Source organism: Talpa occidentalis, unplaced genomic scaffold (assembly GCF_014898055.3).
Source record: "Talpa occidentalis isolate TD23 unplaced genomic scaffold, MPIMG_talOcc4v2.1 talOcc4.5, whole genome shotgun sequence".
Classification (NCBI taxonomy): domain Eukaryota; kingdom Metazoa; phylum Chordata; class Mammalia; order Eulipotyphla; family Talpidae; genus Talpa; species Talpa occidentalis.
In genome coordinates, this window is record NW_023604861.1 from 193,938 (window position 1) to 260,088 (window position 66,151).

Sequence of the window (66,151 nt, forward strand, 5' to 3'; positions counted from 1 at the left end):
ACCATGCCGTGGCCCTGTCCGTGGCCCTGGTGGACTACCACTCCACCAAGAAGCTCAAGAAGCAGGTACCACTGCTGCCGCGGGGCGGGGCCCCACCTCCTGGGGGCTCTGGCTGCCCCCACCCTTCCAGCCTAGAAGTCCTGTCCCCGTCCTCATTTCTCCAAGGCTGACGGGCCAGGCAGCCCCCCAGCACGCCCCCCACTACGCAGCGTGGCCCTCCTCACATAGCCCTCCCCCAGCGCTGCTCCCACCCCCCAGCAGGATGCCCACCTCTGCGCCCTCAGCGCCCCCAGTCCTGCTCTCGGAGAGCAGCTCAGTCAGGGCAGGTGTGACCCAAGCGGGAGGCCGCTGCAGCCGGCGCCCTCGTCCGCCCAGCCCGGGGCTGGCGCCAGCAGGGGCCCTGCCCGGAGACTCAGCCTGCGCTCGGGTCCACAGTCCAGGCGCGCGCACCCTCCCAGGGTACAGAAGCCGCTGTGCCTGTGCGTCCCAGCCTTTCAGCCCAGGCTGGGTGGTCTGCAACCCGGGCTGTGCCCGGACTCCGGGCGGCCGCATCACTCTGCTGTGCTCAGCACAGATGTCCCGGCCGCGGCCTCTGCTGGCCTTGGGTCTGTGTGCTTGGCCGGCCCCTGGGGGCTGCGTGTGACCCCACCCCCTGGGAGCATGATGGGGCACCGCCACCCACCCTTGCCAGCAAATGTGTAAGCAGCAGCAAAGACTCAAGGCCCCGAGCCCGGTCATAACATGCACATGCACCCCGATGCCAGGAGGCCAGTGTGGGGACCCCTGCAGACCTCTAGTCAGCATATGCACCCATGGCCAGTAGCCAGGGGCTGCTCCCACCCCCCCCCAGCCTACAGCCTCCCCTGAAGCCCAGAGCCAAGAACTTGTACCCCCACAGCCCCCCTGGACCCCAGAACCCAGAACTTATACCCCCACTGCTCAGCGCCTCCCCGCACCCCACCCTGCAGCTCAGTGCCTGTCCCCCGCAGCTGGTGGTGCTGGCCGTGGAGAGCATCGCCCTGGCGGTGATGGAGATCAAGGTGTGTGACGGTCAGGAACACGTGGTACGGGTCTCGGTGAGGGACAGCGAGGCCACCCTGGAGGTGGACGGCACCAGGGGCCAGAGCGAGGTGAGCCCCGCGGGGCTGCAGGAGCGTCTGGCTGTGCTTGGGAGGCACCTGCAGGGACCGGTGCTCACCTTCGTCGGGGGACTACCAGGTAAGGACCCGCTGGTGCACGGGGGTGGGGTGCTCCCAGTGGCCCCAGCTCGTGAGCCTCCCTACACCAAGTGGGTCTTTGACTCGAGGAAGAGGGCACTAGCGTGGTGGACAGGCCACCTCGGTCCTTCACCAGATCAGCTTATGGGGTGAGGCTGAGCGAGGCCTCCCTGGGGCGGGCCAGCGCCCCCAATGCCTGAGGGCCCAGCCCAGTGCAGAGGCGCCTGCCCGGGGCAGATGGGCGGGATGGACTGTGAGTAGGACGCGGCTGCCAAGAAGACCCAGTTTCCACAAACAGCCCGCACGGGCGGGGGCCAGGCCGCCCCTCTTGCCGAGAAAACACGGTCCGCAGGGCCATGGGCTCAGGGCTCTTCCTGGGGTAAAGGCAGGGTCTCCGCGGGGCCTGACGGCCGGTGTTCAGGGCTGCCCCGGGGCCTGTGGCCAGGCCAGGCGGCGGCTGGGGCCCCAGTGCCTGTGAGCGGGCGGCTGAGCGCTGCTGTCCCTGTCCCAGATGTGCCGGTCACTGCTGCGCCCGTCACGGCCTTCTACCGCGGCTGCATGACGCTGGAGGTCAACCGGAAGGCGCTGGACCTGGACGAGGCCGCCTATAAGCACAGCGACATCCTGTCCCACTCCTGCCCCCCGGTTGAGCCGGCCGCCCCCTGACCGGCGCCTGCCAGACGGAGGCCCGACCCTCTGCTGTGAATGTGTAAATAGTGGGAGACGGACCTCCCGGCCGGAACCACACCCCACCCTCGGCACCACGGGAGCGGCGGCTGGCTCCCGCCAGAGCGTGCCCACGAAGATAACGCTGTTATTTTTATTACCAGATGCTTCTTTCTGACCTGAAACTATGGGGAAATAAAATCTTCACAGACGTCTTTCTAACCCTGCGTGGGCAGTCTCGCTGCCTCCCCGCCCAGGGACCTAAGGTCGAGGCCTGGGTCACAGCCCGGAGCTTGTGCAGCAGCGTGGCCAGTGGCTGGTGCCATTGGCCTCTGCCCGCAGCTGACCTGCTGTGGGCCGAGGCCAGGCGGGGCCTGAGCGGGCAGCAGGCGGGGGCGGCAGCCTGTGCCCAGCGTGGAAGGAACAGCGCCTGCGCGGAGCCAGTGGGCCGGCCAGGAGGGCTGGGGTTGGGGGCTGGGGTGCAGGGGAGAGCCAGGATGGCTCTGAGGTGGGGTGGACGCCCAGGCATTCAGACACAGGTTTCGGAGATGTCCCCGGGGCTGTGTGGTCTGGTGGCACCTGTCCATGTAGACACAGGCCAGAGCGGGGGTCAGCAGTGACCCTGCCCGGAGCCCTTGGCTGAACTCAGCCTCTAGGTGAGCAGACTGAGGCCTGTGGTGCCAGGGCCTACAAGGGCCTTCAGGGCTGGCCTGAGGTGGCGCCCGCACTGACCGGCAGGCCGGGTCCTGGGTGCACCCCCTGTCCTTGGGTCCTGCTCCCTGGTGGGCCCTCGACCTGCAACACGTACGTGTGGGTGTGGGCGTGCGTGCATGCATGTGCACGTGGCCGCCTGTGGGTGCGGTGCCCCCGTCCTCCCCAGCTCTGCCCGCACTGATCAGAGGTTCTGCAGACTGGGGGCCCAGGAGACTCGTGAGAGGCCCCGCTGGTGTCTGAGAACCAGGGTAACAGCCTCAGGGGGTGGGAACCCTGGGCCTGCGGGGGACGCTCACCAGGGGTGCTCCGGCCTGTGTCCCCACCAGCTGGCCCCCGGTAGGCGGGCAGCCTGGACTGGGCTGGGCAGGCGGGCTGGAGGTAGCCCCAGCTGTCCATCTAGGCTGGGAGGGCCCAGTTCCCAAGAGCTCTGGGGCTGGCCAGGAGGGCTCGGATGTGGATGTTCCCTGCCCAGTAGGCAGAGGGATCCGGCTGACCCACCTCCAGCCCGTGGAGCAGGCCCCGGCGGCTCCGCCCTGCTCTCAGGGCCCTATGTCGTCAGCACAGGGCCGAAGCCCCGACCGCGGGGGTGTCTGGCCGACTCAGCTTGCCTGGGCGCGTGTGTGGAGACAGCCCTGGAATGTTCCCGGGCAAGGCGCCCCTGGCCAGCAGGAAGCCTGCTCCGGACTGGTCCAGCTCCCTCGAGACAGCTGGGGCCAAGCTGAGTGCTGGGTCCCGGGACACACATCCAGGGCCGGCATCCAGGCTGGCTGACCGCCCGGCTGGTCGCCCCAGCTGCGTGGTCGTCGGGGGTGCCAAGCACACATCTACCCGTGTGGTTCCCACTGGGCACCAGGGATCCCTACAGCTTCCCAGAAAACACCTGGCCAAGGCCAGAACCTGCCCAGTGCAGCCAGGCTGCTGTCCACCTGGATCTGGTGCAGGAGAGCCGGCTGCAGAGGGGCTGCTCCCAGGCCTTGTCTCTGTGCGGGTCCGGGCCTGAGAGTGACTAGGGGGGACACCGGGGCAGCCGGGTGAGTTCATTTCAGTTTGCTGCTTTTTTTCAAGAGCAACCACAGATTTATTCGCTTTTCTGTTTTGATTTTGGGGCGCTACTGACCAGAGGCGGCTATTCCGGCACTTCATGAGTTGCCAGGAGCGCCCCCACACATGGAGGGCGTCTACGGAGGCGCTGCTGCAGGAGGCGCGTCCCCCCACCCCAGACCGGCGTGCTCTGCGGCTCCGCTGCCCCGCGGGCGTGAGCAGGTCCCCACGGCGGCTCTCCCGCAGCCCCCGCCCTCGCCCTGGGCAGCCTGCGACCCCCGGGGCAGCGCGGTCACTCTGCCCCTAATAGGACATCGCCGCGCCGGAAGTTCTCCCTGGTGGACACGCAGAGCGCGCCGCGGCGCTGAGCAAGAGCTTCTGAGGAGCTGCCGTGGCCCCGAGGGCACGTTGGGCCCCGGCACAGCCTGGGCCGTCCATCCCACAGCGGCGCCCAGGCGGCCCTCCCGCCCGCGCGGGCCTCGGGAGGGCAGGGCAGGAGAAGCCCGGCGGCCTCCGACTCTGGGGGCCGCCCACCCACCCGCCTGGGGAGACGGGCCTCGCAGCAGCTCGGGCACCCCAGCCAGCGAGGCCCTGACCCGGCTTCCGGAACATCGCGGCGCCGACCCCCGGGCGGCTTGACCTTTCTTGCAAAGCAAAGCACAGTCACCGGGTGCCCAGCCACGGTGCCCCAGCGGACGCCCACCCCCAAGCAGCCCCGCAGGCCGTGGCCAGGCGTGAGTGGGCAGCTGAGTCCATCAGACATGGAGTATTTTTCGGGGCTAAAACCATGGAAAGACACAGAAGAACTTAGAGGCACGTGGCTGGGGGCCTCCGTGCCACCAGGCCACCCGCGGGGCGCTTCTCTGCACTGTGGAGGGCCAGGCCGAGGGGTCACACGCCAGGGTGGACGGCAGCCCAGAGCACCTCAGGGCGCACAGCGGCACTGGGCCTCTGGGACCACTGACGCGGCCACTGCACTTCTGGCGCCCACAGGCTGCGCGGCGCTGTCTGCTCTGGGGGCATCCACGTGGCGGGGGGGCGCGTGCAGACGGGGGCGGGGGGCTGTGCATGCAGGGGCGCTGGGGGTGGGGCCTTCCCCCAACTTGGTTGGAGACCTGCAACACACTCTCTTGGAAAAGCCAACACACAAGACCCGGAGCTGCCCCTCGGAGGCGCAGAGAGGAGCCCTGGAAGAGGGTGGGGGTGCACCCTCCCCAACGGGGGACAGGGCACCTGCCCTGCAAAGGCTGCAGCACCCCGCGGTCCAGGGGAACAGTCCAGACACACAGGCCGGCTGCCTGGGCCCGCTGGCAGCACCCCGACTCGGTAGCAGGTCTGGGGGGCTCAGGGACAAGCATGTTGGGGGTCAGTGCTGGGCCCACGGCGGAGACCGGGCGGGTGTCGGCTCCGGGGGAAGTCCACATGTCCCTGCTGGCCACCCAGGGTGCCCCAGAGGCACCTTGCGTGTCCCCAAGAGCACAGGGCTGCTGCTGCCCGAGGGGGGCGCCGCCCCACAGCAGGCCCGCGAGTCGGGGCGCGCCTGGGCCTGCAGCCGCTGGGTGAACCCCCACCTTCTGATGAGCGATTTCATCATGAAAACAGGAAAGGGGTCACACAACCCTGCCACCCCAGACCTGTGCCCCCATACCTTCCTGGTGCCGGCGGGGGCCCTCCCAGGGGGCCCAAAAGGTCACCATCCCAAGCCTGGTGGTGGGATCGCCTCAAAGCCAGCAGTGTGGGGGGGTGGGGGGCGCATAGGAAACCACACCTTCTCGACCCCCGCCCCCTGCTGGCTCCTCCCCACCCCCTTGCTCCCCCGTCCCACCCCCACGGCTGTCCCCCACCCCCCAGGACGGTCACTCGGATTCAGCCCGGCGCGAATCATCTCCGAGGCCCGTCCTCCCGCCTCACGCGCGATCCCTGGTCTGTAGGGGCTCTCGGAAGCCGCTCAGGGGGCCACCTGGGAGGCGCCTGCTCAGAGGCTAGAGCCCCCCAGCCCCAGGGAGCGGCCCCCCCGCCACTACTCGCAGGCACAGACTCCCCACTCGCCACCCTGGAAGCAACACTTGTATTTGAGCCGAGTGTCTTTTCTTTCCACGAAAATGCTGGGGGGGTGGGCAGTGTGGAGGCCTGGGGACCCTCCAGGGGGCACGCTTGCAGCTGCAGGGACATGAGCGCCCAGCCAATGGCCGCGACCAGCCAGCGGAACAGCGGGCGTGACCGGCCAGCTGGGGGACCCCAGAATAGCCTGTCTGGGGCGGGAGGACCTGTGGCTAGGCTGGGCTGGTCAGCAGCCTGGGCACCAGGCACATCCACCCCGGGCTGCCCATCCTCGCTGCCGAGCGAGCCACGGCCAAGCCAGCCGGACGCCTCTTGCGGGTGGCCCAGCGGCGGGTCCTCAGAGGCAGGCTGGCCACGCTGCCCTCGGTCAGGGTGTGTAGGGGGGGGCTTCTCCCAGGGGAGGGGGCGGGCTGGCGCAGAGCACGGGGTCCCGTGGGGGGTGGGGCCACTGCTGGAGCCAAACGCGTCCTCACGCGGCACCGGGGCGCTGGGCAGCAAGGCAGGGAGGGGGCCAGCGGGCTGCAATCAGATAGAAGACTGGCTCAGTGGGGGTCCTGGGGCGGGAATGGGACACAGAGGCAGGCCCTCCCCTGCCTGTCACCACGCGAGGCGCCCTTTGTGCCCCAGGGGGCTAAGGGAGGCCTGGCCTGCTGCACGGTGGGGGCTGCTGCTTGGCCATGGCTGCTGGCTGGTGAGGGGTGGCCCTGACCACAGGGGCCTGCTGGCCACACCCTGCAGGCGCCCAGGCCCCCAGTTGGCTTAGAGAGAAGTGGGTCACCTCAGGGGCTCCCCCATCAGCCTAGAGCCAGGGAATGGGTTCTGCCACCTGGGCTGCAGCTGCGGGTCCTGTCTTCCCTCAGGGGGCCTGTCCTGGGGGTGTCTGTCCTGCCTCAGGTGCCCTGTCCTCCTTGGGCCTCCAGCACCAGCCTGCCCAGCCGCCTGTCCGTGGCCCACACGCACTGTTCACTGTAAGCCGCCCCAGTGTGAGTGACCAGCCACCGCCATGCAGACTGGCCACCGGAGTGACCCCTAGACGAGGCTGGAGACTTGAGTGGAGCCCTGCCCGAGTCTCTGCCAGGTGTCCCGCGGCCCAGACTCCAGGCTGGCAGCAGAGGCGAGGACGGTAGGCAGCGCCTGGGAGCGGCCGCTACTGTGGCCCAGAGAGGAGGCCCCAGGCGGGAGGTGCAGGGACTGTGGCGTCCCGGGGTGGCTGCCCGAGGCCAGGGAGGCTGTGTCCCTGGGCATGCCCGCTCCAGAGTGGTACCCGGAGGTCATCTCTGCCCTTGGGGGTGGCCAGTCAGAGCCAGACCCTCCCAGGTGGAGAGGGTGCCCCCAGCTGCACTGCTAGGGACACAGGACCCGCAGGGCCACCACGGACGCCCCTTGGGCCTGAGCTGGTGGGAGGGCTCCCAGGCCACGCAGGCCCACGTCCAGGCCCGCTGCGCCCTGTCCGCTCCGGCCAGCACCAGGGCCACGGCCACCCAGCCCCACCCGCCGCAGGCCTCTCGACCAGCCCCTGGAGGCCCCGGGCCATGGGGGCGCCTTCTTCCATCTGGCTGTACTGGGCGTGTTGGGTGGCTGCCACCCAGGCCTGCTCGCCTCCACTGGCTGGTGTCTGTTCACCTTGGGGTCACACTCTGTAGGCCCCTCTGTCTAGACAGGCCACCCTGCTTCTAGCCAGGCAGTTTGTACACAACTTTGAAATAGATGAGGGCCCTGCAGGCCACCCCCTTGCTGCCCGCCGCCCCAGACTTCCACAGGCCTGCTGGCAGGTGGCCTGCTGCCGGGACTGCAGGGGGCGCTATGGGGCCAGGGACGCCCAGGGAGAAGCCGTCGGACCAGGGAGGATACTGGGCCGCGTGGGGGCACCGCAGCATCCCCATCCCACCCGGTATCACCCAACCAGCCGGTGTAGAGAGGACGCAGGAGCCGGGAGCAGGGTGGAGGCCAGGCCCAGGCCACGCCAGGGGGCGCCCGGGAGCCACTGCCCAGCCCAGCAGCTCCTGGCTCCACCGCAGACCAGCCTCTGGGGCTGGATACCACCTGGCTTCTGGGGCTGCAGCGCCTCAAGAAGGGCCCCTGAGGCCGACATCACAGAGGGCGTGCCTCCCCCACGCCCCCCAGCCCCCGCCCCTGCCTCCCATGTCCACCCAGCCCCCGCACCCCACATGGGGAGGGGCACCGTGTGCCCGGCCCCAGGTGCTGTTGGGGGACACGGGGCCTACCTGGAGGGGCAGTGGATAGGACGAGCAGCTGGGCAGGGCAGTGGGCAGCGGGCAGAGGCCTGCATAGGCCAGAAGCTGCGGGGCGGGGTTGTAGAGGGTCTGCGGTGGGCAGGGCGGGCTGCAGGCCAGCGGGGCTGGGGGGGCCTGCATGGAGAACGGAGGCATGGCTGACCGGGGCTGGCCCTGGCCTTGTGCCGCCATGGCTCCCAACCCTCCAGAAGCGCAGCAGGGGCTTGAGACAGCAGCAGGGCCAGAGCCCCAGAGCATGTGGGGCGGGCCCCCCGAAAGTGGGCGTGGGTCCCCTGGCGCCTCCCCACAGCACCGCCCCAAGGTTGGCCAGGCAGGCGCGAGCACGGGCACTCACCGCGTCCCTGAGTGCCCCCAGCACAGCGGCTGTGGCGACGCCCAGCAGCAGCCCCAGCACATTGAGCGCAGCCGAGGCCCAGAGCAGCCGCAGCAGGTGCAGCACCTCCTGGCAGCCACTCACGCCCACGAACTCGTAATAGGCGGGGCTGCGCCCGGCGCTGTGGGGACATGGTCAGCGGTGGCCCACCTGGTCCCACAGGACAGCCCGGCTCCAACCCCACGCTCCTGGGGCTCAGGCGGGGGAGGACGGCCAGCTGGCCCGAGGCCACAGAGGGGACCCAGCGGCCGTCCCTGGGAGCTGGGGTGTCCCCTGGCGCAGGGGCCCCGGCGTCTGGTAGGAGGGTCCTGCCCACTCCCCACACTGCCCAGCAGAGGGCGTGGGCCCACCCAGATGGCCAGGGCCAGCAGAGGCAGGGGGGAGGGCAGACGCCTTCGGCCAGCAGGACATCGCCCTGGGGCAGGGCCCTGGGCTGCCTGGACCAGCCTGAGCCTGGGGAGCGGCGGTGGCGTCCAAACCCCCAGGTGGAGGCTGAGCCTCTCTGGGGGCGGCGGTCAGGCCCCGGCGCCTGTGGGCCCGCAGGTGTGCAGCCCCTCACCTGTGGCAGGCATAGAGGTCACAGCAGTAGCAGGTGTTGCTCTTCACCTTCAGCTGGCATTTGCCATGTGGGGAGTGACATGTGACCTGTGAGCAAACGGTCGTCCCGGGGGGCTCAGGCACCCTCCTTGTCCCCACCCAGTGCGGTTCCCCCCACCCTGGGCCGACCCCCCTCTTCAATCCCACAGCCGGGGCCGGCGCTCTGCTTGGAACGGAGGCTGGAGGCGGGATGCCACCCCAGGGCCCAGGCGGCCGCCAGATGTTGGGCGGAAGGGCCTGCTGGCCCCCAGGGTCTAGGTGGGGACGCTGGGTTGAGGACCCTCCCGCCACATGGCAGCTGGCCCCGGCTGAGCAGGCTGCGCCCAGCACTCCCCGTGGCTGCCCTTCGGGGCTGGAGCATTTGGGGGCCCTTAGGCCTGGAGGCACAAGTGTAGGCGCCCGCCCCGCGTGCCCCAAGGCCATGGCACGGACAGCAGGGCCAGCCTGGGCAGGCGCCTGGGCGGGCGGCACAGTGTCCTGGGCTTCGCTGCAGCTAGTAAGTCAATAAAAAGGCTAATCAGAAAGGTCGCGCTGGCCGGGCCAGGACGCCAGAGCCGCTTCGGAGAGGGCGCCTGGCTCCAGCGTAAACACCGCCAGAGCGCTCGCCGCGGGCTGGGAGCCCTGTGCACGCAGAGGACAAGGCGGCGTCCAGGCTCTGCCCAAGGGCACGCAAAGGGCATGCAGACTGGGGCGGTGAGGGCCGCACCTGCTTACCTCTGCCTGGTGGGCGTCATGTGGAAACCCCACCCCACTGGTGTAAAACTGGCACCTCCCCGCGACGAGGGGCCTGGGCTCCTGTGACAGAGGGACCTGGTGGAAGTGGACAGCCCCCATCTGGAGGGGCCAGTGCGCTGGGTCTGGGAGCAGGCCACCCCCAGGGCCACAGTCAGCTCAGGCCTTGCCAACCCATGGGCGGTGGCCCTGGGCCAGGGCCTGACAGCTGTCCAGCTCAGGAACGATGCCCCTCACAGCGGCCTCGCAGAGGCCTTCCCAGGAGGACACAGGGCCCGGGTGTCCTCCCAGCTGACCCCGAGCAGGCAGACGCCTCCTGGCACCACAGTGGCTGTCGCAGCACAGGGGGTGGTCAGGATGCAGGCCATGGCTGGCGGGGCACGCGGATGGCGGGTGCAAACTCTGCAGCCTCCGTCCCACCCCACACTCCCTCTTCCTGAGACCTGATCGCTAACACCCGGTGACCGCAGTGTGGGGGCCAGCATGGACCTATGCAGCTGCACGCATGAGCTGTGCCTGTGTGTGGAAAGTGTGTGCACGCGTCTCCCCGTGCAGGGCATGGTGTGAGTGCACGCGTGTGTGCAGGTGCAGAAGCCGGGGGGCCGCAGGGTGGGCCGTGAGCTGCAGGCGGGGCCGGCCGGGTTCAGCCCAGTTCACGGCCAACAGCCGGTGGGGAGTGACTCACGATGTGGCGAGCCGCGAACACGCCGTCCACCACGGCGCAGCAGAAAGCCGCCAGCACGCCGAAGCTGATGAACACGACGGCCGCCACCAGCTGGGGAGACAGAGGCTGGCGTTAGGGCAGCCAGTGCCGAGCGCCCCCGGCTGTCCCCCGCGAGAGTCCACCCTCCCTGCAGCCCACACAGCCCCCACGCAGGGCCCTCCACAGCCCCCACAGGTCCCGCCACGCCCCCCACACCCCAGGCCCTGCTCAGGGCTAACCTCCCACATGAGCAGCAGCCCCCCGCTGGCTAGGACGGCTGTCTCAGCAGGGCCAGGGGTGGATGCCAAGCACCGCCTCCTGTCGCAGACTGCCTGAGACCCAGGCTCATCCCCCACGTTTCTGGAGGGCTCTGGGAGTGGACAGGAGCCCAGCCTGTGGCCATGTGCCTGGACTCCCAGAGCCCTCGCCGTCCCCACAGGGCTCTGTCAGCCGCACCCCTTGCATCCCAGACAGCACCCGTGTCGCGAGCCTCGGGGCCAGGGTGTCACTGGTGGGGGGCCAGGTGTCACTGGTGGGGGGCCCACTATGAGCTTCCCTCTGAGTGGGCCAGGGTCAGCCGTGCTGCCCACAGCTCGCGCGCAGGAGGAGCAGCACAAGCAGCATCGCTGGGAGAAAAGCAGACACCTCCAGCTCTCTGGGCCTCAGGGCTGCCGGGAGAGCCTGGAACTGCGGCTCACGGAGAGGTGGAGCGGGCAGTGCCCCTGCAGCTGGACGTGGCTTTCTTGTCTGCCTTGTCTGTGCAGGCATGGCTATGTGTGTGCATGTGTGGCTGTGTGTCTCTGTGTGCAGGTTTGTCTCTGTGTATGTTTTGGCATGTCTATATGCACGTGTATCTTGCATGTGTCTGCATGTCTCTGTATGTGCATGTCCGTGTGCGTGTGCATGTATGGCTCTGTGAATATTTGTCTGTGTATACATGTGTGTCGGTATGTGCATGGTGGCTGTGTGCACACATCTCTGTGTGCGCATGCATGTGCACATGTGTCTCTGTGTTCCCTGTATATCTTTGTGCACCTGTGTGGACATGTGTGCCTGTGTCTGTATGTACCCTGTGTGTCTGTCTGTCTGTGGTTGTGTGCATGTGTGCGCACATGTGTGTGCACGTATGTTTGTATGTGCATGCACATGTGTCTGTGTGTCCTGCGTGTGTGCATGTGTCTGTGTGTGTGTCTTTATGTACCCTGCGTGTCTGTGTGTCCATGTGCACGCACATGTGTCTGTGTGCATGTGTAGTGTACATGTGTGCCTGTGTGCACGTGGATGTCTCTGTACTCATGTGTATGTGCACATGTTTCCATGCATGCACACACGTGTCTGTGTGTGCACGTGTATGTGTACTTGTGTGCCTGTGTGCACTGCATGTCTGTGTGTGCACATGTCTGCATGTGTCTGTACAGCTGTGTGTGTCCGCCTGTCTGTCCACGTGCGCCTCACAGGGGGGCTGGCACTTGAATGCACTCTGGTCCTCAGTGCCAGTCCACCTGGGGGCCGCGCCAGTGGCGGGGGCTGAGGCCACAGGGCTCAGGTGTGCAGAGGGGAAGCAGTGGCGGCTTGCCATGGACCAGGGGAAGCTGAGTTGCTCCACGGCTGCGGCCACAGGGGCAGGCAGGGGACATGGGCACCCGACACCGGGCGACAGGCGGGACGGGCGCTGAGAGGGCCAGGCACACTAGGGCGCCTGTGCCCCGCCCGAGGCCACGCTGGAGGGAGAGGCAGTGAAAAGGAATCACAAAAGGGAAGCGTCCTGCAGTCGAAGCATCTAAAATGCCCCCTCTGGACTTGTCCTCAGCCCTGTCTCCAGCAGCAGCCCAGCTATTCTGGCTTCAGGCCCCCCCAGGTCCCCCCACCCTGAGGCAGGGCGTGGACACGGGATCCCAGGAGACACAGCCTTGTCTCCATTTGCCATAAACAACGGAGACAGAGCCAGGGAAACGCCCCCACACTATGACTCAGCAGAGGGAAAACCGAGGGACAGATCCCCCTCCCGGTGCTTGCAAACCCCAAGGCCGCAGAGAGGTGACGCATCTCAGGGAGGACACGGTGTGTGTGTGGCCTGCCCAGGTGGCCCAGGGTGCTGCTTCTCAGAGGAGCATGGGCCCTAAAGCCCATGCAGAGCCCCGAGGCTGCAGGAAGCGGCCACCTGGGCACTGAGGCTGACCAGCAGAGTGTCTGCCGGGCCCGCTGTTGCCCAAGAACGGCCCCCTGTGGGGTGGAGCTGGGTGGACCCCAGGACTTTGGGCCAGCTCAGGCTCCACCCCCTGAGACCCAGGTGTGGGAGGCAGAGACGAGTGAGGGCGGACTGCCCCACTGTGGGATCCCCCAGCCCCCCGGGTCACAGCCAGAACAAGGGAGGATGCCCACATCCCCACTGCACCTCCTGGATGCGCGGAGGTGGCAGGCGGCCCGTACCCAGGCCCTCTCCTGCTTGGCGGGGAGCCTGAGGCCCACACATTCGCCCCCCTCGGTGGCCGTCTGAGCTGGGGCCCCTGGAGGCCCTGCCCTGCGCCCAGCGGGGCAGCAGCAGGCGGAGCGCGCGGGCGGGCGGGGGGCATCGGTGTTGGGTCCTGTGCCCACCCAGCGGGCAACAGCCGGAGCGGGGCCACCAGCAAGCACGGCGGCCTCCTGGAGCTCAGGGTGAGCCCCAACTTCAGCAGGTGCTCGCCAGCCCCTTCCCCGGGCGCCTGCTCAGCCCGGGCCCTGGCTCCGGGCGTCCTCCCCGGGCGTGGGCGGGGCCTGGGCGGCCCGCGGCCTCCGGAGCCGGAGGGCACAGGGCGCTGGCCCCTCCCTGCGCACCGCCCACCGTGAGCACCCGGAGGGCCCTGCCCCGCGGCCCCGGGCCCGGCCAGCGGCGGTGCCAGGCGGCCGCTGCGGGCACCCGGCCGGGCAGGAGCCGCCGGCCGCAGCCCCAGCACGTGGCTCCCGCCGGCCGCGCGGCCGCCGACGGACTTGTCCTGGGGTGGACCCGGCCCGAGCGCTGGCACAACCCCCGGCGCCCAGGGGACCCGGCGGGGAGGAGGGAGGGAGGGAGGGAGGGAGGGAGGGAGGGAGGGAGGGCCGTCTCCGGCCCCACCCGCCTCGCCCCACCCCGCGCCCGGCCTGGGGGGCGGCAGGGCCAGCGTGTGGGCGGGGCCAGGGTGGGCGGGGCCTGTGCTGGTAGGTCGGGGGTGTGGGCGGGGCCGGGTGTGGGCGGGGCCTGTGCTGGTAGGTCGGGGGTGTGGGCGGGGCCGGGTGTGGGCGGGGCCGGTGCTGGTAGGTCGGGGGTATGGGCGGGGCCAGGGGTGGGCGGGGCCGGTGCTGGTAGGTCGGGGGTATGGGCGGGGCCAGGTGCTGGGCGGGGCCGGTGCTGGTAGGTCTGGGTGTGGGCGGGGCCAGGGGTGGGCGGGGCCTGTGCTGGTAGGTCTGGGGGAATGGGCGGGGCCAGGTGTGGGCAGGGCCAGGTGCTGGGCGGGACGGGGTGCGGGCGTGGCCGGAAGGTGGGCAGGGGCGGGGTACTAGGTGGGGCCAGGGTGTGGGCATGGGCGGGGCGTAGGCGGGGCGGGGCCGGTGCTGGGCGTGGCCGGTGCGTGGGCGGGGCATGGCGGGTGTGGGCGGGGCCGGTGCTGGCAGGACTCGGCAAAGCTGCAGCACCCCGAGGGGCACCGCTCCCACACCCCACAGTGAGCAAACAACGTCCTCTTACCAATTGCCTTCTGTTCTCCACCAGGTTGATGCCAACAATTCCTAAGAAAGAGCCGAAGCCCAGCTGAGAGCAGAGGAGAGATGGAGAAGACGCCTGTGAACCCCCCGCACCCCAAGCCCGGGGCCAGGCCGCGCCCCACCCCGCAGGAGGCCCCCACGCAGCGGGGGGCGTCTCAAGCTGGGCCTGAGGCCCGTGGTCAGTGGAGAGGTCCGGAAGCCAAGACCAAGGCCACTGCGCTGGGGGCAGTCACCCCAACAGCAGAGGGACGGGCGGAAGGCGGGAGGGGCTGGGGAGGAGGCGGGCTGGGCCTGGCCCCAGAGGCAGTGACGCGGGGTGGGCCGGCTTGGGGCTGACCCTGCATCAGAATGAAGGGTTGGGGCCGGGCATGGGGTTCGGGCTGGTCGGGCCCTCCCTGGCCTGGGGCCAGCAGACCCTGTGACGGGCGGCTCTGGAGCCGCAGAGGCCCTGGCGTCAGACTCACGCCTGAGGCCCAGCCCTGCCCCGGCCAGCCACCCTGGACACGACCGGAGCCCTCCTGGAGGTGGGTGCTGGTCTCCACAGGGCCCCCCAACATCGCAGGCTGCACCGTGGCAGTGCCTGCCCCAGGGGGGGCGTGACTGGAGCTGCCGCCCAGTTTGTGCATTTGAAAACGAATCTCCTTCCACCACAAGCGCTGGTGCCTTCCTGCAGCCTCCCCACAGCGGGGCTCCCAGAACCCACTGCTGTCCCCAGTGACCAGACCAGGCTGGGGGGCGGCCGCACATGCCAGCATCTCCGGCCCGTCCACCCTCCCCACTGGGCTGCTGGAGCGGGCAGGGGCCACTTCCCCGGCTCCTCTGCCAGGCGCTGACCCAACTACCACCTCGGTCACTGGAGAACGCGGCCCTGGCCGTGCAGCTGGCCGTCCGCAGGGGAGGACCCCGGCCTGGGGGCTGCTGCCTGTCACTGCCAGTGGCGGACATTCCCTCACTGGGCCCCAGCTTTAAAGAGTGGGACCGGCAGCCCCCCGCCACGTGACGTCGGCTCCCAGCAGACCCGACACTCACGATGATGCCGGGGTAGTAGCCCCCCACGGCCACGTTCTCCGTCCTGGTGGTGGCGACGAGGCCGACGATCAGGATGAGGACAGACAGCGCCAGCAGCGCCCCCACGAGCCAGAGGGAGGTCTTCTTTCTCTTCACAAACCCTTCTGGGAGGAGAGAGCAGGACTGGTTAGTGTGGGGTGGGGACAGCCGCTTCTGGCGCTCTTCCCCGAGCATAGCAGCAGAGACCTCAGAACCCCACCGCCAGGGCCTGACTTCTCCCTCCTTCACCCCGTTTCCAGGGCAGGAACTCAGGGTCACCTTGCCATGATCTCCTAATAGCGCCCGACCCTCCTCTGTCCCCCTGCCCAGCCCCCCACCGTCCATCTCCTGCTGTCAGAAGCAGGAGCCCCCCCGGACCTGCGGCCCAGACACGCACTGCCGCCTCTCCGGGGTCCCGGCCTCGGGCCCTCAGAGCCGCTGCCCCAGGCCACTCAGTCGTGGGGCCGCCTGCACCCCAGCCAGGCACCAGCTCGGGCCGCCGTGGCTGCCCCGGAGGCCAGGGTGGCCCCAGGGTGTCGGGGGGGAGGGGCAGTCAGGGCCCCATAATTCTGGCAGCGCCCACTTGCCCCTGTACCTGCCCAGCACCCAGGTCCCTGCTGCCCAGCTCCAGGCCTCATGGACACAGGCCCCTTCCCAGCCGCCTCCTGGGGCCAGCCACAGCGCTTGGCGCCGCCCGACACAGCCAAGAGGCTCACCTGCGGGCCAGCCAAGGGGTGTCCCTCCAAGGCCGCGGCCCCCACCGGCCAGAGGGGGCCAGGCCCATGCGCGCAGCAGGCCGACCTGGGCCCTCCACCCCACCGCCCGGAAGCCGCCTGTGCGCAGGCGTCGGCCTCGCTTCAGCCCCGCTCCAGCGCAGAGCCAAACGGCGAGTGTGCGCACGCGGGAGGCAGGAAGAAAGCGTGCGGGCGTGGGGAGGCCCCTCCCCAGCGGTCCCCGAGCTGCGATGGGGGTGCCCCACTGCAGTTGGCACTTCCCACAGGCCTCAGCAAGCCATGTGGGCCAAGGCCGGGCCTGCAGGACCCTCTTCCCGGGACCTGCCCCTTTTGCATTTTCTGTCCTCCCTGCGCGCCTGGGTGTGAGCGTGAGGGCAGAGCCCAGCAGCCTTCGGCCACCCCGGGCTGCGATTCCAGGCTGCATCACAAGCAGAATCGACTCTGGGCCATGCCCGCTCTTCGGGTGCCCGGTGCAGTCTAGCCCTCTCTGTCAGACTTGCAAAAGCAGTGTCCCGGGGGGCACAGGGGTTAGTCTCAGCACTGCCAAGCGATTACTGGCCACTGCAGCCTGAGTGCCATCCCCGGCCAGGGAGCTGCCCCACGACACAGCAGACCTCTCCTGTCTCCTGCTGCTCCCTCAGCAGCGTGTGTCAGTGGATCCTCCTGTTCTGCTCCCCGCTCTGTCTCTGGGGAGTCCTCCTACCCCCACACCTCTGGCCTGCACCCCAGCTATTGTGTGCATGAATAAATGGGATAAGGTCCGTCTGCTGGACGTCCGGAGTGCCCGTTTCGCCTGCTCCCGTGCCTGTGTCGCTGGCAGGGACAGGGCTCTCTGGGGCTGGCCCACAGCGCCACCCACACAGGGCCCCCCACTCCCACATGGCATCCAAACCCCGAGACAGGCTCCGAGCCCAGCCAGACTCCGCCATCCTGCCTGCAGCCACACGCCTCTGACTCAGTCTTCAAAGCGCACACCGCGTGTGCATGTGTGTGCAGCATGTGCCTGCCTGTGCGCACACCTGTGAGTGTATGGTGCACATTAGGTGTGCTGCACGGCACACACATGTTGGTGTGTGCACTCACGTGTGTGCTTATGTGGGGGACTGTGTGAATGTGTGTGCATGCATAACTGCGCGTGGCTGTGTGTGGGTATGTGCGCTTGTGCGCGTGCACAGTGTGTGCTGTGTATGTATCTGTGTGTGAACCCATGTGTCTGCACACATGTGTGCCTCTGTGTATGTCTCTGTGTGTGTGCACCTGTGTGTGTGCCTGTGTGTTCATGCCCATGTGTGTGCCCGGGTACACGTGTGTGCGCATGTCAACAGGGATTGTTGCATGGCTGGCTCTGGGCACGGCACAGGGGACGCCTGAGTAGTAGTGACCGGGTCTCCACAGCCACAGGCTCCCAGAGCTACCTCGGCCAGCACAGCTCGCGGCTCCCCACCCAAGCTGCAGCCCCAAGGACAGGCCACCCCTTCGGAAATGAATCTCAGACCTGCAGACCATGACGGAGCAGAGCCGGGCGTCTGGACGGAGACCGCGTGTCACCGCTCACCGACCTGGGCAGTGGCGCGGGAAGGACACTTGGCTCCCGGGCCGGGTCAGCCGCACCCTTCAGCTAGGGAGGCGGGTTGTGCTGCTGCGGTCAGGCCTCTGTGCCCACTGCCAACCCCACCAGGCCCCGAGGGCCCCACACCACAGCACCAGGGTCGGCTCCAGCCCCGCCTCTGTCCCGAGCCAGCGCAAGCCCTGCCGGCCGGGAGCGCCCAGGCCGAGGACGCCTGCACGCGGGCGCTGTGTGAGGTGCACGGCTTTGTTCTGGGCCCAGACGCAGGGTCCGGAGCGCAGGAACCCTAACAAGAGCAGCCCCCAAGGCCGACCCGTGCGGCCACCGGAGACCCCCTCCGCGCTGCCCAGCCCAGCAGGGCACAGGGCAACCTCCCTGCTTGGTCCTGTGCTGCTGTGCCCCTAAAATGCCCCCCGAAATAAAGTCTGTCTTTCAAACACAATGAGACAAGTATCTTCATAGATCAATCCTTCTGCCGCCTCTAATTACTCTTTTAGCATAAATTCACGACGTGGGGGCACCGGGCTGGGCCCTCCAAAGCGCTGGGCCTTGGCCCCCTGGGGGAGGACCTGCTGACCTTGCGGGATCCACTGTGATGGGGAATGAGAGAGGGCGGCGCTGGCCGGAGAGGGGCGGGGAGACAGGAACGGGGTGCAGGGCTGTAAGGAGGCACAGTGTGGGGAGGAGCCCGTGGAGGACCCCTGCACTCTGGGCCTCACCCCGGCTGGCGCCCATCCCCGACCCCCGTCCCCAGGCGGGCGCCTGCCCCTGCTCACCTGCAGTGTCCAGCAGGGCCAGCGGCCCGGGCACTGGGGGTGCGGGCGGCTGCATCTCCAGGGACCCCTTGCCACGGCCCCGGCTGCTCCCCGGTCTGACAACCGTCAGGGCGCCCACAGTGACCAAGGTCCGGCCTGGCCGCCCCTGCCCTACCGCCCGCCTCCGGCTCAGGTCCCAGAACTCGAGCTCCAGGCGGGAGCCGCGGGGAGTGCGGACAGACCCGGCCGCCAGCTGGGGTGCGGGCCACGGGGGCGGGGCGGGCCGAGGCTGGCTCCACCTTCCCTCTCGGCTGCAGTGAGCTGTTCAGGGGTCTGCCCTCCCGCCTGCGCCCTGCAGTGGACAGCGGGGTGGGCAGAGGGACGGGGTGAGCGGACACACCAATGGGCGAGTGCCTCGATCACTCGTCAGCCATCCCTCAGCCCCGTTCTCCTAAGCACCGCGCTGAATTCTCCGGAGTGAGACCATGGAGGGCGGCTGCGGGGACGCGGCTTTGGGACGGCCCAGCCGCAGCCAGGCATGAGGCGGGGAGGCCGTGACCCTCTAAACGGTGTTTTGAGCGGGCTTCGCGCTCGGCTGCACGGGCTCAGAAGCTGCTCCCCCCAGGCCCCCAGGCCAGAAGGGCCCCGGGCGGGGCGGCCAGCAGGGGACGGTGTCTGGGAGGTGGTGGGCGGTGTGGGGCAGTGTCTCTTGAATCCTGACCCCCATTGAAGCACACGGTCAGGTGCGGGAGAAACTAGTTGGGGCAGGGCCGCAGGGTCTGCTCCGTGGGGACCCCCGAGCCCGTGGGAACACCGCCTTAGGACAAGAGTTGAAGGCATAGGAGGGGCGCTGGCAAGGGGTCGGGTGCCCTGCAGGCTGCATGGGCACAGCCGGCCCCCCGGGCACTGCCCTCCAGGAAAACGCCCTTGTCCCTGAGTCCTGGCCTAGCTCCCTGCGGGCCCGGATGTGTCGAGGGGGCCCCTTGCAAGGCCCCAGCCTCACAGCGCCTGTTCCCGCAGCAAGAAGGGTTCACGGCGCCCCACAGCTGTCAGCAGCTCTGAGGACCAGGACGACCGGGCTGGCGGGCAGGGGCTGGGCTCAGGTGTCCCGAGCACGCAGGACGGGCCCCAGCGGCTCCCTGCTCTGGGCGTAGACCGTGCACTCGGCTCCCTCGGGAACCCGATCCCCGACACCGAGCAGGGGCTGAATAATGCAGCAGGGGCCTGGGTGCGGGGGAGTCTCTGCGTGGGGAGTCGCTGCAAGGGGGGGGTCACTGCGCAGGGCACGGGGGTCACTGCGCAGGGCAGGAGCTGCTCCCGACGGGGCAGAGGGCAGCTGGCCGAGAACAGTCCCATCAGCTGTGGCACAGCGAGAGCCCTCAAGTTGCCCGGGGAGGGGCCTGCACCCGAGAGGCCCCCAGAGCAGAGACCCCAAGGCCATGGAGAAGCCGTGATGAAGAGCTGCCGAGGTCAGCCAGCCCCGCTTCGGGGCCCTGCACAGCGGGGCGCGGCCCAGGCTGAGGGCCCTGCTCCTCCCGTGCCTCTGGCGGCCGCCCGGTGAAGTCCATCCCGGTGCTGACCAGGCGGCCCCAGCGAAATGTTTGTGAAACAAAAGTGAAGCCTCCCCAGGGTCTCCGATGGTATGGGGGCCTGGGCTCCCCAAGGCGTGATTTGCGGGGCAGAGAGCCCCCTCCCCCAGGCCCGGGGGTGGCTGCCGTACGAGTGTGTCCAGCCCACGGGTCAGGCCCCAATGCGCCCTGCGGCAGGCTGGGGGGGAGCCCGGGACGCTCACCCAACTTGCAGGCCGCCGGGAGCCCCTATCTGGAGGCGGGGGTTCCCCGCGACTCCGGCGCAGACAGTGACAGGCCCTCCGTGCACACAGGGCCCCAGGGGCAGAGCCGGGGACAGGCCGGGGTGGAGCCAGGCGACAGGCCCTGCTGGGCACCTCTCATCCCAGGGCCAGGGCTCTGGCCCAGGGGCCCTGCCGCTCCCCCCGCCGGGGCAGAGCCGGCTCCTCCCGTGCTGTGTTTTGGTGAAATGGCGCAGGTGGCGCTTCCAGGCTGGGCTCCTGGCGCCGGCCCCCCTCTCCCAGTGCTGTTGCCTGTCCACGTAGGCTGGGCAGCCCCCGCCCCTCTGGGCTCCACTCCCGCCGAGGCGCCGGTGCCCAGGCCGCCCCTTCTCCCCACAGCCACCGGGGAGCCCAGCTAGGACAGCAGGCACACCCACCCCAGGTGCGGGCACCTCCCCGGCTGCGAGCCCTACATGCCAGCGGGCATCTGCCCGTCCGGACACAGTCTCGATCACCTCCTGCCAGGGGACAGGCGGCGGCGGGCAGCGAACTCCCGGAAGAACTCCGAGTCGCTCTGGCCGAAGGCCACGCCCTGGACCCTGGGAAAGGATCCTACATCCTGGATGTAGACGCCTCTGCAGCTGGGGATGAAGGGCGGCACCACGTCCCTGCCACACGCAAAAACACACGGAGCAGCTCCTCGAGGGGCGCAGACACCGCCTACCACCTGCAGGCCATGCCATCCCGGGGGTCCTGGGCTGACGGGCGGCACACCAGGGGCTCCTGAGCCCCCAGCCTGAGGTCCCTGGCAGCCCCACCCCAGGATCCCGGGTACTCTCACCCCAAGGTCTCAAGTACCCCCATCCCAAGGTCCTGGGTACCCCCACCCCAAGGCTCTGGGGCACCCACAAAGTACTTGGGTGCTTATGTGCAGGATGGTGACACAGGAGACTTGTAGAGTCCGGCCTAGACACACAGCTCACACCCGTGCTCTCCCGGGCTCTGCCCAAACCCGCCTGAAGGTCACTGTGAAGGTCAGTTGCTGTCACCCCTTGCCCACCCCTTTGCAGACCACAACCCCGCTCCCAGGCCAGCCTTCCCAGCACCCCCATGTGCAGGCTGGACGCTTGGTGCCGGACACTCCGACTGAGCCGCACACCTGCTGGCCGGCTGCCCGGGGCTGCTCAGCCCAGTCTGCTCCCTGGATACCGAGTCGGGCAGCCCGGCCCTGCCCACACTGCCCCTGCTGACCGCACTGACTCATGGGAGCTGAGCAGGGGCTGGGGTGGCCCCAGGCCCCACACTCCCCGTCCCCCTGAAGGCTGTCCGGCCTCTGCCCGAGACCTGCCTCTGCGACCCTGGGGTGAGCCACGCTGACGTGGCAGAGGCAGGCCCCCTCCACAGGCCGATGTCTGGGAGCCGGCCACCCCCTGCCCTCCCGCGGGCAGCCGCAACACCGCAGGACCAGCCCCTGGCCGCCGCTAGCCGATGCCCCTGAAGAGGGCTGGTCACGGAGCCGTCGCAGCTCCCGCCGCAGCACCCCAGGCGCTCCTCGGGGCCCTTCTCCAGCAGTTCCTGGCAGAAGTCCCTGCGGGCCCTCCTGAGCGGGGCGGGGTACTGTTAGGCCCCGGCAGGGCCCTCTGCTGGGCTCCTCGCTCTCTGCCTGCAGGGGGCGCCCTGAGCTCCACCCCGCGTGGCCATCGCGCCCCCGCCCGGAGTTGAGTGACCGGCCCCTCCCGGGGCTGCAAGGGGCGAGGGCACGCATCCCCTCCGCGGCCCAGGGCGGACCTGGCGCTCAGGTGGGGGCAGCTCCGCAGAGGGAGGGTCGGCCCAGGGGCTGGAGGGACATGGTCATGGGGACCGGCCGGGAGGCCCGCCTGGCGTGGTCACCCACAGGCACCTCCTACCTTCTCCCCACATCGGGAAGGGCCCTCTGGCCACGATCGTCGCGTACAGTGTCACCCCAGAGCGAAGCCGTCCACAGAGAGCCGTGCTCCTCCCGCCGGGGGCTCGGGCCATGGACCCTGGCGGAGAGCGGTCTGAAGCGGGGTGCACAGCGGCCGCCCAGGCGGAGGGCGCTTGGGAGCGGGGTGCGGGTGAGGGAGCCACCGCTGGGGGTGGGCGCGCGGGGTGGGGACCCACATGCTGGCCACTCCCTCCTGCCCTGCGGCCACTCGTGCCTGGCTGGACTCCCAGGGCCAGGCTGGCAGCAGAGGATGGGGACGGGGCTGTGACTTTGCTGGCCCCAGCTTTCCCACACCCTGACTTTATTTTTTATTTTAATTTTTTGGGGTGTGTAGAAGAGCTGGGGTGCAGGCCAGAGGTGCGGGGGTGAGAGGACGCCCCAGAGACAGAGTGGGGAGCAGAACAGGCAGACTGACGAAATCCACTGCTGAGGGGAGCAGCGGGGAGACAGGAGAGGTCTGTGCGCCCTGGGGGTAGCTCCCTGCCCAAGGATGGACGCAGGCTGCAGCGGTCACAGCCTGAGACTAACCTGTAGGCCACCGGGGAGGCCCATTCCAGCCGAGCCCTTGCCAGCAGCCCTCGGTGGAGGGGGCGTGGCTGCAGCAAAGTCGGGGTGGGGGGGGGCACGGCTGGGCGGGCCCCGTGCCTGCACCAGTGGGGTTCATCCTGGGCCCAAACCTCTAGGGCTGACTTCCAGGGTGAGGTCTCTGGGAGGTCCCCCAATGATCCTAATACCCTGAGACACTCGAACCCAGGAGTGGGACCTCAGGGAAGGGAGCCGAGGACCCAGGGAACTCAAGACAGTGCCCTCCCTAAAGAAGCAAGGGGGAGGACGGACCCCAGAGGACAGGCCCAGGGGCCCAAAGCAGCAGGACGGGGGTTCTGGGGCACAGAACAGACCGGACGGTCCCAGACCCAGGCAGCGGGCTTTGTCCCCAGAGCCAGTTGAAGGTTTGCTGAGAGTCCTACACTACAGAAGTGCTGGGAAAGGAGGCAGCCAACCCGGGTGAGGCCAGTGGGGCGCCCCAAAAGCAGCAGCGAGAGCCATGCCCTCAACGAGGGCATGTGGGGCCGCGCTCGCCTGGCTGCCTGCGGCAACGAGGCAGGGTACGCGGCTGCGGAGGCGTTTAAGTGTACGCACACGCACTGACACGCCCACGTGCACACGGCACTGCTCTCGGCTGGACACGCGCACCGCCCACACGCGTGCAGGAGCCACAACAGGGCAGCCCCGGCACAGCCCCACCCGCACCCGCCACCGCGGGAGGCCAGCTGCCTCGCCTCGGCCCCGGGGCTGCAGGACGGGGCGCTCGGACGAGCCCTCTGGCTCCAGCACACGCCACCGGCCAAGAGCCAGAGAAGGGGCTGCTTCCCCTGGAGGTCACCTGCCGGCCCAGCCGAGACTCTGGCGGGGACCTCAGTCCTGATGCCCCACCCTGGCCAGGCCGCCTGCCCCAGGCCAGCGACCCGGGCTCTGCCACCCCCACGGCCGGCGCGGCAACCCTGCCTCTCCGGGCTCACCTGGGTCCCAGGCCGCTGACCACCTGCACGGCGTGGAGGACACGCGTGGCTCCTGCCGGCCAGGGCGCTCCTCGTTCATGCTGCAGATGTGGTGCCAGGGCGGCTGCAGGGCAACAGGGCGGGACGGAGGTGAGCCGCAGGGCAAGCGTGGGGTGCGGCGTGGCGTGGCGTGGCGGGCGTGCAGGAGGAGCGCCCGCCAAGCAGGAGGCCAGCCCGGCCAGGCCGCAGCGTCCAGAACGTGGACGGGGAGTGGAACAGCGCCGTGGGCAGTGCGGTCAGCCCTGCGGCACGGCCAGGCATGAGGCGGTCGCAGAGGGCCTGGTGGGCGTGGAGGAGCGGGCAGCGGGCGGGGCGGACGCCCAGGTGCGGGCTGAGCAGGCCCGGCGGCCGTGCTGCGGCCAGTGCAGGGGGCACATGGGAAGCGTGAGGCCGCACAGGCAGCGCACGTCAGGAGGTGTGGCCTGGTGTGCCGCTGCCCACCCACGGAAGACCCGCAGGACCCCGCAGGACCCCCAGGCGCCCGCCAGGACCAACACCCTCCCGACAGCGCCAGACAACTGGGGCTCAACCACTCACTACAGGGGTGTCCTGCCGGCTGGTCCCCTCTAGAGCCCGGCCCGGCCGTGCCCAGCCCCGCCCCACCCCCGGGCCCGCGGACCTACGCCAGGTCGCCCCCGTTCGTGGTGGTCATCACCGGGCAGAGGCCGGTTATGGACTGCGCAGGCTGGGGACCCCCCAGGCTGGGGACCCCACGAAACTGCTGTGCTCTCTGGCGGCAACTTCCTCTCCACATGGCGGCCCGGGAGGGGGCGGCAGCTCGGCTGGGGTGACGCGCCACGTGCCAGCGCCCCAGCACGCGGGGAGCCGCCTGAGAGGCACGCACACGCATGTGCACACGTACACACACTTGTCCACATGCAAGCACAACCAAACACGCCCTTGCACAGAGCAGCAGCAGGGAGCTTCTCCGCAGCCCCCGTCGCCCCGCCCACCCCTCCAGCCTGCCCTCTGCCACGGGGCACGCCAAAGGCACGCAGGGGGTGCGGCCAGACACTCGCACAGGGCAGCTGGGCCCGCCCTGCCCACCTGGTGGCCTCTCCTCGTGCTCAGCCTCTCCTTGCTGAGCCTCCTGCAGGCGTGCCCGGCTGGCCCCTTCGCCTGGCACCCCCAGACCTCCCCGAGGCCACCCCTGCCCAGCACCCGCAGGTCCAGGACCCAGCCCTGCCCCGCGGGCTGTGCCTCCAACCACTTCCCCTGCAGGAAGCGCAGGGAGCTCAGGCTGCCGAGGAGCTCCTGGAAGGCGCCCGCCTCAGGGGCCAGCGTGGCCGTGGCAGGGCGCACAGCAGCTGCTCCCTGTCGCCCCAAGGCCCCTGCCGGGCCCGCACCACCTTGTCCTCATCCAGGAAGCGTCAGAAGAGGTGGCCTAGTGGTCCAGATGGGCAGCAAGGATGGCCCGGGCCTTCTGCAGCCGGAGCTTGGCGGCAGCCACGCCGCGGTCCTCGATGTACCCCAGAGCCCCAGGCCCGTGTGGGCCTCTCCTCGCTGCTTGGGAATTGCCGGAAGAGCCACCTGCAGTGGGCTGCTGGGCACACACGCTCTCCCAGGCCACGTCTAGGCTGCCCCACCGGGCCTCGCAGTGGCTCGGCTGGTGCTTCCTGCCCTGGGCGCAGCCGCCAAGGCTGCCCCAGGCCGCGATGAGGCCGAGTTGGCCACCACCAGGGACCTGCAGTCCCTGCCGGCACCGGACCCATCAGGCAGGAGGGGTCCCGGCAACGTGTCCTCCGGAGCGGGCCTGGCCTGCTGGCCCTGCCCTCCGGGACACGCAGGACACGTCGGCCCTGCAAGGGTGACGGCGCCACGTGGGCTCGGGGCTCAGCACTGCCATGGCGCAGGCCAAAGCCGGCCAGGCCAAGGAGGATGCTCGGGCAGCCGGCCGGTGCCCGACAGACGATCCCCTGACCTGCCCGAGGGATTAGCGGCCAGTGGCCGCCCCCGCTCCCGTGGCCGTCGGCACAGCCGGTCAGGGCTGGGCAGCCGTGTCCGCAGGGACGGGCAGGCTCGCCCCAGCCCGCTTCACTTTGAGGAAACAGCGGGTGACCATGGGGCCTGGGGGAGGAATGGGGACAAAGTGGGGGCCGCGCTGGGGGAGCCCCGTGGGAGCTGGTCGGGATCGAGGTCCGAGGCTGGGGCGCCCCAGGCCTGGTAGCTTCGGGTTTCCCTCCCCTCCCCTGGGATATGCCCTGAAGCCAAATGCCAGGGAGCATCAGGCAAGCGGGACTGGGGGCGGCAGTGTGAGGGCGGGCAGGGAGCCAGGCACCCAGCAGGCACACCTCACCTGGGGCGCACCTCACCTGGGGCGCACCTGAGGGACACCTGGAATGTACCTGGGGTATCTCTGGGGATATCTGGAATTCACATGGGACTCACCTGGAACTTGACCTGGGGTTACTTGGGGGGCACCTGGAAACACCTGGGAGATACCTGGCACACACCTGGAGGCACCTCAGGCAGACCTGGGACTCACCTGGGCACACCTGCCTCTCCGCCCCACAGAGGAAGTAGCCCAGCACACACCCCACGTGTCTGCATCTCAGAGGCCACGGGGGGCGGGTTCCAGAAAGAGCTCACATCCCACTCCTGGGGCAGCAGTTTGGTACCTGCCAGGCACCCGACGCCCCGATGGGTCCTGGCCTCCAAGTCCAGCCCAGTCCCAGGCCAGGCGTGGCAAGGACAGGAGCACCTCCCCCGCCCCTGGGCCCACGCCCAGCGGGGCCCATCCAGCAAGGCGGGGTGCGGGCCGTGGCCGGGGGAGCGGGCCCCCATGTAATGTACACTGCCGGGAGCGTCCCCGCCCGCAGGGGTGAGGCACAGGTGCGGGCCTCATTCCTCCCAAGGAAACCCGCAGGTGGGGCCGGGCCCTCGGGCGGGACGCGGCGGAGTGAAGGCCCGTCTCTGGGCGCAAGCCCCGTCGAGGGCCTCAGCTGAGTGTGGCCACCCCTGCCCTCCTGGGGGGTTGGGACTCGGCTGCTCGGGCGGGCGCTTGCCGGGGAGGAGGCCGGCGGCCGGCCTGGCAGGACCAGGAGCCCACCAGCCCCCGAGCGCCGCCCCGGACGCAGCGCCCCGCCAGCCGGGCCGGGGCCGAATCTGCCCCTGGAAGAGGCAGGCTGGGGGCCAACCCCCCACAGGCCCCGCCGGAGTCCGGGGCGCAGGAGCCCCCACTGTACCCTGGGCCCTCGTCTGCCCCCGGGGAGGCCAGAGCCACGGGGGCGCCTGGGGCCCCGCAGGCCCTGGTGGGTCTCGGGGCGCCCCCCCCCCAAGGCAGCACGGACCCCACGCTCGGACCAGGAAGGGTGTGACCTGCCTGGGTCTCACCCCGCCGGAGGAGCCCTGGGCGGGCAGCTCGACGCGACCTTTGGCGGGCGACCTTCGGCGGGCGACCTTCAGGGCGGGCGCGGCTCCCCGGCAGGTGCGGGTGGGGCCCCGATAGCCCAGGGCTGGCGTCTGTGGACACAGGCTGATAAGCCTCGCTGCCCGGCTGTGGCACGAGGGCCTATAAAGGCCGTGGCTGGGCTGTGCGGCACGGCTGGGCGCGGGCTGGGTGCGTGGGTGCCATGGCGGCGCTGCAGGAGAAGAAGACGTGCGGGCAGCGGATGGAGGAGTTCCGGCGCTTCTGCTGGAACCCCGACACGGGCCAGGTGCTGGGCCGGACGCCGGCGCGTTGGGGTAGGCCGCAGCTGCCCTGGGCCTCCGGGGGACCCCCGCCCAGGCACGGCCCCCCAGTCCCCCCGAGGCTGCACAAGGGCTGCGAGAGGCCGCTCCCGAGACCGACCCCTTGAGAGCGCTGGGGGTGCTCAATGGAGGGAGCGTGGCTGGTGCCTCAGACCAGCCACTCTGCGGTCTGCTGCTCCGACCCTAGAAAGCAGGGTGGGGCCTGCAGAGCCCCGAGGTAGCTGCCAGGCTGTTCCCCAGACAGGGGGACCTCGGGGCTCCAGGTGCTCTTTGCTGGGGCTGCCTGATGCGCCTCAGAAGCGCCCTCCAAGGTGTGACCTGAGCAGCAGAGCCCAGGCGACGCCCGCCCATGGCTGCCCCCAGCACCCTCCAGCAGGCGGCAGACCCTCCCCCCTCAGAGCCCCCCATGGAGGACCCCCCTGCAGAGGACCCCCTCTTGGAGAACCGCAGGGCACACTAGAGGCTCCCATGTCCCTGCTAAAGACGCTGCCCACCCGGGAAGGCCAGGCCTCACTACCCAGGGCCACCCTGTCCACACTGCCCACGGCCCCTCCCTGCAAGTGGGGAGATGCAGCCCCCCAGGAGCACAGATGGCCTTGAGCGGCTCCAGGGCCCTGAGGGTGGAGGGGGCGGGATTGCCCCGTCATGGGGTCCAGCGGGAAATCGGGAGGTGGTCCCGGGGGCTGTCGGGGCGTCTAGAGGGACAAGGATGCTCTGGAACCACGTGGGAGAGTGGACGGAGAGCGGCCCCTAGGGTCGCCGAGCCCCACGGGGTCGCCTGAGCTCCACGGGGTCACCTGGGCCCCAGGATGGGGGGCGGCCAGAGCTCTGGGGTCGCCTGAGCCGCGCCCGTGCTCCTGCAGTGTGGATCAGCCTCTACTACGTGGGCTTCTACGTGGTGATGACCGGCCTCTTCGCCCTGAGCCTCTACACGCTGATGTGGACACTGGACCCCTACACGCCCGACTACCAGGACCAGCTGAAGTCCCCAGGTGGGGCTGGGCCACGGGCTGCGCAGGGGGGCTGGGGGCATGTGCGGGGACAGAGCCGGGACCTGGACAGAGTGCGGCCCGCGGGGGTGCCCCAGCCTCCCCTGGGCAGCCTGACCCCGAGACACCAGTGCCCAGTGCTCTCTTCCAGGGGTGACCCTGCGGCCGGACGTCTACGGGGATCGGGGCCTGGACATTTCCTACAGCGTCTCCGACAACCGCTCCTGGGCGGGCCTGGTGCTCATGCTGCGCGACTTCCTGGCAGGTACGCGGGTGCCCTGGGCCGAGGGTCCTGTGCCCAGGGCAGTGCTGCAGGTGCCGTCTGTCCACAGGCTACTCGCCCGCTGCCCAGGAGGCCAGCATCGACTGCCACACCCAGAGGTACTTCATGCAGCACCAGTTCCAGGCTGCTAACCACACCAAGTTCTCCTGCAAGTTCACGGTGGACATGCTGGGCAGCTGCTCAGGCCGGGTGGACCCCAGCTTCGGCTTCGCAGAGGGCAGGCCCTGCTTTATCATCAAGATGAACCGGGTGGGTCTCTGGGGCACGGAGCCTGCCAGGGTGGGAGTCCCAGGAGGCCAGGGTGGGGCTGGAGGTCAGGGCCCCTGCGCCTGCCCCGCCGGACTCCAGGGGCCACTCACTGGATGCTGAGCCCTGCCTGCCCTTCACACATGCCCGGAGCCAGCTCGTAAGCTCACCACTCCCAGACAAATTCAATGCCACCCTCAACCCCTGCGCCCACACAACGCCGGCGGCACTGGACCCCAGCCACCAGCACACTGTCAGGGGGGTGGACAGGCCAGCCAGGATGCAGCAGGGGCCGCCAGAGTCTGCAGAAGGGTGGGAGTGGGCACAGGGCCAGGCGTGCAGGCCCCTGGTCTGGGCACGAGCAAACCCGGGACTCTGCAGGTGGCAGAGGGGCCACATGGGCCAAATCCCAGAGGGCAGGAGGGACAGGGGTCTCTGGGCACCCGTGGGCGCATGGGAGGCCGCGTGCATGGGCCGGGACAGCCCTGCGTCCAGCTGGCTTCTCTGCTGCAGGCCTGTAATGCCTGGGGGAGGGCATGTGGGGCAGGTGCTGCCTAAGGCCTGCCCGGCAGGTGTGGGGCTAAGAGGGTACAGAGTGGGGCAAGCACACGGTGGCAAGCCCTCCTGTCCAGGGCCTCCCCGTGCCTGAGACCACAGCCCTCAGTCACCGTCCCAGACCCGGCTTCTCCATCCCCATCTGTCCCGGCCAGCGTCCCCTGGCGCTCAGGGCCGCCCTGTTCGCCTCTGCCTTGCAGATCGTGGGGTTCCTCCCCGGCAACAAGACAGTGCCCAGGGTGGACTGTGCCTTTGCGGTGAGTGCGCACCCCGGGCAGTCCCACCCCACCCCACCCCCACTTCCCCTTTCTCCCAGCCCCGCCCTGGGCACCCGCGTGTGCCTTTTTAGCCACTTGGGTCTCGCAGAGGGCTCGGAGCACTCACGGGGCGGTGCGCCAACATGAGGTTCTTGCCCAAGCGCCGCGCAGGCCCAGCCCGGTCAGCACACGGGCCTCCTCTCTCCTGCCCTGGAGCAGACACAGTGCGGTCCCCTGAGGAGTGAGGGAGACGGCCACGGCCATCACCCCAGGGGGACGCAAATGTCAGGCCGCAAGTTTGGTCACTTCGCACGGACTTTGCAAGTGACAAATTACACCCCTAAGGGGCTCAGCGCTGACCAGGAAGAGCAGGTCTGGGTTATGCCGATTGCACAATAGAGTGTCTACACGGCCACCCGCACGGTGCACACACACATGCACATGCAGACACGTGAACACACGTGTGCTTACACAGACACGTGCACACACAGACATGCACACACATACACATGCAGACTCACGCACACACAAACGTGAGTGCTGGACAGCAACACGCCTGCAGACACATGCACACGCCGCCACACACAGGCATTTGTGCAAAGGAAGGCAGACCCCCGTGCACTGACACACGAGCAGGAACGGCCGCAAAGTGTGTGCGCAGGGTCTGCAGACAGGCGTGTGCGGTGGGCACGCACACTGGCCTGACGAGGCCCTGCCTGCAGGACCAGCACGGCCCGGACGCCGCGCCGCTGCAGGTGGAGTACTGGCCCGCCAACGGCACCTTCAGCCTGCACTACTTCCCCTACTACGGGAAGAAGGCCCAGGTAGGTGGCCCGGCTGCCGGGCGGCCCTCAGCCAGGCTCCGAGAGGACGCCCACCGGTCCCCTGAAGGGCCGGGCGTGGCCCCTGGTGGCCTGCAGGCCTCCCGCCACGCGCCGCTCTCGCGGGAACGTGCCTCACGGCCCTGCCTCTCCTCAAGGCCTGCCCCACGCGGTCCGCCAGCCGGACTGCGCGTCCTGCCCTGCTGGCCCTCGCCTCTCAGGGCCACGCCTGTCCGGGGCTGGGCCCAGCCGAGCGGCCCCCTGGCCAGCGAGGAAGCCCCGGCCTCGGGCGCGCGGGGAGGAGCGTGGACAGGTCTCTCTGCCGCAGCCCCACTACAGCAACCCGCTGGTGGCCGCCAAGCTGCTCAACGTGCCCCGGAACCAGGAGGTGGTGGTCGAGTGCAGGGTCCTGGCTGAGCACGTGACCTTCGACAACCCGCACGACCCCTACGAGGGGAAGGTGCAGTTCAAGCTCCGCATCCAGGAGCAGGAGCCCACGGCGGGGCCCACGGCTCCCGGCGCCACGGCCCGGGCCTGAGCCCCGCGCCCCCCCCGCCCCGCCCCCCGCCCCGCCCCCGCCCCGCCCCCCGCCCCGCCCCCCCCCGCCCTCCACTCCCCGCCCCGCCCTCCACCCCAGCCCCGCCCCAATCCCCGCCCCTCCCCAGCCCCGCCCCCCGCCCCGCCCTCCACTCCCAGCCCCGCCCCAATCCCCGCCCCTCCCCAGCCCCGCCCCCGAGCCCCGCCCCGCCCTCCACTCCCCAGCCCCGCCCTCCACCCCAGCCCCGCCCCAATACCCGCCCCTCCCCAGCCCCGCCCCCAAGCCCCGCCCCGCCCCGCCCCCCTTGCCCCAGCCCCGCAGCCCCGCCCGGCCTCGGTGCCCCACGTGGCTTCTCTGCGCGCCCACGAGCCGCCCGCCCGGGGCACGCGGACGCCCCGCCGGCTGGGAGACCTTGAGGCGGCGCCGGCCGGGGCCAGGGGCGCAGCCGAGGCGGGGCCGGGGCGGAGTCCTGCTGCCCGCGGGGCCCAGCTAGGGCGGGGGGTGGAGGCGGCCACTGCTCGCAGGTGGACACGCGAGGGCCCAGGCGGGGCGGGCGGCGGCGCAGTGAGGGCGCGGCTCGGGGCTGGGCGGGGGCTGCCGTGGCCGAGGCGACCCCCCCCACTGCACGCCCCCTTGCTGCCTGGACCACGGCCGCCCAGGGCCAAGGCGCAGGGCAGAGGGCAGCGGCTCCGTCTGGGCGCTGTCCCCAGCAGACGGCCCTAGGGCCGGCTGCGGTCTCTGGGGCTGGCGGGGCGCAGCCCTCGGGCCTCACAAGGCCGGCTCCTCAAAGACCCTGCACACACGCCGCACCCACGGCCAGCTGCCCGCGGGGGACACGGCCCGTAGTGGCCCATTCGGGGACACCAGGACCTGGAGGTCCACAGTGGGGTGAGCCCTGCCTTCCCCCAGGGGCCTGCCCCAGGGCCGCCTCCCGGGTCTCAGCGCCGCCAAGGGCCTGGCTGACCCACCGTCATCCATGAGCCATGGCCCCAGCCCGCCGCCCACCCCAACCACTCACCCGAGACACTCACGGCCCACAGCAGTGTCCAGCCACAGGAGGGACGCACAGTCCCCATCCACCTGCCATTGGCCGGCCCCTCGCCGGCGACTGCTGGTCTGTCCAGGCCCTGACCACATGCCTGCAGCGTTCCTCTCCCAGCTGCAGCCTCTGGGGCCAGGGCCTCAAGTGAGTGTGGTCAGAGCCAAGGCCCTCCAAGGCCCTCCAGGCCCATCATGCGTCTAGTGGCTGCCTGGTCTCCCCACCCGGCCGCCCCCCTGCTCTGCAGCGCTGGCCCCTGCCCCTCCCATGGAGTCTGCTCAGCTGTCAGCGCGCCCTCCACAGCCTGAACAGCCCTCCCTGCCCTCCCCGCTGTCCATCTGCCAACTCACAGCTTTCCTGAAACCGAAGCCCTAGATCAGAATCTGAGCGTGGGGAGAGGGCGTGAGGGGCGCCCTGGGCCCGCCCGGAGAGGCCCCAGCCCGGCAGACGCGCAGCCCCACCCCGCCGGCACGAGAGACACAGCTGTGTAAAATGCCCATGCGCGTTTTATTAATAAAAACTAACAGTGCCAAGTTAAACAAGTCAAACAATTAAAGTCTCTTTATATTCCATAAAATATTACAGAAAAGTTTATTTGTGTTTCAATAAAAAGACTTCTTCGGAGCAGGCAGCGGAGCGGCCACGGCTGCTGCGGCCGATTCCGGGAGAGAGGCCACCGCCGGTCCAGAAATTCCTCTTCTTTTTGTAAAAAAAGAACTATTAAAAATGATTGACAAATTTTGAGTTAAAAAACTGTTAAAACATTCTCTATATTTAATTTCAACTTTATAATAGATTACAGGAAGATGCTTACGAAACAAAGACGCTTGTTTCCGTATGTGTCTTTAAATGATAGGCTTATATGTAAACAACTATATAATAAAAAGTTTCCAAATGCTGCCTGTAAGAAATCAGGCAAATTTTACCAAAAGCAACAACCATTCCAAGCGTTCCAGACGGTCTGCAGCTGCGGCCGCCGCGGCCAACTCCACCAAACCAGAGACAGACGGACGACGCGGCCGGGCGCTGCGAGCGCTGAGAAAGCGTAAAGCTGATGGAATCATGTGGTCCGTGGTTTAGGGGAGCAGCCATAATAAAATTTATGCTGCTCAGCGCTGTGAGAGCAGGCTCTGCCGGCTCCCGGCTCCCTGCCGCCGCGGGAGGGCCAGGCCTGCCAGTGGGCGCCCGGCCAGACTTGCGCCGGCTGGGTCCGGGGCCCAGAGGAGTCCAGCTTCTTCAGCAAACTCAGCAAGAATTGAGGAAGGGCAAAAACGAACTGAAATTCTTAAAAAATAGCGGATGAACACACAGAACCCTACAGAGCAACTACGGGCCTGCCGGCGGCTGGCGTCCACAGGTGTCCGGGCTGCGCCGACCCTCGCGCAGCTCAACGCCTTCCTGAGGTGCTTCCCCGGAGACAGGCCCCCCTGAGGTGCTCCCCGGAAACGGGCTCAGTCCTCTTCATCATTCTCGTTGAAGTCCTCCTCGTCCTCCTCGTCCTCCCCTACATAGGACACGGGGGTTTCCACCCGGGACCCGCTGTACTGGGAGCCGCTGGAGCTAGTGGCCAGCATCCCGTCCACGCCGTTGGTCAGGTCGCTGCAGGGACACAGGGTAGGCAGGGTCGGGGAGGCAGGCAACACCTGTGGGGAGCGCCTCGCCCACACCCCACTCGCCCAGGCACTTGGAGCACCAGTGGGACCAGCCGAACCCATCTGAGAATCGCCCTCGCTGCCCCAGACTCAAACTGGACCGGGAACCCCACCCTCACATCAGCCCTGTCTGCAGGACCCAGGCTCAACTTGCACTTGAGAAAGCCAGGCGGTCAGTGCCCAGTGCCCAGCAGCAAAGGAGGAGCCCATCTCCTGCAAAATCTGGCACTGAGATCATATTTATCTTAAAGAACTAGCTTTAACCAGCACAGTTGGCCTTTCCGGGCCAAAAGTCAGACACCGATGATGCCCACGCGGCCCCTGGACAGCCCCAGAGTGCGGCCAGAAGGAGAGCTGGACCAGCAGGGACAGGACCCAGCGCCACGGCGTGTCTAGACCAGAGGGGCCCTGCGAGGACCTGGCGGTTAGCCCCCACCACTGCACCTCAACCTCAGGGGGTCCCCACCCGCAAGCAGAGCTCCATGCAGGCCCAGGCTGGGGACTCCACCAGCAAATATCTGGTCCCTAGGGGGCCCTCCCAGCAGGGGGAGCCGGCTGGGGCCCCATCCAGCCCCTGACCCTCACCTGGCCGAGAGCCTCGTTCCATTAGCCGTGGACGCCGACGAGGGGAGGAACACGCTGCCGACAGGCCCCTGAGCCATCTCTGCAGGCGAGGACACAGGGCGCTGACCAGGGCCCCACCCGCGCGGCTCCATCCTGGCCCCGCCCCTTCACCCTGGCCCCGCCCCCGCCCCATCCTGGCCCCGCCCCACGGCCCCGCCCCCGCGGCTCGATCCTGGCCCCGCCCCAGCACCACCCTGACCCCGCCCCTGGCTCCCCCCAGCCCCGCCCCGCGGCCCCGCCCACCGGTCACGTAGGGCTCCAGCGCCTTGGGCACCAGGCTCCGGGCGGTCTTCAGGTCCTCGGCGGAGCAGCTGCCGGACTCCAGCCCGCAGGCCATGCCCATGCGCTTCAGCACCTCGATGTCGTCGTGGATCTCGAAGGTGTTGTCAAAGTTGAACAGGTACTCGAACCTGCGGGGACGCGCGTCAGCGGGGGCGCGCGCGGGGCGGGGGCGGGGCGGGGGCGCGGCTCACTTGTCGTTGGAGATGCTGCAGTCGATGACCGTCTTCTTGCTCGTGTTGACGATGATGAAAGGCAGGTGGATGACGGAGTTGGGCGGCGGCGGCCGGCTGGCCTGCTGCTCCGTCTGCCGGTTCCTCTGCACCAGGTTCTTGAAGGCGATTTGCTGCAAGGGAGGCCCGAGGCCACGGCTCGGCCCAGTGGCCACCAAGCCCGCTGCCCGCGCCCAACGCTGCCCGACGCACAGGTGAGCGTGGCCCACGGGGGTCTGCACCGGGGTGGCCGCTGCGCATGGGACCGCCCGGGAACTGGCACCGGAGAGTGGGCAGGGGCAGCATGCGGGGGGTGGGGGGGGGACACCGTGCAGGCCAGGCAGCAGCACTCTGGCCCAGGACACCGCCCTGCCTCGCTCGTCCACGCTGCGCCCTTCCCTGGGCCACGGCCTGGGACGGCAGTCAGTCCTAGCCTAGGTGCCGCCCACAAGGGGACATGCCCAGTGCCCCGACCCGGCTCCCTGCCACGTGCCCCCAGCGCCCCGGCCCAGCTCCTACCTGAAGAATAAGCTCTTGGAGTTGAGACTGCTTCTGTTTTATCCTCTCGAGCCTCCTCTGCCTCTCTACCTTCAAACACAAACCCGTGCGGCCGTCGTGGGTGTGCCAAGTAAGGGCTTTCCCACCGCGCCCCCGCTCTGAGCTCTGCCGCTGAACACTGCAATGACCCCCAGGGACCACAGCTGCGCAACCAGCACCCGCCCAGCAAGGGTGCCCACCCGTGGTTCCTGCCCCAGGGGCATGTGGGGTGGGGTGCGGTGTTTGCTGTGGGGCGGGGGGGTACGGGTAAGGGCAGGGCGCGTCGTGGCACACGCACCTCCAGGTTCTGGCACTCCTGCGCAGAGTTGGTGGGCAGGCCGATCCACTTGATCTCCTTCTTCTCCTTGGAGATGATGTTCATGGCCATGAGCACGTTGAGGGCGTCGTAGACCCGCCGGCGGATATTCTTCTGGTCGTAGGCCTGGGGGGAGCAGGCGCTGTCCACCCGCCCAGCCCAGCACGCAGCCCTGTCCTTCCCTCGCCCACCCCCCCGGCCCAGGCTGGCCGCCGGGGACTCACCGACTCGTTGGGCAGGATGTGGCTGTCGGCGGCGCTGAACTCAGCCACCAGCTCGTCAGCCACCTCGTTATAAGAGGTGGTGCCCTTGCGCTGCACCTTCTCACAGACCTTCATGGAGAAGTGCCGCAGGCCTTTCCCGTTCTTCTCGCCCTTCCGGTTGCGCTTCCTTCACACACGGGGCGCAGGGCGCTGAGCATGGCGGCCGGACCCCACCCACCCACTGCCCAAGCTGCCTGCCCGCCCGCCCCCAGGCCTGGCTGCCAGGGCCGAGGGAGCTGCCAACGAAGGGCCTCGGCGCGGACCCGTGCTGCCCCTGGACAGGCCAGGCTGAAAGGCGGCCTCACTGCATGCGGGGATGGTGTCCACCCAGAGCCTCTACAGCCCAGCACAGCCTGTGCCCCCACTGCGCCCCTGACAGCCGCCCAGCTGGCTCCCACCCGCGTGAGGCTCACCCAGCTGACCACGGCGAGGGGTCTGCAGGCTGGTTCTGGGACACGAAGTGGGTGTTGGGGGTGTGTGGGCTTCCTACCACGAGTGTATCAGGCGCCGTGGGCCTCTGGGGCGTGCCAATCACCTGCAGGCGGGAGACAGCGCAGTCAGAGCCCCGCGTCCACCCATAGCCTGGCACCATTGACCATGTGGGCGGGGCACAGGCTCCGGACGGCCCGCCTCCCCTTCCTGCCCCATGGCCTCTCAGCGGGCAGGAGCATTGGAGCCCGAGAGCAGTGGCTGGACACGGGTCCTCCTACCTCCCCTCAGGGAGGCCAATGAGGATGCGTCTCAGAGCAAACGTGAACTTGGGGTTCACGAGACCCCCACCAGCTGATCTGCAGTGGGAAGCCCCTCCCAGAGGCCCCCACACAGGAGGTGGGTGGGGGCAGCGTGTTGGCCGCCCAGCAGCTGTGCCCTGCTGGCCCCCGGCTCCATCACTCAGCAGAGCGCGGGCTCCTGGACGTGGTCTTCCAAGTCCAGAACCCTCCCAGCGGCTGCCCCTCCAGCCCAGGGGCTGGCCCAGGAAGAGCTGAGCCCCACGTGCTAAGCCAGCCTGGACAGGCTGCGGCCTGGGCCTCACAGGTCCACCCGGGCTATTTCAGGCTAGCACCCTCCTTGGGTGTCCTCCTTAGCGGGCTCATCCCTGCGCACGGGGCAGCTAACCAGGCACTTTGGTGGTGGCCCCGGACCCAGGGCACAGTCCACGCTGACGGGCCACAGCCCTGGGGAGAGCCAGCTCGGCCGGACCTTCAGCCTCTCAGATCACCGCTTCGGGACAAGGCCTGGCAAGGTGCTCTGGGGCACACGCCTGCCCTGCACGGGTTCCACTGGCTGACCGGCGCCGTCTGGAAACATAGCAGCTCAGAGAGCTGGGCTCGCAGGGCGAGGACACGGTGACGTGGGGGTCGCCGGGCGTTAGCAGCTGTGGGCAGCAGCGCCGGCCCCTCAGGCTGGGGTCAGCACCCACATGCTCAGGCATGCTGGGGCCATGCCCCAAGACGCAGCCAGGGGGCCCTTGGAAGGTGGTCCCGGCCCCGCCGGCCCCTGGCCAGCCGCCCAGGCTGCAGAGAAGCGAAACCCAGTGGGTGTAGGGGGTGGCGGCAGCTCCGAGGCCCTGGGCCAGGCTGGGGGGGAGGTGGCCTTGCCCCGGCCTTGTCCCCACGTGCCCCAGCCTCGGCGCATCTGGATGAACCCTGGCTCCCAGCGCTGGGGCAGCGGGCGCGTCACTCTCAGCCCGACGCCCAGGCTGGACCTCAGACCGACCAGAGCTAGGACAGCCAAGTCCTCACACCGAATTTCCTCCCGACTGATCACAGGGGTGATGAGAACAGATGGGCAGAAGGCTCCCGGGGGCCCGCAGCCACCCCAGGCATGGACACCAACCAGCACCCAGAAGCGGTGACTGAAAGCTGCTCCCTGTGCTGCCCCAGGTGCACCCACCTCTGGGGAAATAGTGCCAGGAGGGCGCCCGCCCCCAGCCACGTGGCAGGGCCCCGCAGAGACGTGGACCTTGTGGGGGCCACAGGAGACAGGTGAGCAGAGCACAGAGGGGGGTGGCGAGAGCACCTCGGTGGGCAGCGCCTGCCTGTCGCCAAGAAGCCCCGGAGGCAGGAGAGGAGATGAACCCCGGAGGGTCCTGAGCAGGGCGGGGGGCTCTGCCGGGGTCCCCTGGGGAGACCCTTCCGAGGGGAACAGAGAGCCCAACTCCAGAAAAGGGGGCTCAGGCTGGGGCGGGAGGGCGTGGGCACAAGGCGGGCCCCTGGCACGGCCGCCCCGGCCCCGCAGCGGACACTGGCGCGGGCGCCCCTCCGCGCTCCGGGAAGCCCTGGGGGCCCGTCCGGAGCCGGAGCCGCGGCCGCCGGCCTTACCACTTGCTGCGCGATGTTGACGTTGGGGTGTCCGAACGTCTTGGGCAGGAGCTGCTTCCCCAGCGCGTTCACGGACGAGGGGTGCACGGCCACCAGGGACACCACACCTGCGGGGAGAGCGCGCTGACCGCCGCCCGGGGGCACGTCCCGAGGCCCGCAGAGCCCGGCCGGCCCGGCCCCCGGCCCCCCGCGGGGACGCTGCCCGCCCGGCCCCCCGCACGGCACGGCCGGCCGCGCGCACGGCACCCGCGGGAGCGCGCACGCAAGTAGAGCGCGCGGGCTCCGAGGCCGCCGTCTCCCCGGGACGAGCGTTTTCTAGAACGTTTTGGGCAAACATTTCAGATCCTGACGTGACCGCAGGCGCGGCGCGCGCGCGGCGAGGGGAAGCCCTCGGGACGCCCGCCGCCGCCCTCTCGCCGGGCGCCTCCCGGGCCAGGTGTGACGCCAGGTGGGGCCTGCGGCGGGGCGCCGCGCCCTCCAAGCAGGTGCCACTCCTGGGGGCGGCCCTCCAGCCCCTCCCACCCCCGAGCCCCGCCCGGGAGGCCCACAGGAGCCTGGGGAGAGGCTGGGGCGGCGGGGCGAATGGGGGGCAGAGGGGGGCTGCAGGGCTGGAAGAGACACCTGTGCCTCCAGGATCCATGACAAGCAAAGGCGAGAAAGCGGAGCCGGATACATCCTGAGGGGGGTGGGTCTGGGGACAGGCCAGCAAGGGGTTGGGTGGCCGGGGTGCCCGGCTCATCCGGGTCCATCCACCCCCACTCGGAGGGCAGCGGCCAGGGCGCTGCGCAGCCTCACAGGGGTCAGCACACCCGGGCCCCCAGCGGAGGCCCCAAGCTCCAGGCAACCCCAGGGAGAGCTCAAAGAACAGACTCCAAGGGTCCCCTGCACGCCTGAGCCCCGCCGGCCAGTCCGCTCCTCTACGACCTGCACCCACTGGCTGACCCTCTGGACGCTGCAGCGCAGCCACCCGGGAGGCTGGGAGCTGACGGGCCACCCCCAAAGTCATGGCCTTGCCCAAGACAGCAGGGCCCAGGGTGTGGCCTGGGGGCCGCCTCTCCTGAAGTGCCCGGGCGGCCAGCCGGGGCAAACCCCACAGGGGTGGGCAGGGCACAGGGCAGAGGAAGGCCCAGCCCAGCCAGCACCATCCTGACTCCGGCCCCGAGGGCCAGGCAGGCGGCAGACGCCCAGGGAGACACGGAGCGGTGGTCGGCACCAAGGCCCAAGGCGCCTCCCAAAGTGCTGGGTGGAGAAACCGCAGCTGCACCGCCGCCCGCACCCCACAGCAACGTGGCCAGGGCTCCGTGAGGCAGACCCAGCGGGCCTGTCGTCCGGGATCTCACCACGGCTGCTCCACCTCATGGGAAGCCCGAGGCCGCTGCGATGCTGCGTCCATGGTGAAGCTGGACCAGCTGGCACCGCCAGGCCCCAAGGCCATGGCCCGCCCAAGGGATCAGAGCCGCAGCCACGGGGCCGGCCCACGGGGGGACCAGGTGGGTCCTGGCCCTGGGGGCGTGGCGCGGCCGGGACACGGAACTCCAGGCCTGCATTGGCTGGAGAAGGCCGGATGCAGGGCCAGCCCCGGTTCAAGCCCACCACACAGCGGCCCCAAGCGCTCACCTGGGCGTCTCCCCCAACACCAAGTGCCGGTTTTAAGGGCGAGCGTCACCAGGAAGAGCAGGCCCCCCACTGCAAGCAGAAGTGGGGTGCAGCCACCTGGGTGCCCCGGGCCAGACTGCCAGCACTGCTTGAAGGAGCCCAGCTGTGCCCCACGGGCCACAGCAGGGCTGTGCCACCAGGCCCCTCCACATGCTGCCCAGACCACGAGCGGAGGGCAGACAGTGCCGCATGGGGGTGGGCGCTGGCCCGATGGTCAGCCCTGGGGCCGCATGTCCGGGGAGGAAGGCTCTGCAGCTGCTGAAGTCCCGGCGCCGTCCTGCAGGTACTGCTGGCCCAGCAAGGGGAGCGGGGGGGGGGGGCGCCTCGGGGGCCTGCAGCGGCCAAGGGACTTCCTGCCGAGGGGCCACAGCCGCACGGGCGTCTCACCTTTCCCGGGACTGAGGTTCTGGTCGATGAAGACTTTGAGTTCCCCGTTGGCTTCAATCAGGCCGGCCTGCGGGGCAACCCGACAGTGAGCTCCGCGCCCACCACCCCAGCCGCACTGTCCGCCTCCCACCCTGGTCCTCGCCCCCCATGCTTGGCACAGGCACCGCGACAGCACCAAGGTCTTCTGAAGACTCGGCCTCCACAGGCTGGGGCTGGCCGGGCCGTCAGGTGGGCATGTGAGCAGGACACACAGCGAGCTGCGGGCCCCGTGCATGTCAACCACCAGCAGGCTGGCCTGCGAGCTGCACCCACACACGCAGCACACATATGTGCACAGTGCCCGCACACGTGTGAACATGGCCCACACATGGATGCAATGAACACACACCCACATGGGCGTGAAGGTCCAACAGGGGCGGCAGCAGCGGGCACACAAGATGGCTCCTGGTGGCCTTGGGGTGACTGGAGCACCCACAGCTGAGCAGCAGCCAGGGCTCCTGTGAGGAGCCATCATCCCTCCCACCCTCCCCGCCACCACACCATCTAGCCCGGCCTCATCCACTTGCCCTCAGGACCTCCCTGCGGCCTCACCCCGACCCCTGGCTGGACGTCACACCCCTGCAGGGCTGGACACAGCTCCAGGGACGCCAGGCCCCGCCCAGTGCCCTCGGCCGGCAGCCAGGCTCAGCCACCGGAGACACGAGCAGGCCCAACTGCTGGACCAAGAGCCCCACGGCCGCGACCCTCAGGACCCGCTACAGACCACAAGGAGGGCGAGTGGCTAGCCTTGGGGGTGACCAGAGGGATCCACTTGCCCTGTGTCCACTTCCTCCACCAGAGGGACCTGCAGAGCCCAGGCCACTGGCCCTGGATACCTGTGCACGCCCACCCACACCTGCATACCCACCCCTGTGCACGCCCGCAACTGTGCCCACCCCCACCTGCACTAGCACGCCCACCCACACCTGCATACCCACCCCTGTGCACGCCCGCAACTGTGCCCACCCCCACCTGCACTAGCACGCCCACCCACACCTGTGCACACCCACACCAGCATGCCTGCCCCATACCTGCACACACCTGCACCAGTACACCCACCCCTACCTGTACACGGCTACACCTGCACACACCTGCACCAACATGCTCTGCACACCCACGCCCACGCACACATGGAGTCATACTGCCCAGCACGGACCCCGGGACCATCTTGGGCCTATGCACCATGCAGTTAACCAGAAGCCACTGGAAGGCCCGTCCCGGACAACAGCACCTCATGGGGGAGGCAGCAGCTCCAGGTGACGCAGGTGTCCACGCCGGGGCTGGCAGCCCACTGCGCGCACATACGCGCACACACGTGCTGGTCACACACTTGGGGAGGCAGCGGCCACACTCAGTGCCTCTGAGCGCCCTCCGGATCCCCTGCCCCCAAGAGACCCAGCTGGCCGCACGGAAGTGACGAGGAACACCAGTGCTCCTCTGGGGCCTCTAACCCCACACCCCAGGCCGGGCGGGCATCCACTTGCCGACGAAGGCCTCTGCACGCATCTCCTCCAGCTTCTCCCGTCTCGACCCCTGGCAGCTGAGCCTGCTGCTCCCAGGGGTCCCCGAGCACAGGCTGGGGGCGCGGGAGAAAGGAACTGGCCAGGCCCCCTCATCGTGGACGACGGGTAGACAGATGGCCGGGGAGGGTGCCACTCACAGCTAAGCTGTGGTCACGAAATCCTGCACGTGGACGGCACTGGCCGTGGCGGGTGAGCTGGTGGACACCGCCAACAGCAGACGGTCACAGGGAGCCTGGGTGACGGCCGGTTCCTGGTCCACAGCCCCACCGCCCGCTGGCGCCGTGGGGCTGGGCGGCTGAGCAGGTGCAGGGCAGCCTGTGGGCACCGGGATCTGTGGGACCCGCTCGCCCTCAGAGCCACCGCCTGGCGCAGGGGCGCCCAGGGTGCCTCTTGTGAGGGCAGACGGTCCAGGGCGCGCAGACTGCCACAGGGCAAGCCAGAAGTCACGGCAGGGCGATGGCCCGACTGGAGGGACTCCAGCCTCGACGGGCAGCCATGCCCGCAAGTCCTGCCCAGAGCCGCCCCTTCACGCTGCAGGAAGCAGCCGGCCGTGGCCAGTCAGGGCCAGCCACTCCTCTCCAGCCCTGCAGCACGAGCAGATAAGCCCGAGGCACCCAAGTGAAGAGCCGCCTTGCGGGGCCACCCAGCCCTGGGCCGGGCAGCGCAGCGCCCTCTTCAACCTCCAGCGGTCAGTCCCCAGTGGGCCCTGAACCAGGAAGGAGCAGAATCAGGGCAAGGGGACCCCACCCCCACCCACCCCCACCCCCGCAGGGCCACGCAACGCCAGGCCAGCCTCTCCACGGACAACACCCCATCGAGGGCCGGAGCAAAGGGCCTCTGCTTGGTCAGGGCCACTGGCAGCACCTGTGCCCCCCCACACACCTGTGCACCCTCACACCCGTGCCCACACACCCGCTCACCTGCGGACCTGCACAACTGCGTACCCTCACACCTGCATATCCATGCACCTGTCACCTGCATTACTGAGCACCTGCCACCTGCACTCCTGCACCCGCTCCCGCGCGCCTCAATAGCTCAGCACAAACCCTGTAACTCGCAGCTGACGGCTCCCCGCGTCCGCCACGCCCGGGGATGGCAATGCCCCACCCGCCTGCTGCAGACACTGAGCGGTGACCGGAGAAAGTGCTGGGCCTCTCTGGGCCCCTCCAGGCCCCAGTCTAGAAGAGGTGGGCAAACGGAGGTCCTTGACCTGGGCTGTAGGAACAGCAGCCGGGAGAGTGGGGCAGGTGCACCCCGGGTGCCAGCAGCCGCAGCCCTGGCCCCCTGAGCACCTGCTCTGGGGGAACTGGGCCGGAGCCCGTCCCAGCAGGGAGGGCCTGACTGTGCTGCTCCCGGGAATGTGGCCTGGACAGTGGTCCCCATCCATCCACCGCAGGAACAGGCCGCCCTCCACGGCAGGAAGCCGTGATGGAGGGCGCACAGGCCCCGCGGCAGCCTGCCTGGACACCCTCTGAGCGCGAGCGCCTGCAAGCATGGGGGTCCCTGGGGTCCAGGCGGTGACCCCCTCATTCTGTGGCTGGAAGCAACCGTCATAGGGCCGGGCATCCAAGGGAATCCCCAACAAGGACATTCTCACAAGGCTTCAGCGGCAACCTGTGACTCTTGTGCCCCAAGTTCCAGGAGCGGCCCCAAGAGAGGGGCGGTGGCCCCGGGGCTACCTACTCCCAAGGGCGCCCTGGGCCCCAGCCTGCAGCCAAGGGGTCCACACCGCAGCACCACCTCCCTGCGGCCACAGCAGCGGCCGGCCCCTCAGGCAGCTGGACTCCTGGGAGGGCCTCGCCGGCTGCCAGAGCCCACGCTCCCCGGTGCCAGGAGTCGGGCCGTCCTGCCGCGGCTGGAAGGGCCTCTCCAAGCGCTGCCACGGCTGCGTCGCACCCCTACCTTTTAGAAATGCGCGAGCACCAAGCTCCCCAGCATTCTGGGAACAGAGTGTTCAGGTGTGAGGGTGCCCACCTGTCCCTGGTCCTCACCCTCCAGGCACACTGGCCAGCGCCCCAGCCCTATACAGCCCCCCGTGCGGACACCCCTCTGGGCACCAGGACGGTGTGGCGAGTGGCCCTTCAGGTCGATGTGGCTCAGCCAGGCGCCCAGGCCCATGCCAGCCTACGTGGCCCAGCTCGCCAGCCAGTGCTGCCCACCGCTGCCGACCTGGGCGCTGTTCCTCTCCCGCAGGAAGCGGCTCCTGCCCTTCGAACCCGCCCTGGCGGCCCAGTCCAGCCTCGCCCTTCTCCCTCCCCCTCTGCCTCCTCACCGCACCTGCCCACGGACCCTCACCTCCCCAGGTCCTCCTCCCCCAGGGCAGCCTCCAGGGCCCAAGTACAGCCCCCGGCCATCAGCTCAGCCCGACCTCTCCCCAAGGGGGAGGCCCCCACTACAGGCTCCAGGAGACACCCCAGGCTCGACGGAAGCCCCGCGGCCTGCTGACCGCAGCCTGCACGGCCGGCGCCCGCCGCGCCGCCCGCACCTCTCCACACCCGGGCGCCGCGCCACGCCCGGGCTCGACCTCCAGGCCTGACCCCGGCCCTGGCGGCCAGCCGCGGCCCGGCCCCCGCTCCGTCCTGCGGCGCCTCGGGCGGGAGGACGCGGCCCCTCCGGCCCCTCCCGCCCGCCCGCCGCCCCGCCCGCCGCGCTGTCACCCGGCGGACACACTCACATCTTTTGCCATGTTACCCGGTCCGCGGAGTCCGTGCGCCGGGCGCGCCGCCCGAGAAGACGGGGCTCTCCTGGCGGGGGGCGCAGCGAGTGAGAGGAGAACAGAAGTGGGGCGACCGCCGGCCGGCCCCGGGCCTCCAGGAGGCGCCTCCGTTGAGCCACGCGGGCCCGCGGCCGCCGCTCCGCAGGGCCTCCCGCCGCGCCGCCCCCGCCCCGCGCCCCCCGCGCCCCGCGCCCGCGCCCCCCGCCCCGCGCCCCCCGCGCCCCCCGCCCGCGCGCCCGCCCGCCCGCCCGCCCGCCCGCGCGCTGACAGGTGGCTGCGGCCGGCCTGTCACTAGGCCTCGGCGCCCGCGCCCCCCGCGCGCCCCCGGCCCCCGCGCCCCGACGCCCGCCGGCGCCCCGCGCCCCCCGCCCCGCCCCCCCCCCGCCGGCCGGGCGCGCGGGGGCCGCGGGGACCCCGATCCCACCGCCGCGGGCCGGGCGCGGGGGGCGCGGGGCGCGGGGCGCGGGGGGCGCGGGGCGCGGGGCGCGGGGCCGGGCCCGCCCACCTGGTCGCGGGCGGCGGGGGCGGGGGGCGCGGGCGGGGGGCGGCCTCGGCCCCGGGGTCCCAGCCTGCGAGCGGCGCCGGGACGCGGGGCTCACCCTGCGAGCGAGCGTCGGCGGCGTGACGTGCGCGGCGCGGTGACGTGGGCGGGCCGGCTCCCAGCGCGCCTGCGCGCCTTTTCGCGCCTTCGGCGCCTCCTCCCGGCTCCCGCGGCGCGGCCCGCGCGGGGGGGGGGGGGGGGGAGCCCGGGGGGGCCCGGGGGGGCGGGCCCCGCGGGGCGGCCTCTGCGGCGCTCGGGGCGGCGGGCGCGCCCGGGCAGGCGCGCCGCGTGCGCACGCGGAGGAGGCGCTGGGCGCGCTCGCCCCGACACGGGGGGTGGGGGTGGGGGGTGGGGGGTGGGGGGCGTGGGGGGGGGGGGGGGGTGGGGGGGGGGGTGGGGGGGGTGGGGGCGTGGGGGGGTGGGGGGGGGGGGGGCGTGGGGGGGTGGGGGGCGGCACGTGCTGGTGCGCGGCGGGGCGCGGGGGCGGGGCGGGGCGGGTCCCCCACCTGGGTGGGGGCTGCTCGCAGGGGCAGGGCCCCCCACCGCCCCCCACCAGACCCGCCCGGGGCCGGGGCGCTGGGCCTCGCCGAGTCCGAAGTCCAGGCTGCCGCCGGGGACGAGCGACGCCCAATTAGTGTCTCCCGGGCTCCGAGGCGCGCAGAGCAAAGGGCCCCCGCGCCCCGCGTGTCCCCACCCGCCCCCGCCGCCCACGCTGCTGCCGGGAGGGCGCGGCCGCCGCCTGAGCCCGCGGGGGGCCGTTCCCGGGCCCAGCCCGCAGCCGGGTCTCTGGTGAGGTGGGGCCCAAGACACGGGCCCCTGCGCCCCAAAGCTGGAGATGCCCGCACAGGGCACCCCGGGAGGACCCGAGCTGCACAGACAGCACCGGTTCTGTACTTTCTCGAGGCAGCAGAACCCCCCAAACATGTGGATGAGCAGAAGCACTCTCCGCCACAGCGGGGCCTGAGCGATTTGCCCGAGCTGCAGCAGCAGCACCGGAGCCGCTGCCCACGGCCAGTCCGTGTCCCGTGTCCAGGCATCGGGGGTCAGCGCGGCTACTAGGACCCTGCTAGGGAGCCCCGCGAAGGTGCGAGCCACAGCCCAGCCCGCCAGCGTCACCCTCCAGCAGTGCTGGTCCGGGCCTGCTGGTCCGGGCCGTGTCCTCCCCGGGGGCTCTCTCTCTGGCTGCTTGTCTGGGGGGGGCTGCAGCCCCAGCTCCCTCCCCCTGGAGCTCTGCCCCCCTTCCGCCCCAAGCAGGCCCGGGCGTGGGGGCACAGGGCAGACACCTCTCTCCCGTCTTGGGTGGAACGCAGTAGAGGTGCCTGCAGAGGACGCCCTGCTGACCTGAGGGCCTAGGTGGGCGCCCATGCCGGCATCCGGACGCCTTGTCCACCAGAGCGCCCTGAACCCAGCACCTGCCCCTCCAGACGGCGGGGTCCCAGGACCACCCGCAGCGCCGCCTGGGTCTGCAGGGTGCGGGCAGCACAGATGGCCTCCCAGAAGCAGATGGCTGCCCCTCCTTTTTACCTCACCTGGGGTCTCCCTGCAGCGGGGTGACCCCCGCCCACCAAGGCCACCCACAGGCCCCTCCTCTGGGGTCCTGGCTGCCCGCAGGAGGCCGAGCGTCTGAGCAAGCCCAGGAGGGAGCACCCTCTTCAGCCAAGACGGGTCCTTCCTGGCCAGGGTCTGTCCCGGCCCCCCAGGAGGGCACCCGGCTCTGCTCCGTGGGTGGACCTCGAGGAGCGGCCAGCATGTGCTGCCAGGGAGGCGGCCGCCCCAGTGCGGGGAGGCATGAGAAAGGGGAGACAACCAGCCAGGTACCCTACACAGCAGAGGCCCCGCGAGCAGACAGAGGCTGAAGAGGAGATCACCTGGCCAGGAGGCTCGGAGCGCCCGTGTAGGGCCGGACGCCAGCTGCTGGCTGTCCCTGGGCCTGGCTGACCAGCCCCGTGGTGCCCAACGCTGGAGTGGTCTGGAGCCAGAGCCCTGCACAGCGGCCTCCTGGATTCTCCAGCTTCGGGCGGGGCTTCCAAGCAGCAGGTGGCACCGCAGACGCCAACAGTGGAGGCAGAGACCCTCTGCCACCTCAGGTGCCTGCGTGGCTCCAATGCAGGCCGCCCCAGGAGCCCCTGCGTCCCCTCTGGAGGTGCTCTCCGGGGCCCCTGGGCCCAGCAGGGGTAGCTACAGCCAGCGCGGGTGACTGAAGAGCTGCGTGGGGGGTCAGGCCACAGGATTGGGGCAGGGGCTGAGACTCCAGCTTGGGACGGCCACTCGCTGGGCGGGTGCTGCTCTCGGAGCTGGCCGCTGCGGGGGGGATGGAGTCAGTGGTCAGTGTCGGCATGTCCGTGTCCGAGTGGACGTCTTGAGCTGGGTCAGGGTGCAGGTGGCTCCCCCCTACACCAGGCAGCAGCCGCGGGCCCTCTCCGCACTGCCGTCTGTCCAGGCCCCACCCGGGTCCGGGCTGCGCTCAGGAGTCACACGGAGCCACAGCTGCCGCCAGTGAAGACGCAGGACGCGAGTCCTCCGGAGCAGCCCAGGGTGGGGCCAGGAGGCACCGGGCCACCTTGCACCCGAGACCAGGAGCCCCCACGCTGCTGCCCACCCCGCCCGGGGCCCCACCTTCCAGCTGGACCCGAGGGGAGGCGCCACCTAGCCGTCCCGGCCCCCACACTGCGGCCAGCTGACATCCACGGGGAACAAGGAAGCCCTGACCGCCGGGCCACCACAAGGCCCAGGGCCAGGTGGGAAATGGCCTGTGGTGCTGGCCTGAGTCCAGGGTGTCCTGGGGTTGCCCTCCAGGGCCCCAGGGAGGGTCTGCCCTGCTCTCATGGCTCCTGGGGACACAGAGCCCGCCGTGGCTGCACAGGCTGCATCAGGGAGGTGGACCCTGGCCACCCACCCTCTTACCCCAGTGCTTACAGGGTGGCCTCCCCCCCCCAGGCCCCTGCAGGGCAGGGCCCACGCCTGAGGCCCAGGGGTGTCGGCCTCTCGCCCCAGCACCCCCAGGGGGACCCTCCTCCTCCCCGCACAGGAACCCCGGGGCCTGCCCACTCACTCCCGAACTGCGCGCGCCGGTCCCGCTCCTGGTGGACAACCCTGCCCTGGATGAGACCGAGTGCCCTCCCCAGGCTCTGCAGTCGTGACACCCTCGGCCCTGCCGGCCGCCCAGACCAGCCGGTGCCTTGCCAATGCGCCAGGCACTGCTCCAGGCGAGCTGAAGGAGCCCCAGTCTCCCTGCCTGGCGCCAAACAGCCCCCTGCACCACCGCCCCCGGGACACGACTGTGTGTCCACAATGGACGACAGGGCAGGTCCAAGGCAGAGCAGGTGTTGTGGCAGGGCCGCCCTGGCTGGGGGCCAGCTGACCCTGCTCACCAGCAGGGACCCGAGAGGCGGCTGGGGTGTGGGAGGGGGTGAAGAAGTCGGAAAGTCTCAAGTCAGAAGGCAGGTGTGAGACCGGACCGCACAGGTGACTCCTAAGGGTGGCGGAGAAACCCCACCATCCGCCTCAGGCACCTGCTGCTTGGGGCCCTGGGAGCATCTCGAGTGAGGCCTGGGAGACTCTGGTCTCAACCGTTGCCCTCCCGGGCGTAAGGGACACATGCCGGGAGGACGGAGGCGCATCACCCATGGGCATCACCCGCAGTCTCCCTGGCTGGAGCTCAGCACGCTCCACGCACAGCTGCCAGGAGGCCGGAGCCAGGCCGGGCCCCCCACACAGCCAGACCTTCCCATGACTCAGAACAGGCAGTGTGTGGGACCAGTGTGTCCACCCCTGCCCGCTTGTGGCCAGGCCGAGACGGCTCCCACTGGCCTGCAACCCCAGCAGCTCCGGCTTCTCTGCCAGATCCCCGTCCAGGTGTCGGGTCCTCCCTGAGCGTCCAGCCTGAGCGCTCTGGGGAAAGCTGTGTGGATGCAGCCCCGGGGAGGAGCTGGACACTAGGCCAGCACGAAGCTGTCACTGGACAGGACATCCAGCAAGTTTCCATTAACTCCGAGGCCCGAGGGCACCGAGTCTCACTGAAGCGCTTCAACTCCTGTGGTCAAAGTGCGAGAGGGTCGTGCCCAGCGAGAAGAACGCGCGACGTGTTTTATTTAAACTGTTACAGTGACGAGCACATGGATTTCCAGAGACGTCCGGCCTTGGGGGGGGCCTGCAGCCTACTGAGAGCAGCTGGGCAGCAGGCACGGTGCTGGGGTGCACGCTTGCACTTGTCTGGCAGGCGCAGTTGGGTGGCCTCGCACCATCGGGCGAGGTCAGGTGTCCCATGTCCAAGCCCTGGGGAGGCACCCCAATGTCTTGGCCCGGCTGCCCTTGGTCTCGGAGCCGCCGGCCCTAGGGTCAGAGACTGGACCGCCGCTCCTGGCGGGGCAGGCAGTGCGTGATGGCCGCTCGCCACAGCACCGGTGCCAGCAGCAGGCTCAGCGTGGTCACGCTCAGCACCAGGAGGTACACCTGCAGGGGCAATGGGTGGGCTCCCCTCAGGCTGGGGCGCCTGCAGCGGGGACAGACTCGGGGGGCAGAGCCACGAGGAGAGAAAGCAAGCACAGGAGGAGGAGGGACCTGTGCGGGGCCCGAGGGTGGGGTTTGGGCAGCAGACAGTGCAGGGGTGAACCCCAGGGCCTGGCAGCTGTGGGGGGTGGGGGGGTCTTGCCCGCATCCACGGCACCGGCTGGCACCCGGGGCCGAGCAGCCTGCAGATGGGGCTTCTGCAGGTGGTTGCACGGATCTGCAAGCCCAGCCCGGGGCTCTGGGGCAGTGACCGCCCCAGGGAGACGCGGGCCTGGCCGGGCAGTGGCACGGCAGACTCCGTGAGGCCGGAGGACGGCGGCCGCTACTTGGCGCCCCGTGGGCTTCATGGCAGGTTCGTCTCCGAGGGGAGCATCGCAGGACACGCGTGGCGGGGCCGCTGCCCCCCGGCCCCCACCAGCAGCCCAGCACAGGCAGGGACTCACCTCCCGGGAGATGATGCCGGCGCGGCGTGCGCGGCTCCCCAGCACGAAAGAGAACTCGCTGACCTGGGCCAGCCCGGCCGCCACGACCCACTTGATGTGCTGACTGGCCTTGGGCAGGAGGAGGGACAGGACCAGAGCTGCCAGGACAAACTGACGTGGGGTGTCAGTGGGGGCGCCAGCAGGGGGCCCCTGGTGGCCGCTACACCCGCTGCTGCACCCCAAGACCAGGGGAGGCGCCTCTGCTCATTGAGGGCAGAGCCCACCTGCTCGCAGCCCCAGGGCTTGACATACATCCCGACTCAAAGGGAAAAGGCCCTCAGCCGTCCCAACCCCGCGGCTGGGGTGTGGGGGGCCCTGCCGGCCCCCCGCGCCCCAGGACCCACGCACATACCTTCACGCCCACCACACACAGCGTGAGCACCAGCAGCACCGTCAGCTCATAGACCACGAAGGTGGGGAACACGTGCAGACCTGGCAGGAGGACGGGGGCTCAGGACCCTGACGCCGGCCCCCGCAGGCGCACAGACCACCCCGGGCACTTGCTCGTCCACGGCCGGATGCCCCTCACTCCCCGACACCCCAGGCGGCTGCCTGTGGGACTTTTCGGCCTGAAACACTGGCCAAGGGGCGGCCTGGAGGGCGACGTGGAGGGGCCCGGCCTGCCACCGCCCCCCACGGCCCAAGGGCCCCCTCCTTCCCGGTTTTTATTTGCCTCACGTATTGAGCAAACAACAGCAGCGTCTCCTCCTGGCCACTCCCCAGCCATGTGCCCCCCCCAGCCGGCAGCTGGGCGCCTGACCCCAGCACTCGCCAGCCCGTGTCTACTTCACAAGACCCCGTGCCCAGGGTCCAGGGCCCCGGGTTTTGGAGCCGGCTGCCGTCCTTACAAGTCCCCCATTGGCCTCCTGAACGTGCCCTCTGCAGCCAGCCCCAGTGATGGACACAGAGGCCTCGGGGCAGCTGGCATGCTGGCCCGGCCCCGTGCAGGCCGGCAGTCACCAGCCGCCGCAGCGGTGACAGGGGTGGCGCAGGGCGGCTGCATCCTCACGCCCACCCAGTCCCTGCGGAGAGACGGGCTCTCGCAAAGACTCCTAGAGCAACCAGGGCTGAATGGGGTCGAGAGGCAGGGCCTGGACCCCATCTGGACGCAGGAGCAGCAGTGTATGCACAGAGGCGCCTCCCCAGCACCCCTGGATTGGGCCAGCACCAGAGGGAGGCGTTCAGTCTCCGCCTGGGGGACGAGTGGACCCAGCCTCGCGCCACCAGAGCCACCTCCCCTCACAGGCGCGACCCCCCTCAACTTCTGAGGTGTCAAATAAGTGTCCTTCCGACGGCCGTGTCCACGCTGAGCTGCAGGGCCGGACCAAGGGCAGTGCCCACGCCCCCGCCACACTCCTCACTCAACAAGGGTCCTCGACGCTGACCCCGCCACCCACCCTGGACGCGCTAATAACCGGGCTCGGGGCCGCTCCGCAGCGCAGACACCGGTTGCGGCGGGCGGGGCCGCGGGGAGGGACGGCACCTATGGACGCGAAGAAGAGGATTGCCAGGAAGTCGCGGATGGGCTCCACGCAGGACAGCACCTCCTCCGCCACCAGGTGGCCCTGCGAGGACAGCAGCGCGCCGGCCAGGAAGCAGCCCAGCTCCATGGACACGGCCAGCAGCTCCGTGGCCTGCGAAGGGAAGGGCCAGGGGTTGCATGCGCGTGTGCCCCACCTGCACACACCGTGGGCCCCGTCTCTGCCCCGGCAGGCGCCAGCTGCCTGCTCCCCACCTGCTCCCATGTGCGCCGGCGCCGCAGGCCTCACCGTCAGCATGAAGAAGACCAGCGCACACACGCCCAGGACCAGGGCCTCCCTGCCCGCCCGGCTCTCCGCGTGCAGCTTCCGGCAGTACGGGCCCAGCAGGTACGACTTCAGCCCCAGGCACAGCAGCAGCCCGGCGGCCAGCGACAGTAGCGTCTGCCCCACCAGGGCCAGAAGCCGCAGCGTTTCCATGACGACACTGGGGCGAGAGGGGCCGGTCACGTCCAGCCGCTGCCCCAGACTCCATAAAGCCTCTGCCCCTCAGCCAACAGACCACGCCTCGCGATCCACACGCACGTTCACTTCCAAGTGTCAAATCAAGCTCCAGCACCCCGGGACGGCCACTGGGACCCCAGGGAGAAACAAGTGGACCCCAAAGAGGAAAAGCCAGAGAGGTGTGGCCAGCACTGAGCCTGCGTGAAGCAGGGGCGCATCTGCCAGAGCCACCGGAGCCGTGGTAGGAGGTGCAGAAAGCGTCTGACAAAACCCCACATCTGCTGGAGATCGGGGGCGCCGACACCCACGACCTACACGGCAGGCACAGGGGTCCTGGCCAGCGCCGCCAGGAGAGGCAGGACACAGGGCTGCGGGGGAGGCAGCAGCCGGCTCCTGGCGCTCAGAGCAGTTCCTGGGCCACTGTTACGCTTCTCGGTCCCTTCTGACCAACGGCGTTGCTGGGGCACGAGGTGGGCGCTCTCTGGGAACGCAGACAGCGGACACTAAAGGGGCCGCGCCAAGGCCCCCATAGGCCCTGGCCAGGCTCCCCCACCCAGGCCACAGCCTGCATCGCCCAACTTGCTTCTCAGCAAACGAACTTATCCGTTTGGTTTCTCTTCACGCAACTCCGAGACAGTGCAGCTCAGGGTTCGTGGGAGAACAGAGGAAATGCGGGGAGACGGTAGCGACCGCAGCGGCCAGGACGACAGCTCGCACACACGCAGGCCCACGCACATGGGTACACACGCTGCACACGTGCCCGTGCCCCGCGCGTTCTCTGACCTCAGGAGCTCGACGCCATCAGTGCCCAGGGGCCCGCCCCGCCGTCCCGGGGAGCCCGGCGTCCCGTCAGCGCGCCATACCTGGGGTGCGAGCCGGCGCCAGCCTGGGCGAGCGTGGGCACAGCGGCCATCAGCAGGCCCAGCTGCACGTCCTGCGTCACCAGCATGCCCAGGAGCACAGCGCTGTAGTCCAGATCACCTGCAGGAGCAACCGCCATCGCCCGTCCATGCAGAGCCCGGCCGGTGGGCCCAGGTCTCCCGCGGACCCTGATTCCCGGTAGCTGACCGGCCACTCTCCTGCCTGTTCCAGCGTCCAGGCGCTGCAAGCAGGGCCCTGTCTGCCAAATTCATGAGGCCCTATTCCTAAGTGAGTTTGGGGATTGTGCCGCCTGGGTTTTAATCAGGAACATCGAGTCCGCGGCTGCGGGGAGGCGAGTGTCTCCTCCGGCTGTGACCCCAGCCCCTGCACGCGGCCGACACCCGGTCCCGAGCAGGGCCGACTGCAGGCCACGGACACCGGCGAGCAGGCACCCAGGATCGCTCAGTGTGCAGCCTCAACCACAGGCCCTGGCCAAGTGGGGTGCGAGCATGGGGTGGGCTGGGCTCCAGGCGCCCCCTGCGGGGTGGCACGGCCCCTCTCAGGCAGGTGGTGGGGGTCCAGGGCAGGGGAGCCAGATTGCCCAGCACGGCCCGCAATTCATCCCGGGGAGGGGGGCACGGGGGCCTGGACGTGGCTGTGCCGTGGGAGGAGTGCGCCCCATGCTCGGGCCTGCTCCTCGCAGATGAGCGCTCCGGCTTTTGCCACCCCAGAACATGCTAGAGGCGCTTTTTTTTGCCAAAGTGGAGGTGGGAGGCCCTAGACTTGGGGCGATTCAGCTTCCACGGGCACCTGCTCAGGGCCCAGGACTGTGGCCGCAGCTACAAGCCTCAGGGAGCCCCACGGCCCCACCGGCAAGTGCGCCCAGACCCACCTTCCTTGTCAGCCCGGCTACTGCCCACCAGGAACCTGGACACCAAGGGCGTGCTGGACAGGGACAGGCAGGCGGAGAGAAAGACGCTCTGAGAGGATCCGAGCTGCAGCAGGCGCCCCCAGAGCAGGCCACAGGCCGTCATGAGCAGTGTCATGTAGCAGGGGCCCTGCAGGGCGACGCGCCACACCTGGGAACACGGCAGGCCTGAGCCGGCGGCCAGACCCGGGCCCTCCAGTAAGATACCCACGTAGACCGCTCCTCCCAGTCCTGGCCGCCCCTCACTTGCTGAGTTTGGAAGAGCTGAGGTCGCCAGGGCCGTCGGCGCAGCACAGGGGACCCACCTGCTCAGTGACCGTGCCGGCCAGTGGCCACATTGGACAGACACGGAGTCAGCACACAGCTGCGAGGGGGGTCCCAGAGAGCTCGCCCCCAACCCCAGCTCTAGACAACAGTGGCCATGCACGGTGCTGAGGGGCTCCCGGGCCCAAGGGGTGACGGCAGAGGCACGGCGGGACAGGAGGCGTGGGGGCTCCAACAGCCCTGGGCGAACGCAGGGACGGGGCCCCGAGCCGCCCGCCTCTCCTGTATCTGCATCACAGCGCCCGCCAGGAGCTCCGCCAGGGTCCTTCCACCCCCAGAAGGCCTCGGGTGGGCGCCCACACCCAGCACCACCCCGGCCCCCATGGGATGGCTGGCTCAGCGGAGGCGTGCAGGGGTGGAGGGGGGGCAGCAGCAGGCCGGGCTAGGCCTTCACCTTTCTCAGCTTTTCAGGGGAAAACTCCAGGCCGACGAGAAAGAGAGTGAAGAACACGCCAAACTCCCCCAGGGTCTCCACTTGCACGATGGACTGAAAGACGAGCATCACCACGTGGCAGCCCAGGGCCAGCTCAGGGCCACCGCGCCCTCCCGGCAAGAGCGGCAGCAGGGACGGGCTCTGAACTCCCTGCAGCCGAGACGCTCGGGCCTGGACTAGCCGGAGGGCGCCCACGCACCTCCCCAGAGTGCAGACGGCCTGGGCCCTAGCTCCACCTCCCTCGCCCCTCCTGCATTGGGCTGGGCGCAGAGCCCTCCTGCGTTGGGCACACCTGAGTGTGGCTCCCACAAGCAGACCCTGTCCAGCCGACCAGCCCTCTGCCGCCCACACGGGCTCTATCCAGGCGGTGGCCATCGGGCCACTGTCCTGGCTCAGAGGCTGGTCCTGCCCCCACACTCCCTGAGCCTGTCGGCGCATCGGCCAAGATACCATGGCCCGCGAGGGCCCCGCAGGCTTCTCCTCTGGCCAAGCTCGTCCTCACCTTGATGCTGTTCAGCCCCGAGGGCCCGAGGAGCACGCCACAGACGATGTAGCCGAACATGGCGGGCAGCCCCATGGCCGCGCACAGCCAGCCGCAGGGCAGCGAGAGCATGCCGATGGTGACGATGTCCTGCCGGGGACAGGACGGGCATCAGACGGCTGCTGCCAGGCAGGGTGGGCAGACTGCGCACAGCAGGGCTGGGCAGGCACGGTGTCCAGGCGCCGTCCTCCTGCCGCGCATGGGGTGCTTTCTGTGTGCGCGAGGGTCTCCGACGGCCTCACAGCCGCAGTGACAGCCCCGAGGCAGCGCGAGGACACTCAGTGTTTTCTGGCCCAGGGCCCTGGGAGAGCCCCCAAGTCAACAGACCAGCAGCGAGAGCCAACTCAGGAGGGCACTGCCAGAAGCCAAGTCCACCAGGACAGGACACCCGTGTCTCGAAGCTCCTCCCAACACGCACTGGGGCGCAGGAAAGGAGGCTGGGCAGCAGGCCTGCCTGCCCTCGGGCCCCCACCCCACCCCTGCAGGGCACCAGCGCTGGCAAGTCCACCCTGGCCGATCGGTCAGAGGGATGTGAACTCGCCCTCAGCAGGGAAGGCAACGCTGAAGCCAGCCGTGCCTGTGAGAAGGACGAAGCTCCGTGGCTACAGGTAAGCCCGTCATGGCGGGCGCCCCGTGTGGATAGTTCTCCAGACCCGTGGAGTGCTTTTCATTTTAAATATTGAAATTCTTCACTCCTTCGGGAGCAGGAGAAGGGGTTCTGAGCACACGAGGCGGGAGCCCCGGTCATGTGTCTGGAGGGAGGCCAGGCCCAGAGCCGTGGGCAGGCGGGGGCCCACCTTGATGAGGTGGTGGTCCGCGCGGGGGGTGGTAGCATCGCGGGGCCGGGCCAGGATGTACTGGTTGCTCTGGGAGTCGATGAGCATGCTGAGGCCCAGGCCGCCCTCCGCCTCCCGTCGTGTGAGATTCTGCCTGGAATCGGCCTCTTCCTCCTCCAGCCTCAGAACCGCCTCGAAATTCACCCCTTTGACCTGCGGGAAGAACCAAACTGTGTCTTCGACACCAACCAAGCTCTTGGAGAGCACTCGGGGCCCAGGAAGGTGGCCTTGGTGTCCTGCCCAGAGAGGCGGGACCAACAAAGGCCAATCAGACACGTCAGAGATTTTCTTCCATTAAAGGAGTGACTAAAAGGCCTCCCTGGTGGTGTAAGGGTTAAGGTGCAACCTATGAAGCAGTCCGCTGCCACTGCAGCTCAAGTTTAATCCCCGGCCAGGGAGCAACCCACATCACGAGGCAGACCTCTCCTGCCTCGCCCGCTGCTCCCCTCAGCAGTGTACTTGGGTCAGTCTGCCTGTTCTGCTCCCCGCTCTGTCTCTGGGAAATCCTCTCACCCTCCCACGCATCTGATAGCATAAATAAATAAACCTAAAAAAATAAGAAGTAACTACAGACAAAACCATTTAGGGTTTCTGTTACTCCCAAACACGTGCTCTACTGCTGGGGGGTAGCTGGCGCAGGGCGAGGCCTGCTGCTGGTCCAGGCGTTGCCCCCACCATGGTGAGCCCCTCCCACCGTGAGCCCCACGGGCCCCTCACCGACTTGTTGTCATCAAATGCGTGCTCCTGGATCTCCTCCTCCAGGCGGTCGGCGGCCCGGCGCACGTCCTCCAGGACCTCGTCCAGCACGGACAGGCTCCGGTTCTGGTGCTGCGCGTGCTTGAGGGCTGCAGCCTGATGCTTTTCGGCGGCCAGCAGCTCCACGTACTCTGATTCCTCCTGCGTCGGGAGATGTGAAGCATGAAGGCAACCAGCGCGGCCTCCCCAGGGCGCCCGCCGCCAGGGCCACTCAGCCCAAGTGTCCTGGCTGCTGCACGTCGCCGGCCGTTCTGCAAAGCATCCAGGAAAAGCTGCTGCCTGCAGCAGCACCCATGCGTGGCTGCCCCACGGAGCCCACTCACTGAACAGGGCCAGCGCCTGCCACGGGCCCTGGCTACAGCGGGCCTCACACTCACTCAGCTCGACAAGTAGGCGGAGTCACGCTGCCTCCAGGGGACACAGGGACTCTGACCCGTTAGACCTGGGTGGGGTGGCCACTAACGGAGTTTAACGCACGTACCAGTGCGCCCAACCTCGCCTCGGCTGCTAGACGCCTACTCGCGCCCGAAGGGATGGGCAGAGGGCCTCCCCTCTCACCCTTTGGCCAAGCAGGCTTCCTGGTTCTTCACGGCAAGCCACCCTGTCAGGGCCTGGGTACCCACTGATGCCCAAGGAGCGCCAGTGTCCCAACTGTGGGAGCCCCCGCCTCGGGGCCAGCCCCAAGCAGGCAGCACACGGGAGCCACCGCCCCACTTTGGCCCCCGGCACGCCTGCCCGCCTGTCCTTTCTGTGGCCGGAGGCCGAGCCACCTGTGGCCTCAAAGTGCCGGCATGTGGGAGGTGGCAGCGGCAGCAACATCCCCCCGACTGGCATGTGGAAGAAAGTGACCCGTGCCAAGATCCTCAGTTGGAACGTGCAGTGACATAGTTTACTGTGGCCGAGTGAGCGCTGGAGAAGCCTCGAACCTCACGCTGACGGGAATCGTGCCAGAAACTCAGAGTTGTTGGGAGAACTGGAGCAACGACCTGACTCACAGGGACCCACCAGCGAGTGACGGGTAGACGCCAAGATCCTGGGCCCACCCCGCCCCCACCTCTGGGCCGCATCCCCCCACTCCGGCCCCCTGTCTGCGGGGAGCCGTGAGGACGGACCTTGATGGCCGCCTCCCGCAGGGCCTCCAGGCGCTGCCGGCTGCTCTCCTTCATGTTCCCCAGGTCCCTGGAGTCGCCCTGCAGGGCCCGCTGCAGCCCGAGAAGGGCCTGGAATACGGAGTTTTCGCTCTCATCCAGCTCCTTCTGGAAGATCTCCAGCGTGTGCACCTGGAACAGCTTCTCTTCAGCGGACAGGCGGGTGCGCTGCCCCACGGCGGCAACGGCCTCCCTCAGCCTGCTGACTGCCACCGACTTCTGGCGCAACAGCCCTGACAGCTTCCTGCAGTGGCCCAGGGTCCACTGGCGCCGCGAGGCAGGGGCCGCTGCCCGGCCACGGTCCAGCTCGATGGCCTGCTGGGCAGCCTCGGCGTGCTCCGCCGCGCCAGCCAGTGAGTGCAGCACGGGCAGCAGCGCCCACAGCAGCGAGCTCTCCAGGGCCCTCATGGCCGTCGCGGGCGCCTGCAGTGCAGAGCGCACATCACGGGCTCAGCTGGAAGGGAAGAGAGAGTTGCTGTCAGGGGTGTGTGGCGACTCCTGGGGCCAGTGCCGAAGCAGCAAACAGCGAGCAGGAGGCGGCGGCGAGCGTGAGCCCCAGACGGGCCCACAGCTGCTCGCCAAGGCCCAGCAGCACCCGCGCTCCTAGGCGAGCCTGTTTCGGGCCGTGCCTCCCAGGCCAGGGCCGCGGGCCTCTCCCGCACTGCCCCAGGCTGCTGTCCGCTCTCCCAACACCACCGAATCGCGAGTGGAACTACGAGCCACACACGCAAGGCCAGGACGGATGTCTGGAGCAGAGCACAGAGACCCCCAAACAAAGGACCCAGGGGTGCAGCCTCCACCCTCCCCTTTGGCGTGTGCCAGCAGGGAGGAACCCCGATGGGGGCGGGGCGGGGCTGCCCTGCAGTGTGAAGGGGCAGGTGGAGGCCAGCACGGGTCACCCGGAGTGACCCGCAGCAGGGCCCGAGCCTGTGAGCCCGGCGGGACCGTGGACCTGCGCCCGCCGCGAGGGCAGGGAGTCCCGGGAGGGGCGCGGCGCAGAAGCCCCTCGGCTCTCCTGTCCGGGGAAGCGCGGGCCTGGCCCCGGCGGCCGCCCGAGGGGCCGCGGACAGGGCGCGGCTGCTGCGCTCACCGGCCTCGAGCCCGCCAGGGGCGCTGACCTGGGGGCGAGCCGCGCGGGCGAGCCGGGGCAGCCGGAGCCGTCTGCTCTCCCTGGAAAAGGGAGACTGATGAGAACTGCAGGAACTGGCTTAAAATCGGAGCCCCCCCCCCCCCCCCGCCACCGGCCCCGCGGCTCGGCCGGCGCGGGCTGCGGCCCCGGGGCTGCGCGGGGCCCGGGAGGGGCCGGGAGGGGCCGGGAAGCGAGCGGGCGCCCGCGGCCCTCCCCGGCCCTCCCCGGCCCTCCCCGCCCCGGCCCGGCCCGGCCCCGGGAGACGCTCCCCGCGGGGTCGGGACCCGAGGCCCAGCCCGGCCGGCCCCGCGCGGCCCCAGCCCCAGGGACGGCGGCCGCTGCCCGGCGGGCCCGGGCGCCCCGCGCAGGCCGGGGCGGGCGCGGTTCCGAGGCGCGCGGGCCGCGCGGGGCCGCCGGGGGCCCGGGAGCCGCAGCCGGAGCGGAGCCCGCCCCGCGCCCGGCCACGTCGGCCCCGCGCCGCCGCCCCGGCCCGCCTACCCGCGGCGCCGCTCCCGGCCTCCACGCGGCGCGTCCTGGCGGGCGGGCGGCGTCCGCGCCTCCCGCCCCGCGGCGCAGGCCCCGGGGGGGCGGCCGGGGCACCGGGGGCCGCCGCGCTCGCGGGCACGCCGTGTCGGGGGCGCGGCCCCTTTAAGAGGGCGGGGCTGCGTCCCGGCGGCCCCCAGGCGGCGCGGGGCACGTCGGGAGTTGGAGGCGGCGCGGGGCATGCTGGGAGCTGGAGTCCGGACCCCGGAGCGGGGCAGGGCGGCGCGCGGGGGGGGCGGGGCCGGGGCCGGGGGCGGGGCCCGGCGGGCGGGGCCGGCGCTGGGGCTCGCGGACGGGTCCTGCCGCCAGCGGCTCCGAGTCCGCGGGGAGCGCCCCGCCGGCCCCTGGCCTGGTCTGGCGGCGCGGCGTCCGCGCGGGGCCGGGGCGGCGGAGGACGGGCGCTGACGCGGGCTCCATCCCGCGGGTCCTCGCGGCCAGCCGCGGGGAGGGACGTGCCGAAACCTCCGTCCGCCGCCGTGTTGCGCGCGGTGTCCGTGGTCTCCGGGGTGTCCGTGGTCTCCGGGTGTCCGTGGTCACCGGGGTGTCCGTGGTCTCCGGGGTGTCCGTGGTCTCCGGGTGTCCGTGGTCACCGGGGTGTCCGTGGTCTCCGGGATGTCCGTGGTCTCCGGGTGTCCGTGGTCACCGGGGTGTCCGTGGTCTCCGGGGTGTCCGTGGTCTCCGGGTGTCCGTGGTCACCGGGGTGTCCGTGGTCACCGGGGTGTCCGTGGTCTCCGGGTGTCCGTGGTCTCCGGGGTGTCCGTGGTCTCCGGGGTGTCCGTGGTCTCCGGGTGTCCGTGGTCTCCGGGGTGTCCGTGGTCTCCGGGTGTCCGTGGTCACCGGGGGCCGCCGCCCCTTTGCCGAGGCTGGGGCCGGCCCCTGCGCGGAGTGCGGACCCGAATGGGGTGAGTGACCCAAGGCGGGGCGCGCCCGGCAAGCGCCCAGCCCTGCCTCAGCCTTGCGGTGCTGGGCCGTTGCGCCCTGGCCAGGCCGGGCGCGCGTGGGTGCGCTGAAGAGGCCCTGCTCCCCCACCCGTGATCCGCCGGGAAGTGACCACCGCCGAGTGTCAGGAGGCTGAACCAGGAGCCCCCGGAAAATAGCCTGGCCCCATGTTCTTATGTCCACACAGAAGGGACGTGCCCGACACCCCAAAGCTCTCTATGGACACAAGCAAGAACAGGCGTGGAGAGACAGCAGGCTCAGGGGACACGGTGGCCAACGCTGCATCTCTGGTGTGGACGAACCCCGCGGGGCCAGGCGGGCACTGAGGAGCCCTAACTCTGCACTGCTCCCTGGAGGCTCCGCCCCTTCCTTCCCATGGAGACTGGGGTGCTGCCCCGGGGACGCTGGCCCTGGACACACAGGGATCCGCCCTCTGTTCAGCAGTAGAGCGGCTCCACTGCGAAGCTCCCCAAGACCCCCGAGATCTGGGTGGGGGTCAGACCTGACGGGCACCACATGAGGCCAAGGCCCGTGGCCGGAACCTCCCACAAGTGTCCGTTCCAGCAGTCGGCTTTCACCAAACCGGCGCCCGCAGGCACTGGGATCTGAGATGGAGGCTCCCTTAGGTGCTTCCTCATCTGGTTCGGAAACACATGAGACCTCCGTGAGCAGAGAGGGGACCCCGAGCCTGGCCCTGGCACCCGCACCCACCACCAGCCAGGTTCCTCCGGGCAGCACCTCCGGGCCCTGGGCCGTCCAGTCCACAGAGCCACCTCCGTGCCAGGGTCACACACAGGCTGGAGATCGCCCTAGGAGCCCTGGCCCTCTGCGCGAGAAGCTGGGGCCCAGCACCTGTGTGGCCCCTCTGCCTCAGAGGATGCTCGACTCCGCCCGTGGCACCTCCCCACCAGCTCCCGGGGTAAGGCTGCGGCCTTATCTGTTGTGCGGGCAGTGACGTGGCACAGCAGCCAGGCAGCGCCGTCACAGCAAGTGTGTCTGTGAGCGGGACTAGGGAGTGATGATTCACACGTCCTGCTAAGGCAAAGGAAGCCTTTTTAAAAGACATTGACCCAGGGTCATAGTTAGGTCACACACACCTTGGGGACATTCCCACAAGGATCAGGCCTCCCGTTACTTGGAGCTGAGGCCGGAGCTTGCCGGTGTCGGCGCGCGAGAAGGGGCCGGAGCTGGCACCGAGGACAGATAATCTGCCCTTCCCGCGTGTTTGCCGCCTGGGCTCTAGCGTTACCTGCAATGGTTAAGCTTGCAGATCACTGGCTTCCCTCCCTCTGCTTCCCCAGCGTGCCCGCAAGGCGGGCCGTGCTGTGCCTGGCCCCAGCGGGGCGTCCCGGTGCCCCGCTCACCTGACTGGGCCAAGTGCAGTCCCCGGAGTCACCCATGTGACCGGGCAGTTACACAAGCGTCTGCAAGTGCGACACAAGCACAAGTGTGTGTGAACACGTGTCCGTGCGACCGGCAGGCATGAGGGCGCTGGGGCTGGCGCCGGGAGCTGGGTGTCTGCGGGAGAGCGAGGGGGCGGGAGCCCGGGGAGTGAGAGGCGGCGGAGTCACAGGGACCGGCAGCTTCGGTATTTCTGGAACATTGAACGGGAAGGTATTTTTAGAAGACTGTCCCATCCCCCGCAGGAATGCCCGGTACGTGGGGACAAGTGCTCGCGTGCCTGCTGCCGGTCCTGCGGGTCCAGCTGCCTTGGAGCGGGGGGCTAGGCAGAGGCACCGTCTTCTGTTTGACCGGAACAGGCATTTGTGTGTCCTCATCGGAAACGTCCTGTTCATCTTGTTTTTAAATAAGTCTCTTCCCTAAGAGGCCTGGGCACCAGCGCCCCACTTAGCTGGCCACCGTCCACGGTTGGGGTCCTGCCCCCCAAGTGTTGAGCCACCCGGTGCCCAGGGTCCCAAACATCACAGAAGCATCCAAGAGCACTGGACGCTTCTGCTGGACTCGAGATGTGGCTGCAGGGGAGTCTGGCCTGGGTGGGGGCGAGGCCATGTGGGGCAGTGCCATGCGGGCCAACCTCTGGGACACAGCCCGGCCAATGGGCCTGCGACCAGGTGGTCCTGCCTCAGCCGTAACAACACTTGTGCCCACTCTGGTGGGCACATCTGTCACAGAGAAGCAGTCTTCAGTGTCAGCAGACCAAGAAGCCGGTGCTCACAGAGTGCCCAGGGCCAGGGCACAGGCCCTTTCCTGGCAGAAAATGGGCTCAGGAGGGGATGGGTGCCGCATCGCTGGAGCAGAGTTGGGCTGGGCCCACGCACAGGACCGTGTATGCTGTGGGGACCATTGAAGGAGGGGGGCTTGGTGGCCATGCCCCCCTCCCGCGGGACAGGTGCCCCCACACCCGGCTCAGCGCCTGTGTTTGCAGGGACGGTGCTCTGAGGGGTCCCCGAGGCTCCGTGTCCGAGGCAGACATGCTCTGCTCAGAGCAGGGTCTGCAGGTGACAGGCCTGCCACGCGCTCACATGCGGGCTTACGTGGAAACAGGAATCAAACGCGCCTGACTAGACAAGGCTCCTCCAAACCAAAGCCGGGAGAGGAACGTTCCCGGCGAGCAGCCCTGCCGGTCCACCCATGCTGCTCGGCCTCACCCGCACCGCCTGCACCCAGCCCCGGCCCTGCCTCGCCACAGCCTCCAGTGTCTGTGCCGTCTCCTCGCGCTGACGAGCACGCGGGCCGGGCAGCACACGGGGCACCTGGACTTGCACCTCGCCGGCCGCACCCTCCCACCGTGGGGTCCCCGCGGTGCCCTCTGTCTCGGAGGAAACTGCGGCCCTGCAGCAGGTGCAAGGACCCTGGAGCCGGGCAGCCCAGCCACGCGGCGATGCTGTGTCCCTGGGGCTGCGTTTTTGTGTCACCGCTGGTTCCCACTGCGCGAGGTGCCCCCTCACCGCAGGGCGGGTCCCTGGGTGGCCTCTCGGGGCGGGGCTGTGGCCGCGCGTCTCGGGCCTCAGCTCGCATCTGGCCTGGCGGTTCTCGGGGTGGTTCCCCTGGAGCCTCCGCTGCGGCCCCACCAGCCTCTCCCTGGGGCCGGCGGACTTGGCCTCCACACTTGTGCTGCGTTTTCCATCACGAACACTTCAGTCACCAAACGCACGCTCCCCGAACCCACCGCGGGGTGTGGGCGCACCCCAACCTCACCAGGCTGGAAGGGCGCACATCGGGGCTGCGTGTGGCCCGGGCTTGACATTCTGGAAGAGGCGGGGCCGGGCGGGGCGCGCGGGCGGAGGGCGGGGGGGGGGGGGCGTCGCTCGCGGGCCCCGCGCTGAATCCCGGCTGCGCGGCGCCCGCCTTGGCAGGGCGCTTATCGGGGCCCCCGCGGGCGCCTGCACAGGCTCCCCACGGCCCCTCGCGCCCAGCCGAGCGCGCCGGACCCCCCCCCGCCGGCCGGGGGCGGGCCGCGGGGAGCGCGCGGCTCCCATTGGTGCGCCCGCGGCCGGGGCGGGCCTGTCCCTCCGGGGCTCGGGCCGCGCGGCCGGCCAGAGGTCAGCCGGGCCAGGTGCGGCGGCGGATGGAGCGCTTTCAGGCGGCGATGCTGCTGGGGGCGGCGGGGGACGCCCTGGGCCGCGGGCACGCGCGCGCGGGGGACGCCGGGCCGCGGGAGCAGCTGCGGGGCGCCGGGGGGCTGGAGCGCCTGGCGCTGTCGCCCCAGAAGTGGCCGGTGAGCAGCAACACCGCCCTGCACATGGCCACGGCCGGCGCGCTCACCGCAGGTAGGGCGGGCTCCCTGCCCGCGGCGCTGGGGGGGGGCGTCCGCCCCGTCGGGCGCGGGCCGCCAGGGGCTCCCCGGCCTTCCCACGCCGCGCCCCGCGGGGATGCTGTGAAGTCGTTGGGCGCGGGGCGAGGCGCTCCTCGGACCCTCGCGCGCGCGTTCAGACCAACGGGCTCCTCCCGGGCTTCAGCGCGGCCCGACGGGGACCCCGGCGCAGCCCCGCGCGCGGCTGTCGCGGCGGAACCAGGGCCCCGGGCGCGCTGCGGGCGGCTGCGCACGTGCGCCCGGCCCGCGGCTCCGCGGCCGCCTTTAGCCCTGCGGTCAGCGGGCAGGAATGTCCGCCGCGGCCCCGGCGGGCGGGGCGGAGAGACAGTGTCCCCGGCGGGGCGGGCCGGGGCGGGGCCGGAGAGACAGGGTGTCCCATCGCGCGGGGCGCCGGCGGGCGGGGCGGGCCGGAGAGAGTGGGTGTCCCCTGCACTGGCCCGCCCGGCCCGCCTGCGGACCGGCCCTCTGGCTCACCGGCCCTCGTGGGCGCCCACCCCTCGGGTCCGCAGGCTGCAGCTCCAGACCCGCCAGGCGGCCGGGCCCAGCCTCCTCCCCAGGCCAGCGTCTGGCCCCCCGCACACGCCTGCGGGCGCGCCCTCCCCTCCCTTCAGGCTGAGGGGCTCCCGGGAGCGGCCGCCCCCAGTGTCCCGGCCGGGCGGCCTTCCTGACGCCTGGCTCCGGCTTGGGGCAGACACTCCTGTCCCTCGAGGACGCCGGCCCGGACCCACGCGGTGCCCACACAGGGCAGGCAGGGGCGCGGTCTCCGGAGGCGGGGCCTGGTGTGGGTGCAGCCCCCGGGCGCAGCACCTCCAGGAGCCCAGGAAGGCCCGCCTGGCCCCGGCGCCTCCAAGAACAAGCGTTTCCCCCCACGATAAATCCCGGCTGAGATTCCATCTGCCTCACTCAGCCCCACCTTTCCCTTTAAATGACAGGGTGCCCCCCCCAGCCTGGGGTTAGTCTCATCACTGCCACCTGGTGCGAATCCCGGCCACGCTGTGACCCCCAGGGCACAGCAGCCCCCTCCTGTGCCCCTGCTGCCCCCTCAGCAGTGGATTTCAATGGACCTTCCTGTTCTGTCTCTGGGGAGTCCTCACCCCCCCCACTGGCCTGCACCCCAGTTCTTGTATGCATAAATAAAATATTAATAAGTATAATTATTACGTTTATTATAAATATAATAAAAGTAAATGACAAGACACAACCCATGAGATGTGACAGCTGACCGCCACCCCCAGGCCCAACCTGACCACACCCCCTCAGGCTGGCAGTCGCCACACTCAGGGCCTCTTGACCCAACCAAGAGTCACCGCGAGGCCGGGGCAGACGGCACATGGACAGTGTCCGCATCCAGCGGGCAGCAGCGGCCAGTGTGCTGCAGCCGTCCTGCCTGAGCGTGCCCAGGCTTCCCGCGCGCCCGCTGGGCCGGCCACAGGGACCAGGGACGCCGCAAGCATGTCCTGTCCCCTCCAGCCTCAGGAGGGCCGGCGGCAAGGCCCATCACCCTGTAGACCGGCCAGGGCGGAGCCTGGGCAGAGAGGCCAGCTCTGTTGCCCCTGTCCTTGACTGCACAGGCCCATGTCTGGGGCTCTGAACACACAGGCGGCCGGCTAGGCCAGCTGGTGGGGGCAAGTGCCACCTCTGCACCACTGGAGCCTTGCCTGCGGGGACGGAGCAGGCGCAAGGTGGGGCCTGGGGCAGTGGGAGGAACACCCTCCTCCTCCATGCAGAGCCAGTGCAGCTGCACCCCTCCTGGCCCCGAGGTAGCAGGACCCCAGCCATGGGAGGCACATGGCCAAGCCCCTTCCTGGGCAGCGTAGCCAGAGCTCTGGCCAGCCCTCTGGTGGGCCTGGACCCCAGGGCCTGCTGAGCACAGGCCAGGGCCATACCCTGCTGCCCCCCACGAAGGGCGGAGTGCCCAGGGGACCAGCGCGTGGACCCCCTAGCTGGCCGGCCAGCAGCAGCCCCAGGCGTCCCAGCCTTCTCCAGGG

General features: G+C 69.9%; 4 protein-coding genes across 7 annotated transcripts in view; 2 read left to right on the forward strand and 2 right to left on the reverse strand.

Moving 5' to 3' along the window:
• GAS6 (growth arrest specific 6) overlaps positions 1-2,104 on the forward strand; it is a 15,039-nt gene extending 12,935 nt beyond the window's left edge. The window contains exons 12-14 of the mRNA XM_037528663.2: positions 1-65; positions 990-1,218; positions 1,729-2,104. The exon at positions 1-65 is cut by the window's left edge and continues 108 nt beyond it. Of these exons, the coding sequence (XP_037384560.1) occupies positions 1-65; positions 990-1,218; positions 1,729-1,883 (449 nt within the window). The 3' untranslated portion in view covers positions 1,884-2,104. The remainder of the gene's footprint in view (positions 66-989; positions 1,219-1,728) is intronic.
• Positions 2,105-27,065: 24,961 nt separating this feature from the next.
• Positions 27,066-30,872, forward strand: ATP4B (ATPase H+/K+ transporting subunit beta). The gene is made up of 7 exons (XM_037528607.1): positions 27,066-27,177; positions 28,047-28,175; positions 28,324-28,437; positions 28,505-28,704; positions 29,457-29,513; positions 30,236-30,337; positions 30,663-30,872. Exons 1-7 carry the CDS (start codon positions 27,066-27,068, stop codon positions 30,870-30,872), a joined length of 924 nt encoding a protein of 307 aa, XP_037384504.1.
• Positions 30,873-32,409: 1,537 nt separating this feature from the next.
• TFDP1 (transcription factor Dp-1) lies at positions 32,410-45,061 on the reverse strand. Of its 2 annotated transcripts, none has more exons than XM_037528664.2 (12): positions 45,036-45,061; positions 44,395-44,464; positions 40,159-40,225; positions 38,116-38,222; positions 36,208-36,329; positions 35,756-35,921; positions 35,514-35,657; positions 35,198-35,266; positions 34,661-34,812; positions 34,431-34,597; positions 34,149-34,227; positions 32,410-33,510 (listed from the first exon to the last, which is right to left on the reverse strand). In XM_037528664.2, the coding sequence occupies exons 2-12, from the start codon at positions 44,404-44,406 to the stop codon at positions 33,363-33,365; spliced, it is 1,233 nt and encodes a 410-aa protein (XP_037384561.1). In that variant the 5' UTR covers positions 44,407-44,464; positions 45,036-45,061; the 3' UTR covers positions 32,410-33,362. The 2 variants fall into 2 exon arrangements, with proteins under 2 accessions (XP_037384561.1, XP_054557545.1); XM_054701570.1 differs by lacking the exon at positions 45,036-45,061 and adding an exon at positions 44,942-44,952.
• A 3,294-nt stretch (positions 45,062-48,355) lies between these two features.
• Positions 48,356-58,337, reverse strand: TMCO3 (transmembrane and coiled-coil domains 3). Of its 3 annotated transcripts, none has more exons than XM_037528665.2 (12): positions 57,742-58,335; positions 56,591-56,770; positions 55,835-56,026; positions 54,999-55,127; positions 54,458-54,550; positions 53,704-53,890; positions 52,814-52,931; positions 51,738-51,933; positions 51,452-51,602; positions 50,321-50,400; positions 49,930-50,079; positions 48,358-49,429 (listed from the first exon to the last, which is right to left on the reverse strand). In XM_037528665.2, the coding sequence occupies exons 1-12, from the start codon at positions 58,183-58,185 to the stop codon at positions 49,316-49,318; spliced, it is 2,034 nt and encodes a 677-aa protein (XP_037384562.1). In that variant the 5' UTR covers positions 58,186-58,335; the 3' UTR covers positions 48,358-49,315. The 3 variants fall into 3 exon arrangements, with proteins under 3 accessions (XP_037384563.1, XP_037384562.1, XP_054557509.1); XM_054701534.1 differs by having other exon boundaries at positions 49,369-49,429; positions 49,930-50,066; positions 57,742-58,336; XM_037528666.2 differs by lacking the exon at positions 54,458-54,550 and having other exon boundaries at positions 48,356-49,429; positions 57,742-58,337.
• Between the last annotated feature and the right edge of the window lie 7,814 nt (positions 58,338-66,151).

Excerpts from the sequence above, each read along its gene's own strand:
- TMCO3 (XM_037528665.2), bottom strand. The coding sequence starts at position 58,185 with ATGAGGGCCCTGGAGAGCTCGCTGCTGTGGGCGCTGCTGCCCGTGCTG. Across the intron at positions 51,603-51,737 it reads TGGTCTTCTTCATGCTGACG|GCCACGGAGCTGCTGGCCGT; the intron begins GTGAGGCCTGCG and ends TTCCCTTCGCAG. Across the intron at positions 49,430-49,929 it reads CCGGCATCATCTCCCGGGAG|GTGTACCTCCTGGTGCTGAG; the intron begins GTGAGTCCCTGC and ends TTGCCCCTGCAG.
- ATP4B (XM_037528607.1), top strand. The coding sequence starts at position 27,066 with ATGGCGGCGCTGCAGGAGAAGAAGACGTGCGGGCAGCGGATGGAGGAG. Across the intron at positions 27,178-28,046 it reads CCGGACGCCGGCGCGTTGGG|TGTGGATCAGCCTCTACTAC; the intron begins GTAGGCCGCAGC and ends GTGCTCCTGCAG. Across the intron at positions 28,438-28,504 it reads GCTGCGCGACTTCCTGGCAG|GCTACTCGCCCGCTGCCCAG; the intron begins GTACGCGGGTGC and ends GTCTGTCCACAG.
- TFDP1 (XM_037528664.2), bottom strand. Across the intron at positions 35,267-35,513 it reads AGGAGTGCCAGAACCTGGAG|GTAGAGAGGCAGAGGAGGCT; the intron begins GTGCGTGTGCCA and ends TTGTGTTTGAAG. Across the intron at positions 34,598-34,660 it reads TGCAGCATCTCCAACGACAA|GTTCGAGTACCTGTTCAACT; the intron begins GTGAGCCGCGCC and ends GCGTCCCCGCAG.